The sequence below is a fragment of the Fringilla coelebs genome, assembly GCF_963513975.1.
Source record: "Fringilla coelebs genome assembly, chromosome: 22".
Lineage (NCBI taxonomy): Eukaryota > Metazoa > Chordata > Aves > Passeriformes > Fringillidae > Fringilla > Fringilla coelebs.
Genome location: NC_140048.1, coordinates 8,492,872 through 8,553,664, shown reverse-complemented (window position 1 = coordinate 8,553,664; position 60,793 = coordinate 8,492,872). Strand labels below are relative to the sequence as shown.

Sequence of the window (60,793 nt, the reverse complement as noted above, 5' to 3'; positions counted from 1 at the left end):
CCCAATCCCACCCTGATCCCATCAGCTCCTCTCTGCCAGCCTCAGGAATTCCCACCCCAAACCACCTGCAGGCAGCAAAACCTCCTGTTCCCCCATCCCTGACCTGTGCCAGGTGTCACCACAACCACAGCACCGACCCAGGGCAGCTGCTGGGCCAGAAATCCCATGGAATTTCATGGAATTTCATGGAATTTCATGGAATTTCATGGAATCTCCTGGGAAAAAGGAGCCTTTTTTCCTGTTGTCTCCAGCAGCCTGCAAAACGCCTGGCAGGGAGGCAAAAAGCTGCTCCCACCGAACAAACAGCAAATCCAGCATTTTCTCCTTCCCCTGCTCCCTCCCAGGCACAGGCAGGACCTTCCAGGCTGCAATTCCAGGGTTTTTTTCCCCACTTTTCTGCCTCCCAGCTGTGGCAGTGCAGAGGTTACTGCCTGCTCCTGGCAGGGGTTGGGAGGGAGCAGATTGCTGCTGCTGTCATGGACTGGATATTTCCTGACTGCAAGGAGCCAAGTCCAGGCTGGACAAGGCTGAGGTCTCCTGAAATCACCCAGGGGGAGAGCAGCAGCTTCTGTGGGGTTCAGAGAGGGGATGAAAGGGACACTTTTTGGGGTTTTTTTAATAATTATTTTATAGATCTGCTCGTCCAGTCTCTAATCCCGCACGGTCTGCAGCCAGCCCTGCTTCCTGCGGCTTTGCTGCTCCAAAGACATCCTGCAAGAGCAGCTGTGTCAACATTTTTCCTGGTCTGGGAGCTGAATTTTTAACCAGCTTCTGCATTCCCAACTGAGCACTGCTCCCCAGCCTTTCTCCTTCCCCACTCCCAGGGGAGCTGGGGGTGATTCTCCCAACACCGAGCATCCCTGAGCTGCCCACTGCTCACCACAAATCCTGACCAGAGAAAGAGATTTCACCCAGGCCAGGAGAAGGGAATTTGCAGCAGCAGCAGCAGGAGGGGTTTTGCAGGCTCTGCACCTGCCAGCAGATCGGGTCAGCAGCAGAGGAAAGGCTCCCAGAGTCGCCTCTTTTTCGCTGTGGCAAAAGAAAAATCGGTTTTTTGGTGGGCAGAGCCCTGCTGCAAGGGCAGGGTCACGAGGGGAATTGGCCTGTGGGAAGTGTTGGAGGTCAGGAAGTTTTTCCTCCTCCCCATCTCTTCCACTTTTACCCTTTTTTTGTTTTCAGGCTGCACTGAGAGACTTCCCAATAAATCCGAATTGAAGAGCAGCAGCCAGGAAAAGCAGAGCAAGAAGAAAGGTCTGGTGGCAAGGGGAGCTCTGCATCCCTCAGGGCAATTTTTGAGAGCCACCAGCCCTGGGAGACAGGAGTGGAAGAGCTCCCACCCCATCCTCAGGGCCATGAACACCTGAATTAAAAGGGAATGCCAGCATTAATGGTCTGCTGGCACAAATTACAGCACAAGGGTTTGTCAGCACTCCAGGCTCATCATCAAACACTGCTTTAAATACAGGACCCACCAGGATCAAAGGAGAAAATGCCTACTCGTGGGGAGAAGGAAGGATAAAATTCCTGGAAGAGAAAAGTAGTAGGGGATGCTACAGTTTGGGAATAAAGAGTACAAGAGCACAGCTAATTGGTAGTGGCAAAGGCAGCAAGGAAAAATAAAATAAAATTCAAAATAAAATATGGGAAAAAAAGGACTTTGCGTGGGAACAGCAAAAGAAAGACCAGCACCATTTTAATTTTTCACTTTTCTCTTGAAACCAAACCTTCCAGCTGCCACGAGCCCCTGAAGCAAGGCTGGAATAACCCAGAACTGTGAACTGAGAGGACAAAACTGAGAGCCAGCCACAATGGCAGGGCTGCCAGGCAGAGCCTGTCATTACTGCAGGGCTGGAACACGGCAGGCACCTCTCAGCCCCAGCATTTCCCTGCTTGTTCCCCGGCCACAAACACAAATTTGCCTCCTCTGAAGGGCACAGCCACAATGACAAGGTGATGCTCTCAGCAGATGTTGGTTTTTTGTTTCATTTCACAGGAATTCACTGAGATGCAGCTGGGGGCTGGAGGATGAGCAGGGCTCTGACACCTCCAGGCTGTGGTGAATTAAAAAAATATCATGGGAACATTAAATGCCAGAGATGTTAATTTAGAGATATAATGGCCAGAGACAGGTGGAGGGCACAGAAATGCCTCTCACTGCCAGGCTGTGCCCGAGCTCTCCTCAATGCCAGCACTGCTGAGGCTGGAAAAGAACCCCAAGACTGAGCTGAATCACAACCAAAGGGCCTCAAAAAGCTCAGGTGGCTTCCAGGGTTCTGAAATTCTATTTGAAAACAGGTTTGTTTCAAAGGTAAATAAAGAACTCAGTGCTTCAGAGAACCTCAGAGAATCACTGGGGCTGGAAAAGAGCCCCAAGGTTGAGCTGAATCACAACCAAAGGGCCACAAAAATCTCAGGTGGCTTCCAGGTTGTTACAAATTTCCTTTCAAATCAGGTCTATATCAAAGGTCAGTAAAACACTCAGAGAACCTCAGAGAATCACTGAGGCTGGAAAGAGCTCCAAGACTGAGCCCAGCCTCAATCCCCACCTGGTCCCCAGCCCAGAGCTCCGAGAATTCCAGGGACACCTCCACAATGGGCTCTGCTGTGACCATGATCCCAGGGGTGCCAGGAGGAGGGAAGGGAGGAGAAAGCTGACTCCGTGTTCAGAAGGCTTGATTTATTATTTTATGATCTATATTGTATTAAAACTGTACTAAAAGAATAGAAGGAAGGATTTCATCAGAAGGCTGGGTGAGAATAGAACAGGAATTGATAACAAAGGTTTGTCTCTGACTGAGACAGTCTGGACAGCTGGACTGGGATTGGCCATTAATTAAAAACATTAATTAGAAACAACCCCATGAGACCAATCCCAGCTCCACCTGCTGCATCCCACAGCAGCAGACAATCATTGCTTGCATTTTATTCCTGAGGCCTCTCAGCTCCTCAGGAGGAGAAATCCTAAGGAAAGGGTTTTTCATCAAACACGTCAGTGACCCACTCCAAACCTCCCTGGGAGCAATTCCCATATTCAATAATCCTTTCCGTGGGGAGATTCCTCCTTTATCCAGCCTGGGGCTCCATTCTGGGGCAAAACCAGAGGAATGGGAGCAGCAGGTTTGTGGTTTGGGGCTGTCCTTTGCAGGCAGCTCCTCAGCTCCCTCCTGCCCTGAATCTCCCCTTCCCCAGAAGCCAGGGAGCAGAAATTGATGGATGTGCAGGTCCAGGAACGCGGGGATCCGTTCAGCTGGAAATGCTGGGAGGGCTCTGATGTGCTGAGCACCCTGGGCTGTGCAGATTGTCTGGGTGTGCCCAACTGCAGCTCCCAGAGTTTTCCAGCTGGGTGGATTATTCCCGTTAATCCACGTGTCCGTGTGTCCCTCCAGCAGCTCACAGAGCTCTGTCTGCACCCACGAGGCTCCTCCAGAGCTCCCTGCACCCTGGGATGGCACAGCACCCAAACACCTCCTGCAGCTGCAAAGCTTCAGATTCCTGGGATTCATCTCAAAAGCATTAATAAAAACCAGTTAGAAAAACAGAGGAATTGCCCAGGAAACCAACACTGATTTTTATTTTTTTTTTAAATTCCAGACAGAAGCTGCCCAAAAAAAACAACTGACCAAGGAGAAATGGGAAAACAACAGGCAGCAAATAAATCAGGGATGGAAAAAGAGGGACAAAGCAGCAACTCACAGACAGCCACAGAGCAGGTGTAAATTATAGTTTTCTGTTAAGTTTAATGTTTTTGGCAGGACCAAACTGTAGAAAAATCACTTCTCTAGAAAAATAATTCTAGTTTAAAAAAAAATTAATTTTAAGTACTTGCAATGATTGTTTCAATTTAAATGCTGCTCAAAAAATAACTAAAGTCCCATTAAATGTGTTTTCTGGTCCCTTGCTGGTGTGTGCAAGGCTCTCTCTTGGTCACAGCACACTTGGGTCTGTCCCACACAGCCCAGGCAGCTCCTGGGAGGAAAAATTTGGAATTTAAACAGACAGGAGCAGGAGGGAGCCATGGAACACGAAAGGAAATGAGTCACCCAAACTCACAGAGCTCAGCAGTGGCAGAGCTGGGAGCAGAGCCTGGACCAGCTGCACAGATTTTGGGAAGATTTTGAGAAAAACTCTCATTTTTAGCTTTCATTTCATCCCTCTTGCCCCCCAGTACTCCCATTCCCTAGGGAAACCAGGAGCCATTTCCCCCTGCTGCTTCTTTACCCCAGTGAAATTACATTTTCTACCTTTTATTTCATTTCAATTATTAAGTCCCCATCTCCCAGTCTATTCTGAGAGCCAGGGGTGCCTTCAACACAAGAGAGTTAAAGAAAAAACAGCTCAAAATCCATGAGGGGATGGAAAAATTGAATTGGAGTGACAGCAATCAGAACTCCAGAGAGGCTCTGGTCACGGATCTGCATCTCCTCATCCTTCCCTAAGGCCCACAGCAGCAGCCAGCAGCTGGATTTTCCTTAAAAATCAGGATTTTTTTCCAATCTTGCAACTGAGTGCTCCCAAAGCTTCTAAATTTATACAAAAAAAACCACCAAAAATCAACTTTTGAACCAGGAGTGCCTGAGACAGCAGAGTGTGCAGGCCATGACACGGGACTGACTCAGTGCCCCGTGCTCCTGGAGCATCTCCAGCATTCCCAAATGCACCAGGCTGCACTCTGGGGATGGATCCCCAGCCCTGCTCCCCTCTGAGAGCTGGCAGGAGCTCAGAGGAAATGGCTGAGGCACCAAATCACCCCCTGAACCCTGCTCAGCCCCGTGTTCATCCTCAAGAACGGGGGGAAAGCAGCAGCTCCTGCCTGTTCCACTGTCTGAAGCCCAGGGAAAAGCCACCAGGGCTGGGTCCCATCCCTGCAGGGGCAGGAATTCCACATCCTCTGTCATCCTAAATTTTGAGGGATTTTATGTGGAAGTTGTTCATGCTACACAAAGTCCTGGGGAAAAGAGGGGAGAAGAAATTGAGCTGAAAAAACATCCAAAAATCCTGCAGCACTGCCCAGGGCTCCAGGTCACTCCCAAACCCCTGGGGCAGGCTGGCCACAGACAAACCCTGACCACAAACTGAATTTCACTGCTCCCACAGGCACCATTAAATCAGATTTCTCTAACCTGGGAAGAGCTCAAGCCACAATCACCCAGGACTGCTGAAACTGAATTTCACTCCCCCAACTAAATCAGATTTCTACCTGCTTGGAAAAGCTCAACTCACAGCACCCAGCACTGAATTTCACTCCTCCAACAGGCAACACTAAATCAGATTTCTCCAGCCTGGGAAGAGCTAGAGCCACAATCACCCAGCTCTGCTCAAACTGAATTTCACTCCTCCAACTAAATCAGATTTCTCCCAGCTGAGGTTGGGAAAAGCTCAACTCACAGCACCCAGCTCTGCTCAAACTGAATTTCACTCCAAGAGGCAAAATTAAATCAGATTTCTCCAACCTGGGAAAAGCTCAATGTTGCAGCTATTTTAACAGCTCACCTCACAGCATCCAGCACTGCTCAAAATGAATTTCACTCCTCCAACAGGCACCATTAAATCAGATTTCTCTAACCTGGGAAGAGCTCAAGCCACAATCACCCAGGACTCCCCAAACTGAATTTTACTTCTCCAACTAAACCAGATTTCTCCCAGCTGGGAAGAGCTCAAGCCACAGCATCCAGCACTCAATTTCACTCCTCCAACAGGTAACACTAAATCAGAATTCTCCCAGCAGGGCAAAGCTCAAGGCACAGCACCCAGCACTGCTCAAACTGAATTTCACTCCCCCAACTAAATCAGATTTCGCCAACCTGGGAAAAGCTCAACTCACAGCACCCAGATCTGCTGAAACTGAATTTCACTCCCCCAACTAAATCAGATTTCTCCCAGCTGGGAAGAGCTCAAGCCACAGCACCCAGCACTGAATTTCACTCCTCCAACAGGCACCATAAAATCAGATTTCTCCAGCCTGGGAAAAGCTCAACTCACAGCACCCAGTACTACCCAAACTGAATTTCACTCCTCCAACTAAATCAGATTTCTCCAACCTGGGAAGGGCTCAAGGCACGGCACCCAGCTCTGCTCAAGCTGAATTTCACTCCCCCAACTAAATCAGATTTTGCCAACCTGGGAAAAGGTCAAGACACAGCACCCAGCTCTGCTCAAACTGAATTTCACTCCTCCAACTAAATCAGATTTTGCCAACCTGGGAAAAGCTCAAGACATAGCACCCAGCACTGAATTTCACTCCTCCAACAGGCACCACTAAATCAGATTTCTCCAGCCTGGGAAAAGCTCAAGGCACAGCACCCAGCACTGAATTTCACTCCTCCAACAGGCACCATTAAATCAGATTTCTCCAGCCTGGGAAAAGCTCAACTCACAGCACCCACTACTACCCAAACTGAATTTCACTCCCCCAACTAAATCAGATTTCTGCAACCTGGGAAGGGCTCAAGGCACAACCACCCAGCTCTGCTCATTCCTGTGAGAAATGAGAAAATCCTGGGAGTGCTGAGGAGCTGGGCTGAGGTTCTGTGTCCCCTTGGTGGCCTCTGTGCACGTGGGAACAGAGCTCTGGTACCAGGAGGTTGGACACTAATTGCAGCTCATCCCTTGCAGTGGGATTCCAGCTTATTTTGAGATCAGAAATGACTGGGGAAAGAGTGGGAAAATTAATGGGTTGGTCCTGGAGAGGGTGCTCAAAGATACCTCCCAGAGCTGGGTGATTTACCTCAGGTTTGCAGGCAGTTTCATTAAAAATAAAAATACTCTGGGTGAAAGGAGGCTGCTTTCCATAATGCAGGGTAATCCAAATTGTCTAAATCCAAATTTAGACACATCAACCCTGCTCAGCTTTAAAGGGCAGTCTGTGTGAAAAGTGTGTTTGCTCAGGATTAACCCAAAAGGACTCTAGCAACCACAATTTTAGCTAAAAACCCCAGGGTGCTGCTTGCTTTGCCTCCTTTAGAAATCATGAGAGAGTTCCCACTCCACTTTGGGGATGACAGCAAATGTGGAAATCCCAATTCCTCCCTCAGAACAATGTGGAAATCCACACTTCTCCCTCAGAAAAATGTTGAAATGCTCACAATTCCACATCTTTGTATCAACACCAATTATTTTACAAGTGAGAATGGAATTCCAAAGCATTCCAGCTGCTGAGAAGCTCCAGGAGTGTTTTTTTTTCTCTAGACCAAAGGCAGTGACATTCCACCTGCCTGAGCAGCACCAAGCCTCAATTACTGAACAAGTAAAATAAAACCCTTAATTTTTAAACATTTTCTACTTCAAACCAAATTTTAGCCTTGTCAAGCAGCACTGTCCATTCCAACTCCTCCTCCTTCCCATAATTTTAAATAAAATAAAGCTACATTCAATGGGGACAAGGCTCAGTTTTAGAGTTCTTATTGTCCATGCAAGGAGCAAGACAATAAAAAGTCCCTAAATCAAGGATTTGACCCAAAAGTGATGCATCAGCTGGTTTTCTTAAATTCCCTGACTCACAGAACTCCTTGTTTCAATTTTACTCCTCAGTTCTGTAGGGAAAATCGAGCAAGAATGGATTCTTCCACAGGAAAACCAACACCGTGTTTGCTCTAAGCTACCACAGATGTTTACAGCAGCTACAGTTATTGATATTTTTATTTATTTATTTAAGAAACAGCAGGAAAAATAAAAAAAAACCACCAAACCCCCACTTTTCAAACCCATTTCACAAACGCTGCAGGCCGGGTACAGAGCGCTGTTATTTCTGGAGAGGCTCAGCCTGAATGACCCCAATCCAAGATGTTTTGCTGGGAAAACCATGAATGGTGAAAAGAAAAGGTGGCATTTGAGGCAGGCCCAGGTGCTGTTTGTAAGATCAGCAATTCCAGGTTGTTGGCTGGGGGGAACAAGCCGGGTTTGTTCCGTTTGGGGGATCAGTGCCACCAAAGCTGGCAGGATGCAGGGTTTGAGGAGCAGGTCACTGCTCCTGCAGCCAATGTACACCAACATTTTGGTTTTTCACATCAAAGTGAATCTCTATCTCCACTCCAGCAGATAAAAACTTAAAAGTCAAGAAAAAAGGGTTACCAATTTTTTCCTTTGCTTTGCAAAGCTTAAAATCCTTCAGAATTTCCCTAATTTCATTTTTCTCCTCTATTTTAGCCATACACTTTCTGCATGCCAGATGGGTTTTCCCCAAGCTCTCACACCACTATGAAAACTGCTGCATTGCTTGTTAATTTATCACTGTATTAAAATATAATAGGTGAACCATACCTAGGTAAAATGAATTATATGAATTCTGTACATCATGCTAAGCAAAAGCTGTGAGCTCATGCCACTGAACAGGGCATGAGCTCACCAGAGTAAAGGTAGGCACTGTTCCCGCTCAGAATTATTAAATTGGTTTATTATTAATGGTACTCAGGTGCTGTTAATGCCCTGGAAGGTGTTTTGTACACCAACTGCTAAAAACATCCCCTGGTATTGGCTGATTTACTCCCTTTTGAGCCCATTAGTGGAAGAAAGAACAGTTCTCACAATAAAAATATCTGAACAACTCTTTGGGTTTTTTTGCAGAGAAATCCTCCAGCAGCAAAGAGTTTCCTGGGAATGAGGATCTCCTCCAGCTCAGGGTCAGCATCACCCCTGTCCTCTCCCTCTGATGGCAAAAAAACCCAAAACAAACCCAACCAATCAAACAAACAAACAAAAAACAAACCCAAAGCAAACAGAAACCCCACAAACAAAACCCCAAACAGAAATAAACCACACAAAAAAACCCAAAACTTGCTCCAAAAACCAGGTTTCAGGCACAGCAGCTATCAGAAGCCAGTACAACAGAAAGAATATTTCTCTTTATTTGATTTTGTTGCTCCAGCTGTGTGCAGCAGTATCATAAATCTCCTGTTTCTGCTTCAATCCTAAAAATCTCCTGTCATTTCCAACACCTCATCTCTACCATGGAGCATCCAGCAATTTTCTAGTTATATAAAATATTGGAAATTGATGCAGGTTTTTAGGGAAAAGCTGCAGGAAGCAGTTATTTCCCATTTTTCCCTTTCCCACAAACAATCAGGCCTGATTCTCAGCTGGAATGTATTTTTTAAGTTCAACTGGATTTCTTTGTGGCTGAAATAACCTTGATTTTGTCCAGAAGCCTGTATAAAACCTCAAGAATCCATGTTGATGTCATTGAACACCACATTTTCAAGAGAAGACTCTTAAAAATTTAATTCTTACTCTGGTAAGAATCATTGCTCTCCAAGTTAAGGGGACAACCAAAATCCTGTTTGCCAGGAGTTGTTACTTGCTAACATGAGAAAGAAATTGAATTTTTGCCACTGCCACCACATTGCTGGGCTCTGAGCTTTCCAAAATGGGGCAACAACCTCCACATTTGCAATGGGATTTGGTTCAGAGAAACAAAATTCAGAGTTTTCAATCCCTCCAAATCAGCTGATTTCTTATTTTGGAGCAAACTCACTCCAGCCAATCCTGATCACTGAGGGAAAACTCCTGAATTTCTTCTGTTCAGCTGAGCTGCTGTCTGCACAGAATCCAAGAATTAGGGGAAAAAGAGAGACATTGGATTTATATTCCAATTCTGAGGGACCTTTCCAGCCCAAAAAAAACTCCCCAGTAATCTCCAGGCTCTGTAATGAACACCATGAATTTGCTTTTCAACCATTTCCTCTCAAAAACAGAACAGCAAAATAATGGAAATCTTCAATATTTGAGGAATTTGAAGTCCAAGCTTTCCTGTTTGCAGCTTTTTTTTGTTCCCACAGCTACACATGCACAGAAACCTTTGCTGAGGGTGCAGATTCAGGTATTTTGGAGAGGAAGAACTCAGATATTTATTTGGAGGAAGCTCTTCATAAAGCTTTGTGAGTATATCCTGGACTCATGCTCCCTCTGCAGAAAATCAGGGGCATTTTCCATCTCTCTGGTTGTTCAGTGAAGTGAGTTTCAAATTCCATCCTGTGCTCAAGAACACTGAAGGAAGCTGGCACAGCCCTGGGGTGTAAAACCTGATTAGTGCCTTGTAAAAGAGTTTTTCCACAAGGAAAACACAAATCCTGAGAGGCTGGAGATGTTGGGAAGGAATTCCTGCCTGGGAGGGGTGGAAAGGCCCAGAGAAGCCGTGGCTCAGGATGTCCCAAACTGCACCTCGTGCAGCAATGATTTCCACAGATTATTTTCCTCCTTTTCAGTTTATTCTCTCCTAGCAGAAAAAAGGGAATTTTTTCAGGGAATTTCCCAGCTCATTCTTTTCCCCTTTAGCCCAGCCAATCTCTTTGCCAAAATACAAAAGTTAAATCAAACTGAACCACCCAGAACTGCCTCAAGCCCCCAAAAGAAAGGCAGAACCCAAAGCAGAGCCCAGAGAACTCCTCTGTCAGGGTTTATTTTAAACACCTGCATTTTTCACAGCTTTCACAACTCTCTCCAACCATGCAAAAGCAGCTGATTGTATCAGCCTTGTCTCAGGCACAAAAGTTTTTGTGGTTAATGAATAATTAGCTCTGAGCTCCTACTTTGACCAATATCTGGGTGTTTTACATGACAGGGGTCAGTCAAAGACAAAAAATAACCATTTTTTATTAGCACAAAATAGAACACAAAAAGAAATGAGCCTTTTAAGGATGCTCACACGATGCCCAAGGCTCCACATAAGAGACAACAAAAGCTCCTGCAGGTAAATTCCATGGAATTCTGATCCAATTCCCACCCCACCACAACTCTTAGGAAAACCCCAACCCTTCTGCAGTAAGGCTGTGAAAGAATGCAATTTAGAAAAGAACTTTTCAAAAGGTTTGTGCCAGATAAACAACAGGAATTCTTTCACTGATCCCTTCTCCCACACCTGATTTTGCTTCGGTTCAGCCTCATCTCAAAGAGAGACTCCAGAAATTCAGCAATGACCACAGAAAAGAGCTCACACCTCTCCTCTGGGGAGGAAAAGCTGCCAGTTTCTCCTTGGAAAACTCCTTCTTACCATTTTCATCACAATCACAAAAAGGTTAAATGTCATCAGCATACTTAAATATTTTTTTAATTACAATTGCAGGATAAGATTTGTGACAGGTGAGGTTTTTTTTATCGCTTGGAGCTCCTCAGGTAGATCTTGGGGGTTTGCCAGCCTGCAGGAGCACTTTTCAAGCCAGCTTTTTTCCAGATGCGCTCCAAATCTTTCTCAAATTTTACCTAAAAAAGAGAAAATAAATGGTAAAACAGCTTAGAAGCAACAGCCACTGCCCACATGTCCCAGGGACAGTGTAGGTGTAACACACAAAGGAAACAAAGGTTTTAAGTGTCAAAATATTGAATTGCATTTCAACATTGTCCTGAGGGAGAAATTGAATTTCCACCTTGTTCTGAGGGACAGTTGTGGATTTCCACATTGTTCTGTGGGAGAAATACGGATTTGCACTTTGTTCTGAGGAGCAAGACAAAAAACATCCATAAATCAGGGGTGTGACCCAAAAGTGATGTATCAGCTGGTTCCTTTTTTCAGTTTTTTTCCTCAGTTTTGTAGGGAAAGTCAAGCTGAGTTCAGTCAAGCTGATTTTTCCCTAAGTCTACTTAAATCCAACACCTGCACAGAGGCTGGTTTGGTGTGTGGGCACATTTCTGTCAGGGAGCTCCCCCTCCCCTGGCACAGCTTCAATAAATAAATAAAGCTATTTTCAAGGGGGACAAGGCTCAGATTTAGTGTCCATGCAAGGAGCAAGACAAAAAAGATCCCTAAATCAGGGGTGTGACCCAAAAGTGATGCATCAGCTGGTTCCTTCTTTCAATTTTATTCCTCAGTTTTGCAGGGAAAGTCAAGCTGAGTTCATTTAAGCTGATTTTCCCCCAAATGCCCTTAAATCCAACACCTGCACAGAGGCTGGTTTGGTTGGTGTGTGGGCTCCCCCTCCCCTGAGCTCACCTGACGCTTCTTCTTGCGCCCCTCCTTTACCCTCCTGCGGATGAACTTCCTCCTCTTGAGCAGCTTCTTGTACTTGTGCCTGTTCATCTTCCTCCTGCGGATCTTCAGCACATTCCTGCACTGCACCTTGTCCCCTGGAGCTCCGTGCTCTCCCTCCTCCACCTGCCCTGCCCCGGCAGGAGGGGGACACTCCACGGGCTGCGCGCTTTCCTGGCTGGCTCCTTGCTGAGCCCCCTCAGCTTTGGGCAGGGAGTACCTGACTGTCAGCCAGCTCTCCAAGGGGCTGATGGAGAGTTTCCTGGGGATGAGGATCTCCTCCAGCTCGGGGTCCAGGCTGTGCCACTGCTGGGGCTGGGCCCCGCTGGGGTTGGGGGGCTGGGTGCTGTAGCGGGCGCACGGAGAGCGGCAGCACAGGAACGACGACACCGACCTGGGCAAGAGGTGGCCTTTGGGAGAAAAGGGGGTTTGCACTTAGAAAGGCACAGTTTGCCAGAGAACAGCTCTGCCCAGATCCCAAACTGCCAGAGGGCTCTGGGCAGAGCAAGCTGATAAAGGGAAACGCTCACAGAAGTTGTATCGACATGGCAACAGCGAGGAAGGATTTTCAATCCTTCCATTTTTCCGTTTTAACTACAATGCTGCTGTGCTAAAAAATAGATTATATTTTACTGGGTAAGCTGCCCAAATCATCCAGGTGGGGCAGGGTGGAGGTTCCCCATCAGTGGGAGGTGAAGGGGTTGGAATTCCATGGTTTTTGAGGTTGCCCTTCACTGGGAGGTGAAAGGAGTTGGAATTCCATGGCCTATAAGGTTCCCCTTCACTAGGAAATGTCCCTGCCCAGCAGGAGTTGGGATTCCATGGTTTTTAAGGTTCCCCTTCACTGGGAGGTGTCCCTGCCGAGCAGGGATTTGGAATTCCATGGTCTTTAAGGCTCTCTTTCACTGGAAGGTGAAAGGAGTTGGAATTCCATGGTCTTTAACAGCTCCCCTTCACTGGGAGCTGTCCCTGCCCAGCAGGAATTGGAATTCCATGGCCTTTAAGGTTTTCCTTCACTGGGAGGTGAAGGAATTGGAATTCCATGGTCTTTTAACAGTTCCCCTTCACTGGGAGCTGTCCCTGCCCAGCAGGAGTTGGAATTCCATGGCCTTTAAGGTCCCCTTCCAACCCAGACCCTTCCACGATCCCCTTAAGTGGAATGTTCTTGTGTTTTCTGCTGGAAAATCAATTTGGAATGGTCAGGAAGTGTCTGGTGTATCAAACCTCTGTGCTGCTAAGAAATCTTCTCCTGAGGTTAAACCAAAGCCACGCCATACTGACACAATAAATCAGAGACATAAAAACATTTTACAAACGACTCAACAACAGCCTCCTCTCTCCTGCACTGCTTGGTGGGAAAAAAACCCTTCTGGGAGCCCAATTAGGCGAGGAAAATAAACCCAAACAAACAGAACTCTTGGCCACACAATACCAATTTACCTGCAATTCTCGAAGCCTTCAGTAACTGGGAACTCAGCCGTGATATTAACATTTTGTTTCTCTTTGTTCACTGGCAGAGCCAGCACTGACTGTTCAAATAAGAACATTTATTCAGTAATGCAAAAACGCAGCTTTAAAAAACCTTCCCTATTCAACCCCACATCCCCAAAAGACAGGCTGAGACCCTAAACATCCTCTAAGTTTTACCCTCAATCTGTCGGGATCTGCTGCAGGGGTCAAGCAGAGGGGCAGCCGAGCCGCGGAGGGAATTTATTAATAAACCTTGGGCTGTCTGAGCTTTAAAAAACACAGCAACTCCAGCCGAGCTCCCTGGCACAGCCCTGCGGCCTAAGAAAGGGCCGTCACCGAGGGGCCGCCTCCTTCCCCTCAGCCCCCCCGGCACTGCCGGCGCTGCCCCGCCCGGGGCGGGCTCCGCACGGAGCCCCCGGGCCGCGCTTCTCGCCCTCCCCTCACGGCCCCGCCGCCACCGCCGCCATCACCCACCGGCCCCGCCGCCACCGGAACTTCCGGCCGGCCGCAGCGCCCCCTGGCGGCGCGCGCGGGTAACGGCCCCGCACGGCCCGCGAGGAGCCGGTACCGGTCCCTCAGGGGAGTTTATGGTTCTTCGCAGTCCCTCACGAGCGTTTATGGGCCTTCATGGAACTTTATGCTTCTTCGTGGTCCTTCATGGGCCTTCATGGCCCTTCATGGTCCCTCACGGCCCCGCGGTGGTCCGCGGGGCGCCGGTACCGGTCCCTCACGAGACTTTATGGTTCTTCGTGGTCCCTCATGGGCGTTTATGGCCCTTCATGGGACTTTATGGCCGTTTGTGGGACTTTATGGCCCTTCATGATCCCTCACAGGTGTTTATGGTCCCTCACAGCCCCTTAGGGGCCCGTGAGGCACCATACCGGTCCCTCAGGGGAGTTTATGGTTCTTCGTGGTCCCTCACGAGCGTTTATGGCCCTTCATGGGACTTTATGATTCTTCATCGTCCTTCATGGGCCTTCATGGTCCCTCACGGCCCTTCAGGGTCCCATGAGGCACTGGTACCGGTCCCTCAGGGGAGTTTATGGTTCTTCCTGGTCCCTCATGGGCCTTCATGGCCCTTCATGGGACTTTATGGCTCTTGCGGTCCCTCATGGGCGTTGATGGCCCTTCATGGGACTTTATGGTTCTTCGTGGTCCCTCATGGGCCTTCATGGCCCTTCATGGGACTTTATGGCCATTATGGCCCTTCAGGGTCCCTCACAGGTGTTTATGGTCCCTCACGGCCCCTTAGGGGCCCATGAGGCACAGGTGCTGGTCCCTCAGGGGACTTTATGGTTCTTTGTGGTCCCTCACAAGCGTTTATGGGCCTTCATGGGACTTAATGGCCGTTTCTGGGACTTTATGGCCATTTATGGGACATTATGGCCCTTCATGATCCCTCACAGGTGTTTATGGTCCCTCACGGCCCCTTAGCGGCCCGCGAGGCGCAGGTGCTGGTCCCTCAGGGGACTTTATGGTTCTTCATGGTCCCTCACAAGCGTTTATGGCCCTTCACGGTCCCTCCTGAGCGTTTATGGCCCTTCATGGTGCCTCAGGGCCCCCTGTGAGTGTCTGAAGGGTTCTGTGATGCTGTGAAAGATTCTGTGAGGCTGTGAAGGGTTCTCTGAAGGGTTCTGTGATTCTCTGAAGGGTTCTGTGATTCTCTGAAGGGTTCCATGAGGCTGTGAAGGGTTCTCTGAAGGGTTCTGTGATTCTCTGAAGGGTTCTGTGATTCTCTAAAGGGTTCCATGAGGCTGTGAAGGGTTCTCTGAAGGGTTCTGTGATTCTCTGCAGGGTTCTCTGCAGGACCCTGTGATTCTCTAAATGGTTCTGTGATTCTCTGAAGAGTTCTGTGATTCTCTAAAGGGTTCCATGAGGCTGTGAATGGTTCTCTGAAGGGTTCTGTGATTCTCTGCAGGGTTCTGTGATTCTCTGCAGGGCCCTCTGCAGGACCCTGCGATGCTGTTGCAGTGATCCTGCCCCTGTCCCAGCAGGGATCAGGGGAGGCACACAGCCACCTCTCCCTGCCACACCTCGTCTGCAGCGGGGGCAGCTCTGGTGGCCGCTGTCCAGGGACAGCCACACCTGTCCTCTCCCTTACCTGGCCTGGCGCAGCATCAAAGTGCCTAATCAGCTGGCATGAAGGAGGGATGTTGAGGCCAATCCCAGACTTCAAAGAGCTTTTTGCTTTTGTACCTACCTCAGCCAGAACACAGGAGATTTATTCACCCAGCTGCTGTTAGTATTTCAGAGCAGAACAAGGGTCTGTCAGAGATTTATTCACCAGCTGCTTGTAGTATTTCAGAGCAGAACAAGGGTCTGCTAGAGATTTATTCACCAGCTGCTTGTAGTATTTCAGAGCAGAACAAGGGTCTGCCAGAGATTTATTCACCAGCTGCTTGTAGTATTTCAGAGCAGAATAAGGGTCTGCCTCTGGTTTAGGCCCCACTGTGTCAAACCCTGAAAGGTTAACATGGGTTACAGTTTCTTCCTGAAAATTAAGAATAAAGTTCCCTTGTCAGGGAAGAGAAACCTATGGAGGTGAAATTAAATGAAGTAAACAGTTCGGTAAACAGACTGAGACTTTATTGAAGACATTTCAGAAGTTTATGTACAAAACAACATTCCCACCCCCATATCAGTGTTAGTCACCCACCGGGAACAAAGCAAGTGCCTGGTGTACACTGGCAACCTGGGGACACTCAGAGTTTGCCACGGAATTCACAGAAGGTAACAAATCCCCTTGGTTTAGAGCTGGGCAATTTCAGCCTTGGCTCAGTTAGGAACAAAGGGAATCAGAGGAGTTTTCTGGAGCTAACTGAGCCTGCTGGAATCTGACAGCCCCCACTGGCCTTACTCTGAGTCAGCTCATTCAGCTCTGCAAAGAGCCAGAAGCCCCCTTAGGGTTTGGAAGTGGAGAGGAAGCAGCAGCCCCTGGATTGAACCTGCAGGTTTGAATCCATTTCAGAGGGCTCCAGGAGATGCCCGTCACCGAGAGCACAGCAGTGTTTGAGTTAGAGCGGAGCAGTAGCAGTACCAAGGGAAAGACTCAGCCCCTCTGCCTTCCAAACACCCCCACAGAGAGGCTGAGCGTCAGACGGCTATTTCAACAAGCGTGTAAAAACCCCTAGAGACACAGACAGCAGTGGCAAGGGCAAATTGTGACTGAGGAGCTGTTCCTGTAGAGTTCTCTGCTCTCCTACCATGGCAGAGTTTCCCCTTGCCAGTCCAGGAAAGAACCATTTTCTTTTTCTCCGAGACGTTCCAGAACCGAGAGAATACCTGGGATGGCCTCCTGCACCTGCATGGGAGCCTGGAATGAATCAAGCTTAGGTCATTACTGGGAATATCCCACAGAAGAGAATTAAATACATTTCAAGAGGCTCTAGAATGAAAGGGGATGTGTTTTTGTCAGAGAGAAAGCTAGATAAGCTTTCCCATGAATTGGTCTGAGGGAGCTGGAGAGAAAGAATTAAAACAATCCACAGGTGGTGTTTTGTAATAAGCTGTTTTCCTCCTAAGGTTGTTCACAAAAGGATGGTTTCTTAGCACCCTTTCTGTAGCAAGTATAAAAAGGAATGGTTCTTAATAAAGTAATCATCAGCCTTCAGAGAATGCACAGAGTGTGTCACTCATTTATCTGTGTCATCTCTGACTCAGCGGTGACATTTCGGTGTGTCACAGCACACGGGGTGGGTGGGACAGCGAGGGAGCCCCGGTGTCACCTTCCCAGCGCTGGCACTCACCATGTTTCCACCCATGTCTGTTTGAAGCCAGCCTGGGTGCAAGGAGATGCAGAGAATTCCGTCTGATTTCAGGTCTGCAGCGAGGCACCGGGTGATCATGTTCAGGGCGGTCTGCAGAGTGGAAAGCACCATTAATGTGCGATGGTGAGCCTGGAGCACCGCCCCGAGCCCGGCTGCTGGGCACCTCCCTTCCACCCTGCTGGCGCAGCAAAGGGCAGGAAGAGGCTCTCAGGAACTCATCCAGGCTTTCTGGGAACTCCGAAAGCTCCGCCACAAACTTACTGCCCCCAAACGAAACGAAGTTGTAATGGAAGATAAAGTAGCATTTGAAACGCCTCAGGAGCTGGGAGGAGAATAATATTGACATAAGGACCGTGTTTTTCTGCACTAATCACTACACAAACATTCATTTACTTCTGAACAGGGAAAACAAGTATTTAACAGCTTATGAGTAGGTGGTGTAGGAGAAACTGTATGTGTGATCCTGACTATCTGTACAAACTCAATCTCTGGATGTGAGAAAACTAAAAATCCCACCTGTCACTGACTGACATCACCACGTAGAGGTCAGCACACCTTTTGCTGAGTTTCCTGCCTGCTCTCTCTCTTGGATGGGAGCAGAACACAGCTGATGGAACCCACACTCCATGGCATCAGCTCTTCCCTGGGTGCCAAACCCCTCGGGAGCGGATCTGCACCAGAGCAGGGATTTGGGAGCCTGCTCTCCAGGAGTTGCTCCAGGTGCAGCATTCCACAGCTCCCACTTCCACCCACGTGGAGAACAAGAACACTTTTTGTGTCCACAGAGGTGCTGCACCCCTTGCTAAGGCCAGCATGGTCTCTCTACCTGCCCTCAGCCAGGGAGCACAGCCCAGGGCAGCCCACAAACCTTTGCTATCCTGTAGGGATAGACCTTGAGGAACATCTCATTGGCCTGGACGAGCTGCATGGAGGCAGCCAGGGAGGACATGTTGATGATGGCAGCTCTGTGACAGCCCATGCCAGTGCCCAGCTGTGCTGCCTTCCTCAGCAGCGGGAGGAACGCCTGTGAAAAGCAGAGTTTGCTTTCATTTGGTGATCAGCCTTGGAGCTGGATCATCCCCTCCTCCAAAGCAGGAACCCCAGCACAGCTCTGTGCCACCAGCACAGCTCTGTGCCACCAGCACAGCGTGGTGATGGCTCCTCAGACTCCGTGGCCAGAGGACACCTTCCTGCAGCAGCCTCTTCTGCCCACCTCCTGTCCCCACTGTGGCATTCACATTCTCTGCAAAAATCCCTTCACCCAAGGTTTTTCTCCTGGGAAGCTGAGGAGCCTCAGAGAAAAGGAAAACAATTCTGATCTCATTTGCTTCTCCTGTGTTGTGCTCATGTGGAATGTGGTTGGGAATTGTTTACCCACAGGTGATTGTTTCATTGGACTCAGGCATGAGTTGTTTTGACTCTCTGGTCTATTGGGGCCAAGCTGTGTTGAGACTCCAGAAAGAGTCAGGAGTTTTCATTATTATCTTTTGAGCATTCTGTAAGTATCCTTTCTCTATTCTTTAGTATAGTATTCTATAATATACTGTAGTATCATAAATTAATAAATTAACCTGCTGAGAGCATGGAGTCAGATCCATCATTCCTCCCTGCAAATACAATACCCCCCTGCCACACAGTGACCCCACACCAGGTGCACAGACAGCAGCTCCATGTCACAACTGTCTCTGCGCAGTTCCAAGGGGACAAAGCCCAGCTCCAGCCCAGCTCACCTGTGGAGAAGCCCCAGGTTAAGCCCATCCCTGCCCGTGCTCACCTTGGTGACCATCAGCTGGGCCACAGTGTTGGTTTCATAGATGGTGAGCATGGTCTCTGCCGTCACCTCCTCCAGCGAGGCCAGCACGTTGATGCCAGCGTTGTTGATGAGGCAGTTCAGCCCTTTGTCTCCCACAATTTCTTCCACTTCCTTCACCACTTTCTTGATGCTGCTCTCACAGACCACATCTGCAAGAGGAGGCAGGAAAAGCCCCAGGTGAACAGTGCAAGGTGTGCCTGGCACGAGACAACCCGTGCCAAACCCAAGCTGAGGCTCAGTGGGGACCTTTGGGCAGCACACAGGTGGAAATGCACAGATTTTACAGAATTACATTTCCCCAGGGTTATCTTAAGGTGGTTTTCAGCTGCTGGAGATTGTGCCCAGCTACTGATCAATGTTTTTAAGATGCACTCACCTGATTTCAGAAATAAAGCCCTTTACTCACCCAGTTGCAGGAGCTTGATGTTGCTGTATTGCTTGCTAAGCTGCTGCAGTTCCTAGGAAGAAGAATTATTTTTATTTTTTATATATATATATATGTATATCTTCATGGCTATCACATAAATTACTTTGAATTCTGCACCTCCAGAATTGCAACTGAAATATTTCCATGATTGGACTGAAGGCAGAAAGTCTCCTTTGTTTTCCAGCCTGCTGAGCAGCTTTCCTAAGAGCCAGATCAGGAAATTGGACTCTTCCCCTGCTCAGTGCAGACTCCAGCGTGCTGGACTTTTAGTGGGATATTTCTCAGCTTTAGTGCTCAGTTCTCAGCATTCCAGTAAAAATCCAGTGCCTCCCCAATTCTGTGAGAAAATCCTAATTCTCCTGAAGCTCAGCTAGGGCTGGACACCTCTTCAGGGCAACAGGAATGCTTTTAAAAAGCCATTTGGAATTCCTGTTTGCAGGAAAATTTCCCCATGGGAATTTCATTTCCCCAGCAGCCTCGTTAGCATCAGTTCTTGTAAGTGGAGGTGAAGCCCACCAAGAAGTCAGTCTGAGGCCCAGCCACTGTCCAGGAGAACGATTCCCTCCCTGCTGGAGCTCACTCAGAGCCTGTCAGCACGGCAGGCTGCTGTTCCTGCAGAAATCCCTGCCCTCCCCTGCACAGAGTGTGTCCAAACGGGATTTATGGGCCCAGCTGGAATCCTCAGGTTTCTGTGCCATGGAGCCAAGTGGGAAGCGTGGCCAAAGACAACAGATGGATTCCATATTCCCAGTCATGTTCAGGAGACACAGCAAACCTGGCCAAACATTCCAGCCCCAGCAAATCCCTTTCTTTAGGAGCCCTTTGGGAATAGGGGTCAGGAGGGCAGGTTTGGAAAGAATCCTTCTCTGCCCCTTGGAGACACTTCAGGGACTCGGTGTCCTCTGACAAACCGTAATGGATCACATCTTTTATCTCACATCAGACCCTGCAGGGCTCTCTCAGGCTTGTTTGGGAGATTTGTTCTCCCACCCAGGCCAATCTACAACTGCAGTTAAAGCTATTAAGGGGAAGGGGAAGGAAAAACAAGTCAGAAGCACAAAACCAGAAGACATTCCTTGCTTTGGACAGGGCTTGGTGGGACAGATTTCCATAAATTAAAGGCCCAGAACACACTGTCTTGTTTGTTGATGAAATAGCTCTGCCCTGTCAAGGCCTGCAGTCATTCTGTGCCTTTGCATTGTCGCTGGATTTCAGTTTGACAGCATCACTCAGGGCACAATCAGCTCCAGGAGTGCTCTGCCTGCTCTAGGTTTGTCCATTTATTTATAGTTCATTTATTTATAGTTCATTTATTTATAGTTCATTTATTTACATGCTTTACTCTCTGACAGAAAGGAGCTACCAGCTCCTGCTGAAAGGCAAGAGAGGCTGAGAGGCTTCTGAAGTGAGCTAGCAATATTTTCAATTAACAACTGAAGCATTCTCCAGTACACAGACAGCATGAAATCACAATAGCTGCATGCAAATTAGGTTTAAAATTCAATGGGTTTTCCAGCTAATTACTCAGTTAACAAGTGACTCCCACTTCAGGGGTTTAAATTTCTGAGAAGCAGCTCCCAGGCACAAAGCTGATCTGGACAGCTTTGGTCTTCAAGAATGTTACACCTGATATAAGCTGAAAAATCCTGTTAGAACATCTAAAAGTTGCAGGAAAGCCTATTTTCCCTCTCCTGTGACTAGAAGGAACATGAGAAAAGGAGGACTGAGATGAGTAGGTACAGCCAACATATCCCAGCTAAGGCATTTTTAATTAGTGTGCTGTGACAGATAATTTAAAAACAAACAAGACAAACAAAGCCCGACAAAAAGCCACAACACAACTCCCTAACAGTGTGTTTATTTAGCGTAGTAGCTGCAGAACTGCTCTGCACCTGAACAATCACCCCTGAGAATCAACTCGTGGGGAGTCCAAGACAAGAATTAAACTCTGATTAGCATCTCTTGTTTCCTGCTTGCCGATTTTTAATTACGATTAACAAAGAGTCAGCCTATTCTGATTTAAACAAGATCCTCTGGCACTCAGGGCTCCAGACGCAGACTCATCAGCACACAGGGTATTTATTGCTAGATTTCAACCAGGAATGTTTTGTTGTCTTTGTCATTTAGCAAGATTTACTTTGCCTTCTTTATGAAAGCATTATCCACTTCAGTTCCAGCTCTTGGAAAGGGCCTGGCCCCACTCAGCCAGTTGGAAGCGATCAAGCCAAACAAACACAGCCTGCGGGCAGGATAAAGGCGCTTGGGTATCCTTCACCTCACCCTGCTCGCGCTCGGGACAAAGCCAGAGGTGTATCCGATTTTCCTGCGTCCCTCTGAGACAGCTTTTCAGTATCACAGTGTTCAGCCAGCTCGCTGTTCAACCCTGGAACAGCTTCCACAGCGCTGCCCTGACCCACAGCCCTCTCTGCCTCCAGAAAAACCAGCCCTCGCTGCTGTAGGAAGTGTAAAACACTTCCAGGGGAAAAAAAAAAATCAAACAGAACGACTCTGCAAGAACCCAAAATTAGAAAGACTTCAAGAATGCCCCCTCTGCCTGATATATATTCAGAAATCTGGTGCACAGATCGCTCAGCTGCTCTTCCCAGTTGCAAACCACATGGCTAAAATATGTGTTCGAGGGAAAAACAAGCCCCAGGTCTGACAGAGACAGTGAGCAGAGAGCTCCGGGGCTGAGGAGGGACCAGGCACAGCTTGGAGCACAATCTCCTGCTTCAGAGAGAGGGAAACTCAACTGTACATTGAGCCCTGGGAGCTCTGCAGAGGGATTTGCTCACCTGGGAACGCGCTGGGGCTTGGGCAGAGCAGGAGATGCTCCTGTGCACATCCCGCAGCTCTGGGCACTTTTTAATTGATTTATTCACCTCCTCCTTCCCCATCACCCCAGGGGCTGCGCCGTTTTTAAGTGCAGACCTTTAGGGCAGAGTTTTCCTTTTTATAGGAAAGCAGGGTGGGGGAGGAAGCAGCAAAGATGGAAAAGAGGAGTGTGGGGAGAATTCCAGCTTGTGCTGGCTCCCTGGTAACAGCACTGGGGTTGTGTCACCTTGATTTTTTGAAGATTTTCTAAGCCTTTTGATATTTATATTTTTGTAACGAACTTTGTCACACGCTGTCTGTAAATAACTTATTGTTTTGCATTCTTTTATGGAGGAGTAGAAATTTGATGGACCGTTGGTCTAGTGTCATTGGAGAGGTGGCATTTTCACCCTCCAATCCACTGCCAGAAAATAAACTCCTCTTTTTTCACCTTGAGAACAGCGGGGTTCTGTCCATCTGGAGAGCAAAACCAGGATTATTTCCCAGGAGATTTGTAGCTGCTCCCACTCTCAGCGTTTTTGGAGCAGCCCAAGGAGAGGCAGATTGGGATCGGAGCGTGGCTGGAGGAGTCTCCGAGGGCGCTTTTCCAGGAGGGGCAGTGGTTATCTGCCTGCCTGCGGGCCTGCTGCGATTTATCGTGTGATCTGCAGCCCATTTGTTAGGCAAATGTTCTGGGGAGGCCACCTAGGAGCTCCTCAGCCCCAGAGCTCGAGTTTTCACAACTTCTGCCAGCACAGACTCACATGCAAAAGCCCGCAGCTGTTCAGCATTAGCCCAAGGTTGGGGAGCTACAGGAGATAGAGGTGCTGGGGAAGAGAGGAGGGCACACTCAGATTTCCCCAGCACACTCAGATTTCCCCAGCACTCTCAGATTTCCCCAGCATCTTTGGAAAAGCAGGTCCTGAGGGGCTCCTCTCTGTCCACTCTTTGCAGGGCTCTAAAATATTCACTCATCACTCCGCTGAGGGATTCCTGCCCGAGGTGGAACTGATTTCCCAGCAGTTAGGTGGATTTAATTACTTTTCCTCTAAAAATTGGAAGATTATTTTTAAAGCCTTTTCGTTTAAGCTCTGCCCATCTCCTTTCTGCCACGGGAAAATGCTGCTCTGCCAAAGCAGAGGAGAGCAGAATTTAAAGGAACTGTCCAAAGTTGCTTTCTCCAGGCTCATCCTCTCATGCAGGAGAGGCAGTGGGGGACAACTCACTTGTACCAAGGAGGTATGATCAACAAAAAAACAAGGGGAAAAACCAAAATCAGACTGCCTGAATTGCTGTCAAGAGAAAAAGCACTGACCCAGGGGTGCAGGGAAAGAAAAACTCCCTCAGCTTCACAGCCCACAACCAGGTCTGAGATGGGCTGAGCCCATTTCGTGTGCCCCGAGTTGAGCCTGCAGTGCCAATCCCTGGAGAGCAGGAACTGAACTCTGGGAGTTCAAAATGTGACTGGAAATTCAGTGACAGTGAAGAAAATAAAGAGAAGGGAAAAGGGAAAAAAAGAGGGAAAAGGGGAGAAAGGAAAAGGGGAAAGGAAAAGGAAGGAAAAGGGGAAAGGAAAAGGAAGGAAAAGGGGAAAGGAAAAGGGGAAAGGAAAAGGGGAAAGGAAAAGGGGAAAGGAAAAGGGGAAAGGAAAAGGGGAAAGGAAAAGGGGAAAGGAAAAGGGGAAAGGAAAAGGGGAAAGGAAAGGAAAGGAAAGGAAAGGAAAGGAAAGGAAAGGAAAGGAAAGGAAAGGAAAGGAAAGGAAAGGAAAGGAAAGGAAAGGAAAGGAAAGGAAAGGAAAGGAAAGGAAAGGAAAGGAAAGGAAAGGAAAGGAATCACAGAACCTTTTCCTTTCCTACCACACTCAGCAGCGCTGCCAGGCTGGAGCCAAGCTCTGAGAGCAGCAGCTGGATTTGGTGCTGCCATGACCAAGATTCCCAGTGCTGGAGGCTGGAGCAGGTCTGTTCTTGCCCTCTGCCAGCCCCAAGGACCAGTGGGAACTCTCTCAGAGGGTCAGAAAGTTTTGTGCCAGCTCCACGCATTGCAGATGGGGCAGATAATGCTGGTGAAACCACTACAATACCTTTAGTAAAGATTTCTCTTCCTTGTGGAGTTTCCAAACCCATCTGTTAGAAATCTGCTTTCAGCTGACTGCAGAGGTTTCTATTGATGTCCTGCCAAAGCACAGCACATGGCCTGGAGGTCCTCACAAAGAACAAAAAACCCACCCTGATCCACCAAGGACAAAACTTGCCCCCCTAAAAAATGGAAGGGCTCAGGATGTACCCCATGTGGCCGGCAGGATCCCTGGGGGCTGCTGGAATGTGGCTCCTGGCCAGTTTCCTGCCAGAGGCTTTCCAGGTTTCTCCCAGCAGCGAGGAGTGACCCAGACTCTTCCCAGACACACTGCACTGTCTGAGGGCTGTTTCACCTCCCTCTGCAGGTTTTGCTGCAGATTTTTAAATACTGATAACACAAAAAACCCCCAGCACTGATGAGTTGTGCTGAGATTTGCCCGTGTAATGTTTCCGAGGAAGCTCTTCCTGTCGAAGGAAGCATTTCACTCCTCCGTGTAATGGATCTGAGACCATTATGATGAAAAAAAACCACAGGGGCCAGTTGGAAAAAGAGAAAGAACCTCTCTCAGCGGTGGCTGAAGCAGCTTCAGGACAAAAAAACAGGCAGGGAGATTTTGATCTAGCACAGGTCAGGTGTCTGCTGCCTTCCTGTGCCACTGCTACACCGGGCTCTTGTGCAATCGCTGCAGGAAACGGGGCTGGGAGTGGAGCCAGGAGGGGACAGGAGGGAAAGGGACAGAGTGGGGTGAATTTCTGTTCAATAACAGGAGTGAAAGGGACAGAATTGAGTGAATTTCTGTGAATTTCTGCTCAATAACAGGAGGGAAATGGACAGAATGGGATGAATTTCTGCTCAGGTGCTGAACAGGAGTGAAAAGGGAACAGAATGGAGTGAATTTCTGTTCAATAACAGGAGTGAAAGGGACAGAATTGAGTGAATTTCTGTGAATTTCTGCTCAATAACAGGAGTTAAAGGGACAGGATGCAGTGAATTTCTGCTCAGATGCTGACCAGGAGTGAAAAGGGAGCAGAATGGGGTGAATTTCTGCTCAGGTAACAGGAGTGAAAAAGGAACAGGATGGGGTGAATTTCTGCTCAGGAGTGACAGGGACAGAATGGGGTGAATTTCTGCTCAGGTAACAGCAGTTAAAAGGGAACAGAATGGGGTGAATTTCTGCTCAGGTGCTGCCAGGAGAGGCTCAGGGGGAGCCACAGGGAGCAGCAGCCCTGAAAGGGAGCTGTGCACCTGATCCCAGCCTTGCTGGGCTGTTTCTCTGCACTTCCATTCAGAAATACCCTAAATGTACCTTTGTGCTGGAGACTTTTTTTTTTTTTTTAATTAAGATCTTTTCCTTCAGTTTCTTTAGGAGCTGCAGAGATCCTTCAGGAGAAGCAGAGCTCAGACTGCAGCTCCTACCTGGCCAGCCCTGTCCCACCTCGCAGGCACCACCTTTTAGAGGGTTTTTTGTAGCTAAGCAGTAAACAAAGCAGCTGTGTTTGGTTTATTGCTGGGACGGTGTGATCACAATCTGTGTGAAAGGAACCAAATCCCCCAGAAGGAGCAGACACAGCGGCTCTGTTTCCCTCTGGAATCTGCATTTTTTTCCTTGCTGGAAATGCAGGGGAGATGCCGGGATGGGGCTGTGGGTGTCAATTCTCCTTCCAAACGCCTGGGTTGGTCCAGGGGGGTTTGGGACATTGGCAGGGCTGAGCTCGGCTCCCGCAGCTCCGGAAGGGGGATGGGCACCTGTGCGAGTTTCTGTGCTGCTCCGAGGAGAGCCAAGATCAGCCCGCACACACAGCAGGTGACACCGCTGGGCACGGAGTGACCGATCACCCCCAGCCATCTGCCTCCCAAAGTTTGAGAGGTGCGTGAAATTCTGTGAAATTGGAGTTTTAAAGACTCCTATAAAAGTCTACAGGAGTCCCAAAAGGACGGCGATGCTGCAGCAGGAGGGACTTGGGCTGAAATTGGGGGGGAGAGAGAGAGAGAGAGAGCTGCAAGTGGATCCACGAGCAGCAGGTACCAAACCCTCCTGTTTGCAGCAGGAACTCGGAGCCCTGCCCAGCAGAGAGGGGAGCTAAGAGAGGTGATGAATTCATTGCTCATTTGGGCTTTCTGCCTTGCTGCAAGAGCAGCGGAGAAAAAGAGGCAGAGAGGGCACAGGGCTCTGCTGGGGACACAGACACGCGTGGAGAGAGAGAAAAGCAAAGCTGGGGTGGGTTTCTCCCACAGGGAAAGGTTTCTGAGGGATGATGGGCTGTCCCTGCAGGGCTCCGGGCCCCGTGCAGATCGGGGCAAGGACAGCACAGACATCTCCAGCAGCAAATCCAGCGAGAACCTCGGATGAAAGGAAGGGGATGGCAGGAGCGCCGGAGATGCTGCAGCCGCCCGGCCGTGTCCCGCTCGCTCTCCTGCTCCCGGGAACGCTCCCTCTCATCCATAAACCCCAGCTCCAGCCCCGAGAGCTGCCCGGTACCGGCTCCACCCGGGCCGGCTCTTGTCCCGGACGGGAGCTCCGTCCCTGCTGCATCCCCACCCAGCCCGGGAGCTCCATCCCTGCTCCATCCCCAGCCCGGGAGCCCCGTCCCGGCTCCATCCCCAGCCCGGCTCCATCCCAGTCCGGGCTCTCGCTGCCGGGGCAGGGATGCTCGAGATGTTCCGCATTTCCAAAGTGCCTTCTCCTCCCTCCCGTCCCCTCTACCCCTCTCCGGGGACCCCCGGTGTCCCCTCCCCGCTTACCTGCGCCTTCTCGGGGTACCGGCAGGTCGCAAAGACCAAATCCGGGGAGGGGCTGGCGGCTGCGAGCCCCCGCACCAGCCCCAGGCCGATGCCGCGGCTGCAGCCGGTGATGAGCACGGAGCGGCAGCGCGGCTGGGCCATGCTGTCTCGGCTCGGCCGCTCCGCTCCCGGCGCTTCTTGAGCCCACGCGGTTCCCAACCTGCGCCGTGCGGAGCCGCCCCGGGCCCGCCCCCGCCGCGGCGCCTCCCCCGCCCGGCTCCGGGGCACGGAGAGAGCGGCCAGGGAAGGGAATTGGCTCTGTCCCCTCCCGGCTCGGGGGCACGGAGAGAGCGCCCGGAGAAGGGGAATTGGCTCTGTCCGCTCCGGGGACACGGAGAGAGCGGCCAGGGGAAGGGAATTGGCTCTGTCCCCTCCCGGCTCCGGGGCACGGACAGAAGGGCTGGGGAAAGGGGAATTGGTTCTGTCCCCTCCCGGCTCGGAGAGAACGGCCAGGGAAGGGGAATTGGCTTTTCCCCCTCCCACAAGGACCCGGGCCCATCCCGGTCCCGGCTGGTGCCCAAACTCGGTTCCAGCAGCTTCGGAGCCCTGCGTGCGACAGCGGCGGCCGCAGAGCAGCCCCTGAGCCTCTGCCCCTCAGTACCGGCCCCACAGAACGGGACAAGGGTGAGCTCGCTCCCCCCAGCAGGCAGGAGCGGGCAGGAGGAGAGGATTCAGCTCTGGAACGGGGGAGGAAGCAGAGGAAGGAGTGAATCCCCGTTTCTGGACTCCCCACGTTCCTGCCGAGGCTCTTCAGGGGGTGCCAGGCACCGCATTTCTGTCCCTTCCTCACTGTGGGTGACCTGGTCCTGGAAATCAGCACAGGACGCTGCCCTAGCTCATCCTCACCCCAGCCCCTGCCCAGGGCAGGAACCTGCTCAGTACTGATCTGCACTCATGCAGAAACCAGTGCATGGAGGTTTAAAGGCTCTATTACATCTGTGAGCTTAATATTGCTCTTTTTTAAAGATCACTACACTTTTAAAATATTTTCATCCTTCTAGAGGTCAAGGATAGACTCTGCCCTTGGACTTGGGAAACTGAAGAACAAAGATTTGGTAATTTGGGAAAAATTCTTTGGAAAAGCCTCAAACAGCTGCTGTGTCTGCCCTGTTCCCCTTTTGTTGGTTTAATTCTAAATACCTGCAACAGCTCCAAAAACGTACAGGATTTATTTATATTAAAGTATTGCTGCTGCATAGCTCAGGTTTGATGTTACATCATTCCCAGGGGAGATGAAGATGACAAAATCCTTCCAGACCTTTCTCCTGCCTCAGACAGTGCTGGCTGTGAGCAGAGCCGAGCAGGGGCTTCTGGAACAGCCTGGATTCCTGCTCCCTCAGCCCTGAGCACACAGCAGCTGTGGCAGGCAGCCAGCAGCAAGGCTGCCCTGGAGATTGATACCTGTGTTTGTCTTTTCTTCCAAATAAAGCTCCATTCCAGCAACTTCTGTCTCACAAACAGCAACACTCCTCTGGCCCAGGTGCTTTAATTTAATCCATCACCTTCCTTCCCTCATTTCAGGACAATTTCCTTTGTGCATTACCACAGCTCTGGTGGGGCTGGAAAATATATATATTTTAAATCCCCATCAAGCCTAAAACTGCTTAGTGACCTCTTTGTGCTTGGGATGTTGGCACAACTGGGATTGGCAACCTCTGGGAAATGATCCTCTGGGCTCTCACCTGGGAAAGCTTTGGTGGCTGAGACTCTGCTGAGACAGCTGCAGCTCTGACACTGAATTCACTGCTGGGGGAGCCACTTCTGGGAAAACAAGAAGGATTATTTCCCAGGAAGGATGGGTGGGTGGCCAGAGCAGGTGGGATTTATCTGGGGAAGGTGCATCAGCACCTGGCCAAGCCTGCAGTGCCTTCTGCCAGTCAGGTTTCAGTGCTGCTCCTTCAAAGCAGAACATCCCAGAGCAGGAGGAATTGCAGGGGAACACCAGGAACAGACCAGAGACCAACCTGAGGGAGATTCTGATCCCTGAGAGCCACGGGGGAGTCACCAGAGGCTGAGAAAACAAAGCCATAACTCACCTGAAGGGCTGAGAGCTGTTCACACACTCAGGGGCTTTTCATCTCAGGTGAACTTCTGCCAGCTCCAGCCACGGGATCCTGCCTTGCTCAGCAGCAGCACTGCCTGCCTCAGTGTCCCAGCAAACCCAGCACAGATGTTCAGCCACCCCAACATTTTCAGCCCCAATGTCCCAGCAAACCCACCCCAACTGTTCAGCCACCCCAACATTTTCAGTCCCCAACAAGTGGCACAAAGCCCAAGGGATGGGATTCTCCTCAAGCCCAGCTCTTCTTCCTCTTCCAGGTGAGGAGGCCCAGAGCAAACACAGCTCAGGAAACTCAGCTGGGACCTGCCAGCTACTCCAGAAGTCAGAGAAATGCACTTTCCACCTCAAATCTTTGTGGATTGGGGGATTTTGTGTTTAGTGCCCAAAATTCCTGTCTTTAAGGGAATGGGGACTGAATTCCAAGTCTTGAATCTATTACAGTTTAAAAATCTCTTCATTTTGCAGCAATTTCTTTCCTTATGAGTAGGCACAAGTGGTGTAGCTCATAAGAAACTCAAGTGAATGTAATAGAAAATCAAATACTTTAATGAAATTAGGGAGCATGAGAGTAACAGCTCAGATATACCACTAGAACTGATACTACTGGGCTGTGGGGCTCTGCTAATTGCCTTTTAATTGCTCTGTTCATCAAGCATGCAGACTGACAAACTACCAATTCATCAAAAGATCCTGAGTAAAGAACTTCCAACCACTTCAAATGGATATATAGGAAACGTCCTCTGAGCTGGTGGCCTGCACACAGCATTGCACAGATAAAAATATACTACTCTCAATGCACAGAGCTAAATACTTTCACATTTATCAGAATTTTCTACACAAGTCTTTTTTTTGTTTTTTGATAGAATTCAAGTTTTGAATTTTCTGTATATATCTTCACCTGTATTAAACAAATGCTTATTTACATTGTGGGTAAAGTGTAAAGGCTAGGAAGGCCATTTTCCCATACTGTACTGTAACACTGCAAAATATATATACACAGAGAACCTAATATAGGCAACAGGTCTAAAAAAAGTCACCTCCCACCTGTACAACATCACCGAGCCAGCATGAACACAGGGCATTGTTAGCACCAAACCACTCCTGGGGGGCTGAGGAGCTTCCCAGCCCCACAGGGAAGAGCTGCTGGGCACAGCATTCCAAGGATGGGCTGCAAGTGCCCAAGGCTGCACTGGGGATGGAAATCCTGAGGAGCAGCACAGGAGCTGCCCCGTGAGGGTGACAGTGACACCCAGCATGGGGCACTCCTGGCATCGCCTCCCACCCTGGCAGTCTTTCCTTGGGGTTCAGGGAGGAGCACAAACTGCTGGCTCAGGCCAGGGGTGGTTCAGGAGCCAGGTTAACCCTGCCCAGGCCGTGGGGAATGAGCTCTGCTGGCAGAGGGAATCAGCCCTGGTTCAGCTGGGGCTGAGGGAATTCCCGAGGGAAGTGCCCATCTCACCAACTGGGGTGCTGGAGGAAATCCCTCAGGAAGCAGCCCTGGTGGGCATTCCCTTGGGAAGCAGCCCCCAGCTCTGCCAGACAGAATTCCCTCAGGAAGCAGCCCTGAGGCTTCCAGCAGGAATTTCCCCTGGAAGCAGCTCAGTGGGCTCACCAGCAGGAATTCCCTTGGGAAGCAGCCCAGGCATGGCTCACCAGTGAGAATCCTGGGAGCAGCCCTGGGCAGGAATCCTCTTAGGAAGCAGCCCCAGCAGAGCTCACCAGCAGGAATCCCCCCAGGAGCAGCCCCAGCAGGACCCTTGGGAATCAGCCCCAGCAGGAACCCCCGAGAAGCAGCCCCAGAAGGACCCTCAGGAAGGACTCCAAAGGAGCAGCCTTGGGCAGGAATTCCCTTGGGAAGCAGCCCTAGCAGGAACCCCCTGGGAGCAGCCCTGGGCAGGAATTCCCTCAGGAAGCAGCCCCGGGCAGGAATTCCCTTGGGAAGCAGCCCCAGAAAGGCTCCCAGGGAGCAGCCTTGGGCAGGAATTCCCTCCGGAAGCAGCCTTGGGCAGGAATTCCCCTGGGAGCAGCCCTGGGCAGGAATTCCCTTGGGAAGCAGCCCCAGAAGGGCTCCCAGGGAGCAGCCTTGGGCAGGAATCCCCCTGGGAGCAGCCCCAGCAGGAGCCCCGGGCGCAGGGCGCTCACGGCCGTGCCCGGGGCGCTCACCGGCGGTGCCGGCTGTGCCCGGGGTGCTCTCTCTCCCTCTCCCTCTCCCTGTCCCTGTCCCTCTCGTAGCGGTGCCCGGCGCGCTCGTAGGAGCGCGAGCGCTCGTGCCGGTGGTTGCGGTAGTAGTGGCTCTTCTTCTTGTACTTGTGCTCGGGGCGCTCGCGGGAGCGGCTGCGCGAGCGGGAGGAGCTGCGCGAGCGGGAGCGCCGGCCCTTGTGCCCGCCCTGGTACTTGCTGTAGTCCTTGGATTTCTTGTAGCCGCGGCCCTTGGAGCCCTTGTAGGCGGAGCTGTGGTTGAACTGGCGCGGAGGGGAATCGCTGCGGCTCCGCGAGCGGCTCTGCGACTTGGAGCCGCTGGACGTGGAGTAGCTCTCGCTCTTCCTGCGGGGCAAAGCACGGCAAACTTGGTTGGCTTGAATCACAACAACTTCGTTCTGGATTTTGATCTTTTTTTGGATTTTTAGACCTTCCTTCCTCATTTTGAATTTGAGGAACGTCCTTCCTCATTTTGCTATTCCCTTGAATTTGAAGAACATCCTGCTGTACTCTGAATTTTGAGAACGTCCTGCTGTACTTTGAATTTGAAGAACGTCCTTCTATTTTTGGAATTTTAAGACCTTCCTCCTGTATTTTTAAGACTGCCCTTCTGCATTTTGAATTTTAAGAATGTTCTTCTATATTTGGGATTTTAAGAGCACCCTGCTGCATTTGGGATTTTAAGAGCATCCCTCTGCATCTGGGATTTTAAGAGCACCCTGTTGGATTTGGGATTTTAAGAGCATCCCTCTGCATTTTGCTGTTCTCCCATCAGAATTCACCCTGTTGTCCCAAGCTTCCATCTGGCTACAGTAAAACCACTGATTTTGAGGGACTCCAGTTGCAGTAACGCTGTGAACAGCCACAGCTGGGCTCACTGGAGTTCCAAGGAGCAGCACACACTGCTGGTCCCCTCAGCCCGTTGGTGATGAACTGTCAAAGCTGGCACTGGGAAATGAGACTGGAGGGACTGGGAGCACACCCTACCTGTGCTTGGGGGATGCAGACCTCGATGGGGACCTGGAGTAACTCTGATCTCTGCTTCCACTTCGACTCCTGCTCTCTCTTCCTTTCTGGACACTGCCAGAGACAAAGAGCACTCAGTTATTTTGTTTTAAGTGCTCATGGGATAAAAATCAGCTGCTTCCTTATAAACCTTACCCATTGACTGGGCTGTTGGAGCTGGTTCTCTTGGCTCCCTCTGTTTTCCTTTTAGCATTCTTCATGGCCTGCACAGGTAGGGGTGAGGGTTTATTTCCTTTCACCTCTTTTGGAGACTCTGCAAGAAGAAGCTTTTATTACCTCTTTGGAAAGTACCTGAAAGGACTTGAGGCTCCCCTCACCCCGAGTCTGCACCCAGCAGAGCTGCACAGCTGGGCTTTGCACACACAGCCACCCACAAGCAGATCTCAACAAGTTCACAGAAGGCAGAAACTCATCTGAAACATTTCTGCCAAAGTACTGAGGTCCCTGCGAGAAAAGGCATTAGAAAACCACCCTCCTTTCCTTGCCAATTATTCAGCATTGTTTGAAAGGTAAACTGGGGAAGGAGATGGTGAATGTTGTCTTCTAGGTGAGACTGCACCAGACTGGAACCTTTAACCAACAAATCCCAAAATGTTACCCCTGCCAGAGCACCTCTGCTTCAATATTGCTTCAGCACAACATGCCAGTGGCAAGGATTTGAGTTTATTGCCAAATCCACATAAAAGCAAGCCCCTGGCCTATATGGGTTTAAACTAGTCTTAATTTCAGACTAATTTGATTTTAGCTTTTATCTGATTCGAGAAATCACAAAGTTACAATGCTATTCAAACCCTGCCAGTTGAGTAGAGCTAGAAGCCATCTTAAAAAAATCCCCAACAAACTCCAAACCACACTTGTAAAAGCTTCCCAAAAGGGTAAATATACATGAAAGATGTGAAAGAGTTATTAAAAATGAGTTATCCCCTACTCACCATTTTTTGGGATGGGGGAAAATCCCGATGTGTTATCCAAGCTTGGAACTCCCTCAGGTACCAGACCTTTAGCTTGTGCTTTTGCCTCTTCAATAGCCAATTTCTTCTTTTCTATTTTACTTTCCAGATCAGATAAATCCACCTGTGAACACAGGAGCACTGCCTGTGAGAGCTGAATTTCCTGGCTACCCACTCCCAGGGAGGGGAAGAAAAATCCAAGGAGTCCCAGACAGTGACTGCTCTTTGTTCACTTCCAGGCTTGCAGCTGTGGTTTTTAACAGGCTCAAATTTTCCACCTCCTGCTCTGAGCTGCAGCCTTCACTGAGGGCTCCCAACATGAAAAAGAACCAAACCTTTTTCCTTGTGTAGAGCTGCAAGATTTTTAAGCAGATTTCTTGAATTTCTTCCTCAGTTGCTCCAAACAGTAAAAACCAATGTGGGCGATTTGGAAGAGGGATCTGAAAGGGTGAGAGAAACAAAGCTGAGATTTCTCCTCCTGTTAAAAGGACTTGAAAAAAACCCCAAATCCATTAAAGTGTGGCTCACCTCCAGTGTCCTGGCTGCCAGGTAAATGCAGGCACAGGCAATGCTTTCTGGCTGGAACCTCACAAAGACATCTGTCCTCAGGCTGTCGTTCATGTAGTTCCTGAAAAACAGGAGAGAGGGAGGTTGCAAGGCACTGCAAAGCTCTTTGGGGCTCTTTCTTTGGGTTTTTGACTTGGTTTTACTTCTACAAGGGCTATTTCTTTCTGCATTCAGTTACTAGACTTCAACATTATATTCCTGGAAATCTAAAGAGAAGCTGAATGATTTTACTAAAAGAAAAATAAAAGAAGTAACTAAATTAAATCCCTCAAGGGGAGGGACGTGTGACAGAAACAAAGTCTGACTGCTGAAAATTCAGTGGTGAGAAGAGAACCAATTTTAACTTCACTTTTGCTGCTGGATCTCTACTGGCCTGCTCTCATGCAATAAACAAGTTATTTTCATCAAGACAACATACAGTGTGCTCAGAAATACTCAAGTTATAGAATTTTAGGTTCACATGTCCCCCTGCAATAGGGCAGAACCAGGTGTCTGGCAAAAGCTGCAGCTCCTGGAGCAGTTCTCCCATGAAATGCAGTCCTCTTCAGCACAGGTCAGCTTCCAGTGGGGTTTAAGGGTCCATTTCCATCCAGAACAGAATTCTTTTTGATGCAAAAAGTCAGCCATAGGAGAAATCAGGGTGTTTGGGAACATCAGTTCAGGAGAACAGTCAGTATTCAGGCAGATCTCCTCTTTGGCACATGAAATAAGGTTTCCAAATTGTCCCATTTCAGTAAGGTTGCTTAAAATGAATATTCACAGAATGAGAAAACTGTAAAATATTGCACATATTCCAGTCAGTACAATTAAGCATGATATGTTGTTAAATCTTAAATACACAAAGTAAATTCCTGTGAATCTGTCAGCTGATGTGCTTTAGAAGATCTAGACTTGAGAGCACATATGTCAATAAAATATCAATGAGAAAAACTAAAACCAGACATAATAAAAGTCCTTAAAATAATACTTTAAAGAATAATTAACCATGTGGGTACCCAGTATACAAGGATTCACTGACCCCCAAGGTGTCCAAAGCAGAGACCACAGGCCAGGCACCTGCAAGGTTTACAAGGACAGAGAGCAGGGATTGCAACCCCAGGAGTTTCCAACTCCCACCTGCCCCAGCTGTCCTCAGCTCTTGTTTACACAAACAGCAACTGCTGCCCCAAAAAAAGCAACATTGAGCATCTTTCTGGGAGAAAGGAACTTCTAAACCTGCTGTTGTCCCACTACAAAGAGAGCACAAACCTTTTGGCCAAAGGAGTGATAAAGGGAAGGTGGACTTTGAACATCTGGAAGCTACAAAGATTTTTTTTCTGACCTGCCAAATTGAGAATTATGCCAGCTTCCAAGTTTGGCCTCTGCACATCTTCCCTGTGGGCTCAGTCAGACACTGGAGGAAATGAATCCTTGTCACAATAGCTTAAGAAAAAGGTAATGTTGTAAAAATGCACATTTCAAAAACCAATATACTGGATACCCACCAGTTTTTGAGTACTGGAAGCCACAAACACGAGCACACAGATGTGCTGTTGTAACATCTGACCCCTCTCCCACCTGGGATAATTCCCTCCCTCCCCTCCCCTCCTTCCATAACCAGCAGATTCCTGGCAGTCCACGGCTCCCATTCCACTGCTCCATGCAATGCTTCTGGGAAGTGTCTCTAAATAGCACATTTTTTCTCCAAGCTTCACACATGTACTATTTTTTTCATTTAAACATCTGAGACAATTGTATCTTTCAAACTATTCTTTTTTTTTTGTTGTTGTTGTTAATTCATCCCTTTTAAAGATTTAAACCCCACCTTAATTCACTTTATCATATAAGAAACACACCACATTATAACAATTAAGAGAAATAGAACATTTAAAAAAAAAATAAATTCAGAACTTCAATGCTCAGGTTATCAAATATACAAACAATCAAAAAAGAAAATAAAAATAGAAGCACAAGAAGCAGTTGGCCAGTTACTCTACTATCATGTATATACCACCTGTCTAGAGCCAGCCTTCTCTTTGGAGAGCTTTGGGTTGACTGAAGACGGCAGCTATCCCTGCACCATGGGCAGCAGAGGAGAAGTCTTAGTCACTTACCCTCAGAGGCTACCCTTTGATCAAAAGAGTACAGAAAAGAAAAGTCAAAACTGGTTCTCTACACACAGCTCACAGTACCAGACAGTTCAGTCAGCAGAAATATGGTCTTTGGATTCACTAAAGGTGGTTTTAAATTTTTTTTTAGACCATTGGTATTGTTAAAAAAGCATTATTTGGTAAAGTTTAAGACGTGGAATTTTACAGAAGCTTCCCACCCCCGAGCAAATATTTATTAAATGAGAGCAATAAGGCAGAGAACATTTCTTGGCAAATATGAATGCAGGCTATCCATCTATCCAGTCTTAGAAGCTGAACATCTTGCATTATCCACATAGATAAAAAAAATTTATCTGTGCTGAGGTTTAAATACACCTGAAATCAAACTCAGGCCCTGGGAAAAGCCATTTCCCAGCACTGGGAACAAACTTGAATCACACCCAAGTTCTCCCTGAAGAAAACCCCAAGGGAACAACTCTAAACCCACCCAACCTTTCCCCTTCAGCTGGAAAGTGAGAGCAGAGAGGAGGGAAGTGAGAAGTCAGGGTGGAAAGCTACCTTACCATTAAAACAGTGCCTCGAACTTAAGAGGCCGCTCAACATTTGGGAAGTAGTTTGGGGCACACCAAGGACAGTGGAGCTGTCTGGGGTGGCCCCAAGCACTGCTGAGCAATGCTGCCCAGTGCCTCAAGTGACATATTTCTGCTACTGCCCCTTCTGGTCTCTTAGAACAAAGAAAATCAACTTACCATGAGGTCTGGACCAGGTGTTGGTTACGTTCACATTCTAATACCTGAAGGTACATAACGATTATCTGGAAGATATGGGTCATTGAGTTATTAACCAGCATCTGGAGAGCCACCTGCTTATTTCAGAGGGACATCCATGAGGCATCTGTGATCCTCTTTCAAGGCCTAAAACACTCCACATGAAGTGTCTGCACCATCCCCAGCGTTTATCCACACCAGCTCTGACCTTCCGAGCCCTTCTGAGCTGCTGCTCAGGCAGGCCTTGTCTCCACCTGGCTTTGCTTTAGGGATTTTGTGGATGGATTTTCATTTAGGGATTTTGGGGATTGATTTGGTTCTCCTACAAACCTCACAAATCCTTTTTTAGCTGCAGGGAGAACAAGCTGCTGAGTGCAATCAGCAGAGAGGGCAGTTGGCAGTGCTGTGGGGAACAGACCTAACGCTGTGCCGTGGTTTGCTCAGCTCTGAGGGGTTTTCCTCTGCTTTGGGAGGAAAACAAGGCTGCAGAGAGGAAGGATAATGGCAGAATTCACCCCATGAACAACCTACAGCTGCCCTCTGGGGTGGGTGACAAAAGGAAATTCTGAATGTCAAGAAGCTCAGAAAGGCAGCTCTGAACAGGAGTTTGTTGGAGCAGAAAAGAGCAAAATCCCCAATTGTGCTGGCACAGAAATTCAAGTTCTTTTACCAGTAAAAGCACAATTTAAACATTTGAGGCAATTGTATCTTTCAAGTATCATCCACTCTGACACTTGTTACTTTTATACTGAGCTTTGCCTCAGTTCTAGCCAAGCCTGAGCGTGGTTTTAACACACCCCAAACTGGCTCACAGATCTTTAATACCTCAGCACGTTCCCAGCAGCAACCCCAGGCCTCCAAATTCCTCCCTGCTTGGGGATCTAAGTTGAGGTGATGTTTTCTACCACCAAAGCTACCTACTGATCCAATTTGCCTTCCAGGAATACTGAGCACCTGCATCCACCTCGCCGTCACTCAGCAGTGATACGAGACCAATTAGTAAGAGTCTCTTAAATGAGAAAGAAAACATCAGGATGGTAAGAAACTAATCTCACTGAGTTCACTGATCATCATGTGCAGTCCACAGAGCTTCCAGGCAGCCTCCTCCAAACTTTACAGAACACAAAACCTTGGTTATGTAGTGAATTTAGAAAGTACAAACCTTATGAGGGTGCTTCACGTGAACACAAAATCCCAACTCCTTCAACACTCTTCTTTCTGCCTTAATTATTTGATTCTTCAAGTTCACATATTCTTGATCCAATATTAGAGGCACAGGTTTTCTGCAAGACAAGGTCAAACTCACAAGATGATCATCTTAACCCTTAAGGAAACACAGGTTGAGATGTGTAAAAATAATAATTAAAAAAATCATTATTTATAACACCAAAAATATTGATTTATTAAAACAGGTCAGCTCACTTCATGAGATCACTTTGAAATACTCCCTGATTTATGAAACAAGGAATGATGCTCTTGTGAAGTTTAATTAATTCAGATAATTCTGAATTCTCAGCTTACTTTTTCTCCCTCAGGTGTCTGAGGCGGTGGAACACATTGATCACGTCCCGAATGCGTCTGGGGGCTTCCTCAATTTTGGATGCCAGATGGACACAGGCCATGGAAACATGCTGAAAAATGAGCAAAAAATAGAATATTTTCTATATTTCATTTCCAGTTCAGGAACTGAGCTCCTACAACAGCTTAAGGATGGATAACGAGGGGAAAAAACCAATAAAATATCAAATATTCGACAAAAATCACTATTAAACAGCTTTGTAAAATCACATTTCTCAATAACTATAAACTCCAGACTAGTTCCTAACACTGATGACACCTCAGATAACAGCTTGCCAAGTGAGATAAGAAGATAAATATGGCAAAAAATGTCATTTAATGCCTTCTTACCTCCATGGAATGCTTCACAAAAGACTTGGTATAAAAGAAACGCTGGAATAACACTTGCCCTGTAGCCATAGCCACCTAAAAAGAGAGATAATCACAACAGCCATGAACAAAACTACCAATTCCAAAGAGAAATTTTAACAGATTTAAGACCCAGAAGTTTAACTAAGCATAGGAGGAAGCTTAATGGCATCTAAAGAAAACTAGAATTCTAAAGTTATTAAGTTGCCCAAAATGTTATCAATGCTTTAAATTCCACTGACAAGTCAAATACAGACAGCAAATCCCAATTTTCTTTCATTAAAAATGTGAAAATAGGCTCTAAGTTATCAAATTTCAAAGTTATGAAAGTACGTCAGAAAAATATTTGCTTTTTGGGCGTGGAAAGCGAGGAGCACTCTAATCGCGTCATGATTTGCATACATTTGAATATGCTAAGGCTCGGTAGCCTGGAAAGTTTGAGGCTCAGAGAGAGCAACGAGGCTGTTTGGCCTGAAATTCTCCGGGGAAACAAAAACCTGCCCGAGGTCAGCACGGCCAAAAAGGAGCCTTAGGAAATCCGCCTTTGCACAATCCGCCCGCGGAGGCGGCGCAGGAAGGCGCTGACATCACCGGCTTCCGGCAGCCAGGGCCGGGGAAGGCCCGGAACGACCCCCGAGCGGCCCCGAACGACCCCCGCACACCGGGCGGCCCCGCGGCCTGCCCGGCCGGTAACTGAGGGGCGGCCCCGGGGCCTGCCCGGCCGGTAACCGAGAGATCGAGACCCGCACAAAGAAGGACCCGGCTCTCTCCCCTGCCCGTGCCCAGCCCCACCTGCGGCAGCCGCAGCAGGATCCCGGCCGCCTGGATGAGCTCGCAGCCGGTGACGCGCAACTCGGTCTCGGTGTCGGGGTCTAGGCCGCTGCTCATAGACGGCGTGAAGCGCAGAGTGTGCTCGGGTAGCAGGCAGTTCTCCAGCGTAATCAACACGCCCGAATACAGCCGGTCGCCGATCAGCACCGCACCGGGACCCGGAACCGGGGCGGGAGCCGCGCCGGCCGCCTGAGGGCCCACGGGGCCGCCGCCTGCCGCTGCCGCCGCCGCCATTTTGTGCCGCCGCCGCCTCGCTGGCTCCGCGCTCCGTCTCCTTCCCCCACCAGCATCCGCCCGACGCCGATTGGCGGAGCGCGGCGGGACCGCGGCCGCTGATTGGCTGAGAGGCCGTGACGCAAGACGCCGCCCGGGCTCGCGCGGCGCCGTGACGCAGCGGCCGGGAATCCGCACAGGGCGGGGCCGCGGCGCCCTCAGAGCCCTCAGAGCCCGGGCCGCCCCAGGACGGGCGTGAGGGGCTGGAACACAGCGCTCACCGAGTAAAATATCTCTGTTCGCTCCGTAAAAAAAACACACCATGCGCTCACCGAGTTAAATATCTTTTTTAACTCCCTAAAAAACTACGCAATGTGAGTCCTTAACCTGGAGCTCGCCGAGGTTTGTGCGTGAGGGCCGACATGCCGCTCCCCACCCCGCTCGGGTTTTCCCCGTGCAGCGCCAGAATTTCACCACAGAAATCGCTTCCCTGTAGCAGTTACCAACAAAAATATGTTTAATATTAAGTCCTTTACAGAACAGGGTAATTTTGTCCTTCACCTGGGTGCTGTCGGGGCTCATGTCTGAGGGCTGACATCTCCCTCACGCTCTGGGCTGGTTTTTGCTGCGCAGCGCCAGAACTTACCACAAAAATTGCTTCTCCACACAAAAAATTTCCTTTATAAGTTCTTCTAATCTTAAAATTACATTTATAAGTTCTTATGAGTCCTTAACACAGGGGCTGTGTGTGAGGGTCGACATCCTGCCCTCCCTCCATCCCCTGGCTGTATTTTCCCAGTGAAACGCCAAATTTAACACAAATTGTTTGCCCGTAGCAGTTTTCAATAAAAATCTCTTTATTAAATCTTTAAAAGTACAAACTATGTGTATCCTTAACTCCCAGGCCCCACCTGTGAGGGTCAACATTTCCCCCCATCCCAGCTGCGTTCTCCCCATTCAGAATTTCACCACACAAATTAAGTTTTTTTTTTATTTCCTATTAGCAGTTATAAAAAAAAATACCTTTATTAAGCCACTGTATGGCCCGACTGTTAACCTTGAAGTGTGCTTTTAATTTAACAGGTTTCAGTGACAACAACACAGAGGAAAAAGCCATCAAGGAGAAGCTTCACACCCACAGGATCCTCAGAGGATTTGCTCCACATTTTCCATTTCAGCAGCAGTCCCACCACAGGGATTTGCTTCACAATCAAACCCCTGCCTCCAAAACACACACACAGGCTCTGATATCAATAGTGGTGGTGCACAATACGTGAAAATATCCCCTCTGGTTCTTTTCCATCTCCCAGGGCAGCCAGGAACCCTTCCTGTCTCCTCCTCTGGGCTAAAGCTGCCAGGGATTTGAATGTCTTTGGCTCATAAATGGCCAAGTCAGCCAGAACTTTTCTGTTCAGCTCCACCTGGGACTAAAGGCAAGAAAAAATTGTTGGTTAAGGACTGTGATTTTTAGGAACAGACACCGCAATGCTTAGTTTTAAATATATTTAATTTAAACAGATTTTATTAAATATGGTAAAATTTTATCATTAAATAAAATGTATTAAATATAATGAACACCCTTTATTAAATATAATGAACACTCTTAACTGTTTATATAAACACCCTTCATTAAGTATGATTAAAGACTCTTAAGGCTTAAGACCTGAGGTCTTAAAGCAGATTAACTTTTTTCTCCCTTTGCAATTTGGAGCTGTTAAAGACTGTCAGACACTCCCTGGCCATGGATGTTTCATTAACCCACCATGTAAAAATTATTTCCTGATTTTCTCTAAAGTTTTTCTGCTAGAAAGCAAGAACTGAAGAAAAATCTCTAATTTTGCCTCAAGGCCACGTGTTCCAGGTGAATCCATGGCATGTGTTTCAGCTCAAAAAAATTAAAACAGAATCACCAAACTGAAACAAATCCGAGCATGTTTTAAAAACAAGGGACAATGGCACCAAGTTTCTGCTTTCTCCACGCTCACCAAATTACAATTATAGTGAAAAGAATAAGGATTTCTTGGATTTTTGGGTTTTTTGCTAACACGAACTTCATATTTTTAAATTTCTTGAAGTAAAAGGAAAAGCAGCCTTCACTGAATGCCCACAAAAAAAGCATTTTTAAAGTCTCATCATAAGTTTTGGGGACAGAACATGAAGCAGAGCCACAATGCTCACCAGGATGAAAGGGAAGGGAAATAGTTTAGGGCAGAAGTGAGTTCCTGAAGTGGATGAAACTGCTTTCACAAGCCTTTCATCACTCTAATTAGTAAGTAATTATCCTCCAAACCACATCCTTACCTTGGCCAGGTTGCTTATGAAGGCTGGGTACTTCAAACCATGTTCAAGGGAAGCTGCTCCAATCCTTGTGATCCAGAGCTGAAGGCGTAAAAATCAATATATGGCACGATAAAACACTTTAAAATAAACCCTCTGCCACGCTGGTCTGCTCACACTTACTAAATATAAATATAAATGATAATATTTTCATGGAATATCCTGAGCTGGAAGGCACCCACAAGAAAATGCTGCTTTAAAAGAAATCCCCCTGAGTAAGAAAAGCAGCTGTTTCCCTCCCATTTTGATGCTCCCACCCAACATTTTGCTCTTTACCGCTCTGAGGAATCTCTTCTTCTCCCTCCTGGCCTTGGTGGAGGTCACGAACGCCCTGCGGACGCTCCTCACTGCCAGCTTGTAGCAGCGGTTCTTCCTGCCACGAAAATGCTGCAAAAACACCCCAGGATGGTCTTATTTAATTAGATTTAAACAGATAACACTAATAAAGCTCATTTGCATTTGCAGCTCTCCATAATCAGGATCACTGAACCCTCCACGAGCACCCCCTAAGCCTTCGGCTGGCACAATGAAAATGTTCTTTGCTCGGTGTTTATTGTGGAAATATGTGGAATATCATATGGAATATAATGTCACATGGAATATGATATCACATGGAATATAATTTTTATAGAGGAAAACCTGAAGCTGAGGATTTGGAGCAGGGTGGGAAAACATCAGAGGCAAAACCCGGCCTCACTTTCTGTGGGAAATCACAAAATCCTGGGCAGTGCTTTCACCCAACACTGAATTCACATATTTATTCTCATTCCTCAGCTGCCCTCTGTCGTGTCTGTATGAACACAGGGATGGGGCAGGAACATTTATCAAACAGAAAAAAAAAAGAAAATTGTTCTCTGGCATCCATCAAACACAACGCAGGAAAATGTAGCAGTGCTGTACCAGGAATAACTGGTGCAAACCCAAAATATTCTCACTTCCTTCGACTTTTTCTACCTCAGCATTACAGCAAGATGTAATTTAAAGAATTTTATCACACTGCCTAGGATGCCCTTGAGTAAGGTTCACCCCTAGCCTCAGCACAGCACCTTGAACTCCAAAGCAGACATCCAAAACGCACAAATAAATTCAAAATGCACTTGAAAACAAGCTTAATTTTTTCCCCAGCTTCTTTGCCCAGTAAAACAAACAAAGAAAAAGCACTCAAGAAGGAAACACAACCAGCAACAGCTCATTTATGGCAGGAGGAAGGCACTGAATGGTTCGGGTGGAAAGGGGAGCCTGGGGCACTGCAGGGACGGGCGCTCCCGGCTTGGGGACCCTGCCCGGGCACTCGGCGCTGCCGGGGGACCCCGCACTCACCCGCGCGTACTTGAGCACCTCCTGCACCCTCCAGAAGCGATCCGAGAGGCGGCTGCGCACCCAGCGCGCCGCGCTCAGCACCACCATGGCTGCGGCACGGCTCCTGCCCGGCTCCTGCCCGCCCGCCTTCCTTCCGGGGCGGCACCGACCTGCCCGGCCCTCCCTGAGCCTGCCCCGAGCCTCCCCCGAGCTTCCTTCGGACCTTCCCGCGGTGCTTCCTCTGATCCTGCCCCAGAGCCTCCCCGGAGCCTCCTCTGATCCTGTCCCCGAGGGTTCCCGGAGCTTCCTTCGGACCTTTCCCCGCTGCTTCCTCTGATTCTCCCCCCAACCTTCCCGGTCCTTTTTCCAATCCTTCCTCCGGTCCTTCCTCTGATCCTGCCCCCGAGCCTTCCCGGTCCTTCCTCTAGTCCTTCCTCCGGTCCTTCTTCCAGCCTTTCCCCCGGTTCTTTCTTCGGTTCTTCTCCCAGTCCATCCCCCGGTCCATCCCCCGAGCCTTCCTGGTCCTTCCCTTGATCCTTCCCAGTTGTTCTTCCAGCCCTTCCTCCAGTCCTTTCTCTGTCCCCAACCCTTTTCCCGGTCCTTCCCCGGCCTTTCCGCCTCCCCCGACAGCACGGCGTCCTCTGCCCCATCCCGAGGGCAGCGTGGAGTCACGGAATATCCTGAGTTGGAAAGGACCCACAGGGATCAGCCCAGCCCCTGGCCCTGCACAGACACCCCAAAATCCCACCCTGTGCATCCCCGAGAGCATTGTCCAAACTCTCCCGGGGCTCTTGGGGCTGTGACCATTTCCTGGAGAGCCTGGGCAGTGCCCCGGAACCCTCTGGGGGAAAATCCTTTCCCAAAATCCGACCTAAACCTCCCCTGACACAGCTCCAGCCGTTCCCTCAGGTCACCAGAAACCTTCACCCTCTGGCTGAAGAGCCTTTACCCGATCCCAGCCCTCTCAAGTGACCACAATGCCCTCATCACCTGCCTGAGGTGTGACCCAAGGCAGCCCAAGCCCACAGCTCAGCTGGGAGCAGGCACACACAGTGGGCTTGTACCAAAATCCCCTGGGAAAAGGAGCTGGGCTGCTTGGAGTGTGCATTCCATAGCTCAGACAGGGAGTTGGGAGTTTGTATCACCAGTGTGAGCAGATTTGGTGTCGTTTTCAGTGGCTGGAAGGATTCCATAGTGGATAACAAGGCTTACAGCATCCTGCAAGGGTTAGGGTTGGAGAATGGGAGGCATAAATTGAAAATTTATGAACTGTGCAAACCACAAGATGGTGCTGCCAGAAAATGATTCCATGGGAGCAGCAGTCTCAGCGTCAGAGAACTGATGGATTTTTCTGATGCTCTTTAATCATCACCACTTCCAGTATCTCAAAGCCATCGTGCTCCTGTTATAAACTGCTCCATCATCAAGATCTTCCCCACTTCTGGGAAAGTTCTTGTTAAGAATGTGGAAATTTCAGAGAATTATGGAGAAATCTTTCTTCATGTTGCTGAGGTTTGTCTGACTCAAAGTTCACTTGGTTATTACAAGAACCAGTAGAAAATAAATGTACAGAAGACCATTTTCAGACCTCCCTGAAAAGCTTAAAATGCATTTTCATGACAGCAAAAGAACTTTGGAAAGTTTCCCTGGATTTAGCAAAGCTTCTTAGAATTTTTGGCACTTTTATGAATGCTTAAATTGTATTTCACCACACCCCTGTGCCATCACCAGCAGATGGTAAAAGCAGCTGTGGGATTTTTAGCTGCCCAGCACTGAGTTAATCTTTCCACAGTTTAAGCCTAAAATTGATTTCTCTTCCTATAGTTTTGAGTTTGGGTTCTTTCTGTTTGTGTGACTCCTCCTTTTTTTCCACTTCAAGTTTGGAAAATATTGTGTCTTTAAATCTAACCAGAATTTAGACAGGCAGAGTAACCACTGAGACCCCCAGAGCTCCCTACCACTTGTCACATTTATGGTTTCCTGCACAGCTCCAGATTTTATTATTAACACTGCCTCTGGCCTGTGCAGCCCTGAAAACAGGATGGATCCAGCAGTTATTTCCCCTGGGATGTCTGGACAGATCTGAGAAGAGATTTCACATTTTGCAGCTTGAGTGGAGGCTGCTGCCCTGCAAACTCCCCTGGGAGCCATCCAGCCCCGGAGTGCAGGGAAGGAACAGGGTGGAGATGGACTTGTCACACTCTGCTGTCTGCTTTAGAGGTTGTTTCTCTCTGTATTTTTTAATATCTTTCTCTTATTACTGCCACTCTATCTTGGAGGCTACACAGGCACGGAGATGGCACTGAAATTCTTAAATGATATTGATCTTATGAGGGAGATGAAATAATTGATAATTGCTGTGCCTCCTCTATGAGAGTATCAATGTGTTCTGCAAACAATAACAGATGACTGCAGGGGACAGATGATTTCTGAGGAATACAGTGATTATTATCAATTTCTCTATTTTTTTTTTTAATCTAGAGAGGAATTTTAGAAAATGAATCAGAGGCAGAATAATTAAAGTTGGAGAGGGACCATCTTGACCCGGGGATGGATGGTTGGAGCGTGGGGAGACAGATGTGAAGGATTGGCCGGCACAGAGAGCACTGAGGCTGTTCTGTAAACACAGCAGCCTTGCAAAGCCGAGCTCAGAAGGGACCACAGAGCTGGTGTGAGTGGCTGTGGCTGCAGGCAGCTGAGAGCAGTGACACCAGCACACACTGCTCCCATCTGTGCTGCGCGGGGAGGGCGGCAAACAGCTCCTGCCCTTCCTCCTCACTGCTCACCTCCCTGGCACCGGGCTTGGGCAGGAACAGCTGCTGGGCTGCTGGGTGAAGAGCATGGAAAGGTGATTGGATGACAAGGAGCTGCCTGTGGGTGCCTAAACCTGATTTTGGGAGCACCTAGACCTGAAATTCTGAGTACCTAAGCCTGATCTGCTGAACACCTGAGCCTGAAATCCTGAACATGAGCCTGGCATCCTGAACACCTGAGCCTGGCATCCTGAATACCTAAGGCTGACATCCTGAACATCTGAGCCTGAAATCCTGAACTCCTGAGCCTGACATCCTGAACCTGAGCCTGGCATCCTGAACACCTGAGCCTGGCATCCTGAACACCTGAGGCTGACATCCTGAACACCTGAGGCTGACATCCTGAACATCTGAGCCTGAAATCCCGAACACCTAAGCCTGGACATCCTGAACATCTAAGTCTGATATCCTGAACACCTGAGCCTGACATCCTGAACACCTAAGGCTGACATCCTGAACACCTAAGGCTGACATCCTGAACATCTGAGCTTGATATTCTGAACACCTAAACCTGAAATCCTGAACATCTGTCTGATATTCTGAACACCTGAACTTGACATCCTGACCACCCAGCTGAGCTTGAAGGTGGAGGTGGATTCCAAAGCCCTCTGAGCAGCCCATCACAGCTGCCACGGCAACCCTGTGGGACCTCTCGGGATCATAATCCTGGGAAAAACAACAGCAAAATCCAGCAGGACTCGAGATTCTAAACCAAAATAAAAATTACTGCCAAACTTCCAGCAGATCTGCTTTGGGACTGGGGCTGGGACCTGAAAAGCATCTGAAGGAGGCAAACTGTGCTGAGCAGGGGGCCCAAGGAGACCTTTCCTTCTGCCCCATGATGATCTCTGGCTGAGAGCTCCTGGCCAGGCGTGGAGGAGACAGACGAAGCCTTTGCAAACTCCTTCCCAGCTCTGCTCCACCAAAAGCAAGGAAATATTTTTGGATAGGAGTGTGGGTTGGTGGATCTCCTTGAAGGATGGCTGGCCAGGACCCCGAGGGCTTTGGAGCAGAAATGCCGTCGGAAAAGTCGCGGATGATGCCTGGGCTCCCCCCGTATGACATGGATGAGCAGCTCCTTCCCAGGCAGCCCCGCAGCCCCTGCTGCTGCCTGGCCTGGACCCTGCTGATAGGAACCATGAACTCCCTGGTCTTCCTCCTGAATTTGCTCCTGATGTTCGTTATTTTCACCGTCGTGCTGCTTCCTACCATCGTGGTGGTTTACTTTGGCTTCCAGTGCCACTCCCAGGTAAGTGCCACTCCTCAAGGGCAGGGCCACACCTGGGGGTTCCTCTGAGCCCCAGCTGAGCAGTGCCTGGAAAGGCCAGGCAAAACTCCCCAGGTTTTGGCTTTGGGCACAGATTTTTCCCTGTGTGAATAGTCTGGGCTGACAAGGACAGGTATTGTGGGAAATTGGGCAATGCAGTTGTGTCCCCATGGAAGTGCCAAGCAGAGGTGCCAGGTGAGGTGAACACACTCCCTGCCCTGATGGAATTGCTGTTTGCATTTTAATTTCACAATTATTTCTCTCTTCCCTGGGGTTTCTGTCACTGAGAGCTGCCAAGCTGAGCTCCAGAGCTCACAGCCCTGCCTGGGCTCTGGTAGGGTTTTGCTGCTTTCTGTTGAAGTAAATTTAAGATCCATTAGGATCTGCCTAATTAGGATTAGTAAAATCTGACAGAATATCTAATCCCCTTCTGATGCCAACCTAACATTCCTGTTCCCAACATTCTGTGCATTCCTCACACCAAAAGGAGCCTCCTTTGTCCATCCAGGCTCTGTTTGCTGCCCTCTGCATTGCATCATTTCCTTATTTACAAACCCCTTCTTGGTATATTCCTCTAAACATTTTTGGGATCACCTGACCGAGGGTGGATGTGAAAAATCAGTTCCCTGTTCTCCTTGCAGGCCTGGGCTGTCAGACCAGCCCAAAGTGCCTTTTCCATAAGTCATAAACAGGCCCTGCAAATTGGACTGAAAATGGGAAAAAACCTCCCAGAACTGCCCCTTCCAGCTTCCCTCACCTTGGAAAACCTCGAGTTCTCCTTTGCACACACACTCAGAGCTTTGAGGAGATGCAGAACGTTTCTGAGTGCAGCCAAGTGCACCAGAAGTGAAAGCCCCCGAGCTGCTGGAAGCTGTGAGGAGTTTTTTAAACTCAGCTTTTCTTTTAATGCAATCCCAGCAAGGGATTGTGGCTCCCCCAGAGCACTCCCTGTCCTTGGGCCACGGCTTTTGAGTGGCTCCCCAGCAGCCAGGGGCTGATTTCTGCGCTGCAGCTCCATTAGATGGATTTATTGATGGTTTTTAGCATGATTGTGTTCCTTTCACTGCTGAAAGGAGAAAAGAATAAAGTCAGGGCACACAGAGGCTGCCTGCAGCATTGGGAGTGCAGAGTGAGTGCTCAGCTCTGCTGCTGCCAGCAGGGAAAGAGGGCTCTGAGCACCACTCAGCCAGGCCCAGAGAGGTTTCCTTCCCAAGTGGTCATTTCTGGAAGGTTTTTCAGGCAGAAATGAGAGCACACAGAGAGCACAAAGGGGCCTGGAATGACCAGCACCTGGCTGCAGAGTCTAACAGATTGCTGTATTTTAATTTATATTTATTTATATATTAATTTATATTTAATTTTATTTATATAAAATATATTACATAAATTTATGAAATTATATATATTTTTATAAAATGATATCAATATTATTTATATATTTATTATTCTTTCCAGTGTTGTGCCACCCACACCGATGTAGCACCAGGAGGTTTTTTTTAATTTGGTTTGTTGCTATCAAATGCTATTGGATTATTTAATAAAGATGAGTGTTTCCTGGCAGGTTTTTTTAGGGAAAAATGAGAGTACACAGAGAGCAGAACACAAAGGGGCCTGGAATGACCAGCACCTGGCTGCAGAGTCTAACAGATTGCTGTATTTTTATTTTTTTAAATTTATATAAAATATAAAGTTACAGATTTAATATAATTGTATAATATTTTATAGATATAAAATATAAAATATTTATTTATTTATTTATTTATTTATTTATTTATTTATTTATTTATTTATTGCTATTCCCAGTGTTGTGCCACCCACACCCATGTAGCCCCAGGAGGTTTTTTTGATTTGGTTTGTGCCTATCAGATGCTGTTGGATGACTGAATAAAGATGAGTGTTTTCTGCTGCAGGGTCAGTGTGCAGTGCTCTTGTCTCACAGGGAGAATTGAAGGCTTGATTAAGATGTGATATCTGTCACAGACTGTACTTGGAGATTGCTCAGCTCTGAGAGAGGGAGCAAGAGAAAACGTTTTCTTTTTCCATGAAAACATTGGAAGCTCCAGGGTGTTTTGGCCACTGCTGTCAGCACCAGGCCATGTGACAGGGGGATCCCTGGCAGTGTTGGGTTAATGTGGGAATTTTCACAGAATTACAGAATCCCCACGTTGGAAGAGACCTTCCAGACCATCGAGTCCAACCCAGCCCCAACCCCTCAACTCAACCCTGGCACCCAGAGCCCCATCCAGGCTCTGATAAACACACCCAGGGATGGGGACTGCACCACCTCCCTGGGCAGAACATTCCAGAACTTTATCACCTTTCTGTGAAAAACTTTATCACCTTTCTGTGAAAAACTTCTTCCCAATATCCAGCCTGGATTTCCCTTGGTGCAGCTCAGGCTGTGTGCTCTGTTCTGTCAGTTCCTGGAGAAGGAGCCCAGCCCCAGCTGAGCACAGGCACCTTTCAGGAGCTGCAGAGACTGATGAGGTCACTTTATCACCTTTTCTTTAAAAACCTTTATCACCCTTTCTGTAAAAAACTTTTCTCTAAGAAACTTTTTTCTGTAAAAAACTTTTCCCCAATATCCAGCCTGAATTTCCCTTGGTGGAACTTAAGGCTGTGTGCTCTGGTTCCTGGAGAAGGAGCCCGACCCCAGCTGAGCACAGGCACCTTTCAGGGAGTGCAGAGAGCGACAAGGTCACTTCATCACCTTTTCTGTATAAAACTTTATCACCTTTCTATAAAAAACTTCCCAATATCCAGCCTGAATTTCCCTTGGTGGAACTTAAGGCTGTGTGCTCTGGTTCTGCCATTTCCTGGAGGAAGATCCCAACCCCAGCTGGGCACAGGCACCTTTCAGGGAGTGCAGAGAGTGCCAAGGTCACTTTATCACCTTTTCTGTATAAAACTTTATCACCTTTCTATTAAAAACTTCCCAATATCCAGCCTGAATTTCCCTTGGTGCAGCCTGAGGCTGTGTTCTCTGGTTCTGCCATTTCCTGGAGGGAGATCCCAACCCCAGCTGGGCACAGGCACCTTTCAGGGAGTGTAGAGAGTGACAAGGTCACTTTATCACCTTTTCTGTATAAAACTTTTCCCCAATATTTAACCTGAATTTCCCTTGGTGCAGCTCAGGCTGTGTGCTCTGGTTCTGTCAGTTCCTGGGGAAGGAGCCCAGCCCCAGCTGAGCACAGGCACCTTTCAGGGAGTGTAGAGAGTGACAAGGTCACTTCATCACCTTTTCTGTATAAAACTTTATCACCTTTCTATAAAAAACTTCCCAATATCCAGCCTGAATTTCCCTTGGTGGAACTTAAGGCTGTGTGCTCTGGTTCTGTCAGTTCCTGGAGGATGATCCCAGCCCCAGCTGGGCACAGCCCCTTTCAGGCAGTGCTGAGGTCCCTTCTTGGAGCTCTTTTCCAAGGTGCCGATCCCGGCTCTCTCTCCCCACAGGTGCTGCACTCCTCTGCCCGCTACTGCAAGAGCGTCCTGGATGACAACAGCTCCTCTGCCCTCATCATCCTGGGCTTTGTCATCATGTCCCCCCTGCTGGTGGTGGCCATGGCCATCTACTGCAGCCTGGCCCGGCGCCTGCAGCTCCTGGTGTGCTTCCAGCCCTACAGCCTGGCCCTCTACAAGGGGGGATGCTGCTGCCACCGTGGGGAGGGGGCTCTGTGCTGTGCCAGGGGCTGCAGCAGCCAGCTCAAGGCCTGGGTGTGACCCTGCAGTGCCAGCAGTGTCCCCTCCCTGTGCCTGGTCCCCTGCTCAGCCCTCCCTGGGGAGCTGGCTCTGCTCAGCCAGGTCAGCCTGTGCTTTATCCCAAAAATCCCAAAAATCTGCAGCAGAGTGGAAACGCAGTGTGGGACGGGTGTGGGGTGGGCAGGGCAGCTTCATCCTCCCAAATCACCCTGTGCTTTATCCCAAAAATCCCAGGGCAGCTTCATCCTCCCAAATCACCCTGTGCTTTATCCCAAAAATCCCAGGGCAGCTTCATCCTCCCAAATCACCCTGTGCTTTATCCCAAAAATCCCAGGGCAGCTTCATCCTCCCAAATCACCCTGTGCTTTATCCCAAAAATCCCAGGGCAGCTTTATCCTCCCAAATCACCCTGTGCTTTATCCCAAAAATCCCAAAAATCTGCAACAGAGGGGAAACACAGTGTGGAACAGGTGTTGGGGTGGACACCTCCCTTCATTCTCCCAAATCACCCTGTGATTTCTCCCAAAAATCCCAGGGCAGCTTCATCCTCCCAAATTACCCTCTGGTTTGTCCCAAAAATCTGGAACAGAGTGGAAACACAGCGTGGGACAGGTGTGGGGTGGGCAGGGCAGCTTCATCCTCCCAAATCACCCTGTGCTTTATCCCAAAAATCCCAGGGCAGCTTCATCCTCTCAAATTCCCTTCTGTTTTCTCCCAAAAATCCCAAAAATCTGCAACAGAGTGGAAACACAGTGTGGGGCAGGTGTGGGGTGGGCAGGGCAGCTTCATCCTCCCAAATCCTCTCTGCTGTTGTTTTTGGTGTTGTTTGTGGGTGTTGTTCCTGCTCATCACTGCCTGCTGTCCCCTTTGTCCCCTTCAGAGCCATTCCCAGTTTTCTGTAGAAATAAAGTTTGTGTCCAATCCCCTCCTGGAGGAGTTTGTTCTGTCTCAAAGCCCTGGCTGCAGCAGAAGCACCTCTTGTTCTCCACTTGGTAGCACTGTGAGGTAAAATGGGATTTTTGTTCTCTTTCTGATGATTTTCTTTTGATTTTTTTAAAAAAATCAATTTTCAGATTGATTTTTCCTGCTATTTGCCCTGATACCACCCAGAGGAATAACCAGGGGTGGATACAGGGGGAAGTGAACTGGAGGGGAAAAAAATAAAAGGAGGAAAACACGATGACATTTTCTGACAAGACTGAAGAAAAACAAGAAAGTTCTGTTCCAGCAAAGGGAGATCTGCTAGGGGATAACAAGGTTTTGCCTGAGGGCAGTGTCTGCTCACTAGGCACAGATATTTGATATGAGCTGCTGTTCCTTTTGCTCACCTGTTGTTTAATCCAACTGCTTTTCAAAGGAAAACATCCCTCAGGCTGGCAGGGCTGCAGGGACTGTAATGAACCCTGCAAAGAAACCCAGAGAGATTTGCCACAGCCTCCCCAATAAAGCAAAATTGTATTTCAGTTGGCATTTCATTCCACAGAGTGTTTTAATAACAGAGGGGAAAGGAATTTTTTAAAAGTTTAACTATGTGTGGATTTTATTCCCAGTGCTCAGGAGACACTGAACCCCATTTCCTTTGGTCACTCCCATGGTTTTATCTGCACAAATGGCCCAGGTGAAGCACAGGAAGGTGTCCCAGTGTTGGAACACTCAGCAGGGAGGACAGAAAGAAGTTTATTTTCACTGTTTTATTCTTTTTTAAAGTTTAACTGTGTGTAGATTGAATTCCCCTGCATGCTCAGAGCCACAGAGCGCCTCAGGAGACACTAAAACACATTTCCTTGGTTATTATTTGTGCTTGTTTATTCTGTTTATTATTTATGCTTGTTTATTCTGTTTATTATTTGTTCTTGTTTATTCTGTTTATTATTGGTGCTTCCCTGTCCCTGGCTGGCCCAGGTGAAGCACAGGAAGGTCTCAGTGTTGGAACACCCAGCTGGGAGGACAGAAAGAAACTTATTTCCACTGTTTTATTCTTTTTTAAAGTTTAACTGTGTGTGGATTGAATTCCCCTGCAAGATCTCCATGCTCAGGAGACACTGAACCCCATTTCCTTTGGTCACTCCCATGTTTTTATCTGCACAAATGGCTCAGGTGAAGCACAGGAAGATGTCTCAGTGTTGGAACACTCAGCAGGGAGGACAGAAAGAAGTTTATTTCCACTGTTTTATTCATTTTTTTAAGTTTAACTATGTGTGGACCCTAAACCCCATTTCCTTTGATCACTCCCATGTTTTTACCTGCACAGCTGGCCCAGGTGAAGCACACCAAGGTGTCCCAGTGGCTCTCAGCTGCTGGAACACCCAGCTGGGGGTGCTGCAAACTCAAACCATCTGTCAGGCCGAGCTGAGAGCAGGAAGATCCTCTTGCAGAGCCAAGGACAACAGAGGATTTTTTGGAAGGATGCTCCATCCTGCTCCCAGGGAGGCCAGGGGGAAGGAAGCTGGAAGCTGCTGCACATACCATGGGAGGATGAGCTGCTCCCCAGCACTTGGATGATCCAAGTGCTTCATTTTCTGTGGAAAACTCTCCAGCTCATTTGGCAGGATCTGCATGGCAATAGAACGTGGTAATAAACGCCCCTGACACGTTCTGGACAGTTCCTTGTGCTCTCCTCGCTGAAATTTGACTGTTTGCAGGGAAGTTTCCTCTGTTCTCCCTCCCCTCTCTAGCTGGGTGCTGGGGATTGTTTCCAGCTCTGCTGGTTGGGATGGAAGTGATTAAAGAAAAGACTTTTTAAGGAAAAAAAAAAGACTTTTGAAGTGATTAAGGAGAGAATAATCTGGGAGTGCCTGCAAGGGCCCCTTCTCCAGCTGACCCTTGGAGTGGGGCACAAACTGCCCTGGGGATCCTCCCCTGGGCCAGCTTCACCCTCCAGGGCGGAATTTCCTGGTGGGAACTCTGTGGGGTCAGGTGATGGGGTGGGGATGGGCTTGGGGGGGATTTATCTGGGATTTATCTGTAGTTTGTGTGTGATTTATCTGTAGTTTGTGGGGGATTTATCTGTGATTTGTGTGTGGTTTATCTGTGATTTCTGTGTGATTTCTGTGTGATTTATCTGTGATTTATCTGTGATTTATCTGTGATTTCTATGTAGTTTATGTGTGATTTATCTGTAGTTTGTGTGTGATTTATCTGTGATTTCTGCTCCACTCTGCTGATACCCAGGCAGGATTTTCCTGCAGGATTCATTCCCTGTTGTTGTCCCATCCCAAATCCTGGCTCCACGAGGCACCTGCACCTGCAGAGCTCACTGAACTGCTGGGAAAAAAGAACTGGTGAAGAACTGGTGAAAAACTGGTGAAGAACTGGTGAATAGTTGGGGAAGAATTGGGGAAGAATTGGTGAAGAGTTGGTGAAGAGTTGGTGAAGAGTTGGTGAAGAATTGGTGAAGAATTGGGGAAGAATTGGGGAAGAATTGATGAAGAATTGGTGAAGAATTGGTGAAGAGTTGGTGCCTGGAAGGAGGAGCTGACCCAGATCCCTCTAAAGGCTCACCCAGTGTGCAAAACTGGGGATAAAAAATGCTGATTTAGAAATGCCATGGCATGGGACAGACATTGCTGAGAGAGAGAAATGGAACCAGGAATGAGTTTTGCAAACAAGACTCAACCCTTTGGAGAGGCAGAACTAGGAAAGATGCGTTGTGGCAGGACCCATGAGGGTTATAATTTTAATTTTAGATTGATTTAATTGCAGATGATTGGCTTTAAGGCATTTACAGCATGCTGTGGGGAGCTCCTATTTCTTCCTGGAGCCAGCTCCCCTCTCTCCCTCTCCCTTTCCCCTCTGGCTGGGATTGTGTCAGTTTTGGGGACAGATGTTGTGACAGATGTTGTGACAAAGAGCACTTTTCTCCCAACACCAGCTGCCCTTCACCTGCTGCTGTGGAGGCACAAAAACCTCTTTGCTTGGGATATTCCTTCTAGCACAGCCAGGCTCCAGACTCTCAGAAATCCCAGGGAAAATAAAACACAGGGAAGAAATCAATCAGTGCTTCAGACCAGGGAATTTAATTCCAGTTTATGGGAAAAGGGTCAATTCAGCCTCCTGATTTCCTGCTTGTTCAGGACAGAACAGGGGAAGAACCCCAGAATTCCACCAGAATTTTCAAGATTTGTAGGAATTCCCATTCTCCACATCCCACAGAAATAAAAGGAGCAGGGAGAAGGAAAAACCCCCTTTTCCCTGGTTGCAATGAAAGATGATTCTAATTCAAAGAATTCAAAATGAAAGTCAGTCAGGGTGTGCACAACTCTCATTTTTCTGCTTTGTTCTCATCCCTGGGCGTGGCTCTGCCTACCTGGGCTGGACCATCCCTGCCAGCACCTGGAAAATCAGATTTCCATCCAGCTCCTGTGGGTGGAACTCAGCTCAGCTGCTCGAAGGGCTCTTTGTTCACTGGGATTTTTGGGGCTTGATTTTGTCATTTAACTTCTTGCTGCTCCTGCCAGAAGGATTTTGGCCACATCAATGTGGCAGGCAAAGCCTCTGGGGAAATTTTGGGGTTTCCTCAGACAGCAGTGATGGGGAGCAGGGTTTGTTGTGCCCTGGGAGCTGGGAAAAGGCAGCTGGAAGGAAATTCCTGGCAGCAGCAGAATTCCCTCATCCCCACGTTGGTGCTGAGCCACTCCACAGCGAGGTAATGATTAAAGGGAAAACAGGAGACCCAAAAAATCAATTTTTTTGTCCCAGAACAGCCTTGAAGGAGAGAGGAAAACAATCCCTGCCTGCTGGAATTGCAGCCCAGCACCTCCCTGTCAGTCCTGCTGGATGAGGCTGCTCAGAAAAGCCCCAGGAACATCCTGGAGAGCAGGAAAATTCCCTCCAAAGCCTGGCCAAGTGTTTTGCTGGCTGCAGACATTTCCATGAGGTCACTCTTGGAGTTCCTCCCGTGTCTGGAACGCTCACAACCAGAAATTCAAATGTTTGGGGGCTTTGTGGTGCCTCCTGTGCCTCACTCTGTCCAGTGTGGGACAAAAGGGGCTTGGCTGGGGTCCTGCAGGGTCTGGGGGCCTGTAGGGTTTGGGGTCCTCCAGGATTTGGGATCTTCCAGGATTTGGGATCTTCCAGGATTTCAGGTCCTGCACGGTTTGGGGTCCTCCAGGATTTGGGATCCTCCAGGGTCTGGGGTCCTCCAGGGTCTGGGACCATGCAAGATCTGGGATCTTCCAGGAATTGGGGTCCTGCAGGGTCTGGAATCCACCCCATGGAAGAGCAGAGAGGACATTTCTGACACTGATTTGTGGCTGAAAAAGCAAATTTATCTTGCAAAAAGAGCCTGATCCACCATGGAAGAGCAGAGAGGACATTTCTGCCCAACAATGCCACTTTTTCGTGGCTGAAAAAGCAAATTTATCTTGCAGAAGGAGCTTGAACACCCCATGGAAGAGCAGAGAGGACATTTCTGACACTTATTTGTGGCTGAAAAAACAAATTTATTTTACAAAAAGAGCCTGATCCCCCATGGAAGAGCAGAGGGGACATTTCTGGTGCTGCTTGGGGGGGATTTTTGTGCTCTTTGGGGGGATTTTTGTGCTTTTTGGGGGGATTTTTGTGCTCTGCTCATCCTTTCATCGCTCAGGAATTCCAGCAGCCAGCTCTGGAACAAAAGTCTCTTGTCCCCAGAAGAGATGGGAATTGTTTGGGATTTGTGATTTGCACAATTCTCTTTCTCTGGAATTCAGTTTTTGCCCAGGGTGACGTGGGAGGAAGGACAGAGAGCCCTGCACTGGCCTGGCCTTGTTTGTCCATCACATAAAAATGAGAAGTGAATTTGTGGAGGATTTTTTTAAAGCCCTGGTGGTTCCTGCTGCCCTCTGCATCCCTACAGGGGAAAAAAACCAAAAATGAAAACCAAAAAATAAAACCTGAATAATAAAACACAGAAATAATAAAACCAAAATATAAAAACCAAATAATAAAACACAGAAATAATAAAAAAAATAAAAACCAAATAATAAAAAGCAAATAATAAAAAGCAAATAATAAAAACCAAATAATAAAACACAGAAATAATAAAACAAAAATAAAAACCAAATAATAAAACACAAAAAATAAAACACAGAAATAATAAAACCAAAATATAAAAACCAAATAATAAAACACAGAAATAATCAAACCAAAATATAAAAAACAAATAATAAAACACAGAAATAATCAAACCAAAAAATAAAAACCAAATAAAAACCAAAAAGTAAAAACCAAAACTAAAATACAAAAAAAACCCAAAAAAACCAAAAAAAAGCCCCCAAAAAAACCCCAAAAACCCAAACCAACCAGGCCCAAACCAAAAAACCTAAACCAACAAAAAACAACCAAAAAAACCCAAATAAAAAAACCAAAAACCCCCCAAAAAACCAAACCAAATATGCAAAAAAAAAAAAAAAAAAAGCAAAAAACCCAACCCAAAAACCCCCAAAAAACAACGAAAAATCCCCAAAAACCCCAAAACAAACCAAAAAATAAGCAGCAATAAAATAAACCAGGAAACCCACCCCAAATTGTTGTTTTTGGGTTTTTTCCTCCCTGCAGATGCAGAAATGCTCAGATCAGAGCTCTGGGGGAGCTCCCAGGGGAGCAGCAGCTCCTGACGTGGCTGGAAATTCCTCAGGAAGCCCCGGCCCGAGGAGATTCTCCTAAATTTGGCTTTTCTGAGAGCTCTGGGCTCTCCTGACAGGATGGGGACAGCACAAAGGAGTCTGGAAAGAAATAAAGGAAATAAAGGAAATAAAGGAAATAAAGGAAATAAAGGAAATAAAGGAAATAAAGGAAATAAAGGAAATTATTCACTGCCAAGAATGGGCTGGGCTATAAATGGAGCTGTCCCTGCAGAGCTGCCCTGAACTGGATCCAATTTTTGGGGCTGTTTGGGGAAAAAAGGGGCTCGAGTGCTGCTCCTGAAGGAGGAATTTTGGATTTTGGAGGATTTTTGGTTTTGGTTGTCAGGGAGGAAGAGGAAGGGTTGGTTTGGGTTGGAGGAAGAGGAGCTGCAAGGCAGAGTTGGTGCAGCCTCTGCTCCCTCTGAAGCTCTCAGCAAAATTTTGGAGATTTTGGGAAGAGGGGCTGGGGCTCAGAGAGGAGCAGTTTATCAAATTTAATGGGAATTATCATTTATTATAAAATTATAATATGTAATAGAAGATGTAAATTATAATTATTGATTTAAAAGAGAATTTTATAGAATTTAAATGCGCATTTTAATATATTATAATTAAATAGATTAAAATCAATCTATAAAGATATATTTACAATATGCATTTTATATATTTATAGTATATCTTTATTAGAATATATATTAATAAGCATATTTAATACAGGTGATAATGTTTAATATATGCTGTATTGTATTTAAATATATTTATTAATATCAATTTTAATTAGGATTTAGTTCATTATTTATGATATTTATAGTATACTAAAATATAGAATATATATCATAGTTATATATTAATATATATAATATTAACACATATTAATATATTATATTACATTATTACATATTATACTATACTATATTATATTATATGTTATATTATAGATTATATATATTATATAATATAACATTATATTACATTATATTATATTACATTATATTATATTACATTATATTACATTATTATATTATATTATATTATATTATATTACATTACATTACATTACATTACATTAGTAACATATAACATATATATAACATAAATTCATATATACACATAATATATATAATATATAGTGTTATAATATTAATAATTTACATTGTAATATATAACTTTTTAATATCTTATTGATAATATTTACAATACTCTTTAATGAATAGTTTCATAATAGTAATATCAATTTTAATATAATTTTAATATATAAAATTTTTAAAAATCTATAATATAAATGGATCTAATGACTCAAAATCTGCTCCCCAAACCCAGGAGGAGCCGTTCCCAGCACTGCTCATCCTCTGAGAAACATAAACCTGCAGAATGCTGCTGTAAACATTTCTATTTCTATTTTTGTAGTTTGTCAAACAAAAATAAGAGATGACTGCAGGCTGAGCCGGCCCTGACTGAGAGGTGACAGCCAGGGTGGCACTGCAGGGAGCTGAGCAGAAATCCATCAGCAGGAATTAATTAATGAATCTGCAGGAATTAATGAATGAATCTGCAGGAATTAATTAATGAATCTGCAGGAATTAGTGAATCCACAGGAATCACCTTCAGAGTGGGAGGGCTTGTGAGAAATGCTGCTCACTCCCCCAAAAAATGGAGAAAGGTTGGTTAAAACCTCATCAGGAATGTCAAAATCTTGGGAAAACCTCATCAAAAATATCAAAAACTCATCAAAAATATCAAAACCTTGTGAAAACCTCACCAAAAATATCAAAACCTTGTCAAAACCTCATCAAAAATATCAAAACCTTGGGAAAACCTCATCAAAAGTATCAAAACTTCATCAAAAATATCAAAGCTTCATCAAAAGTATCAAAACCTTGTGAAAACCTCATCAAAAGTATCAAAACCTTGTGGAAAACCTCATGAGAAATATCAAAACTTCATCAAAAATATCAAATCCTTGTGAAAACCTCATCAAAGATATCAAAACTTCATCAAGAATATCAAAACCTTGGGAAAACCTCACCAAAAATATCAAAGCCTTGTTAAAGCCTCATCAAAAATATCAAAACTCATCAAAAAATATCAAAACCTTGGGAAAACCTCATGAAAAATATCAAAACTTCATCAAAAATATCAAAGCCTTGTGAAAACCTCATCAAAAATATCAAAGCCTTGTGAAAACCTCATCAAAAATATCAAAAACTCACAAAAAATACCCAAACCTTGTTAAAACCTCACAGAAATCCAGCAGGGGAATGCACAGAGGGAATGTAATTTTTCCCACCAGGATTTTTTTTGCACTTTTAACCCTTTAAAGGATTATTTTTTATTCTTTAATAATTTAAATTCTGCCCTCCCTCCCTGCCCAGGGCGGGGTTCCAACCTTTAAATGTCGATTGTTGATCAGGGGCTGCCAGGGTGACAGTGCCACCCTCCCAAATGTCCCCAGGGGGTAAAACAGGGTTATAAATGTGTAACACATCCCTAAAAATCTATAAAATAAATATAAATCTATAAACATGGCTGTAAATCTATAACATATAACAATACATCTATAAAATGTAAATAGAAATGTATAAAGTGTAAATATAAATGTATAAAACATAGCTATAAATGTGTAACACACCACTGAAAATCTATAAAATAAATATAAATCTATAAACATGGCTGTAAATCTATAACAGATAGCAATACATCTATAAAATGTAAATATAAATGTATAAAATGTAAATATAATTGTATAAAATGTAAATATAAATGTATAAAACATAGCTATAAATGTGTAACACATCCCTAAAAATCTATAAAACAAATATAAATCTATAAAACATGGCTATACATTTATAACACTTAACAATACATCTATGAAATGTAAATATAATTGTATATAAATATAAATATAAATCTATAAAACATAGCTATAAATGTATAAAACATAGCTATAAATGTATAACACATCACTAAAAATCCATAAAAGAAATATAAATCTATAAAACATAACTATAAATGTATAACACATAACAATCAATGTAAAAATC

At 47.3% G+C, this 60,793-nt stretch overlaps 5 protein-coding genes across 9 annotated transcripts; 1 reads left to right on the top strand and 4 right to left on the bottom strand.

Moving 5' to 3' along the window:
• Positions 1-10,559: 10,559 nt before the first annotated feature.
• On the bottom strand, positions 10,560-13,924 carry AURKAIP1 (aurora kinase A interacting protein 1). Of its 3 annotated transcripts, none has more exons than XM_084220274.1 (4): positions 13,898-13,924; positions 13,394-13,482; positions 11,918-12,363; positions 10,560-11,190 (listed from the first exon to the last, which is right to left on the bottom strand). In XM_084220274.1, the coding sequence occupies exons 2-4, from the start codon at positions 13,443-13,445 to the stop codon at positions 11,083-11,085; spliced, it is 606 nt and encodes a 201-aa protein (XP_084076400.1). In that variant the 5' UTR covers positions 13,446-13,482; positions 13,898-13,924; the 3' UTR covers positions 10,560-11,082. The 3 variants fall into 3 exon arrangements, with proteins under 3 accessions (XP_084076400.1, XP_084076401.1, XP_084076399.1); XM_084220275.1 differs by lacking the exon at positions 13,898-13,924 and adding an exon at positions 13,868-13,879 and having other exon boundaries at positions 13,394-13,483; XM_084220273.1 differs by lacking the exon at positions 13,898-13,924 and adding an exon at positions 13,601-13,847.
• Positions 13,925-16,059: 2,135 nt separating this feature from the next.
• LOC311161990 (C-signal-like) lies at positions 16,060-27,203 on the bottom strand (the record flags this gene model as incomplete). The annotated part of the gene is made up of 6 exons (XM_084220059.1): positions 16,060-16,736; positions 17,170-17,280; positions 18,059-18,214; positions 18,965-19,152; positions 19,410-19,461; positions 27,063-27,203. 6 exons carry the CDS (start codon positions 27,201-27,203, stop codon positions 16,623-16,625), a joined length of 762 nt encoding a protein of 253 aa, XP_084076185.1. The 3' UTR covers positions 16,060-16,622.
• A 2,485-nt stretch (positions 27,204-29,688) lies between these two features.
• CCNL2 (cyclin L2) lies at positions 29,689-39,770 on the bottom strand. 3 transcript variants are annotated; one of them, XM_084220249.1, is made up of 11 exons: positions 39,481-39,770; positions 38,671-38,745; positions 38,284-38,393; positions 37,925-38,045; positions 36,745-36,809; positions 33,867-33,966; positions 33,674-33,778; positions 33,321-33,462; positions 32,524-32,641; positions 32,350-32,442; positions 29,689-31,707 (listed from the first exon to the last, which is right to left on the bottom strand). In XM_084220249.1, exons 1-11 carry the CDS (start codon positions 39,751-39,753, stop codon positions 31,323-31,325), a joined length of 1,587 nt encoding a protein of 528 aa, XP_084076375.1. In that variant the 5' UTR covers positions 39,754-39,770; the 3' UTR covers positions 29,689-31,322. The 3 variants fall into 3 exon arrangements, with proteins under 3 accessions (XP_084076375.1, XP_084076376.1, XP_084076377.1); XM_084220250.1 differs by lacking the exons at positions 37,925-38,045; positions 38,284-38,393; positions 38,671-38,745; positions 39,481-39,770 and adding an exon at positions 35,899-36,012 and having other exon boundaries at positions 36,745-37,890; XM_084220251.1 differs by lacking the exons at positions 36,745-36,809; positions 37,925-38,045; positions 38,284-38,393; positions 38,671-38,745; positions 39,481-39,770 and adding an exon at positions 35,227-35,474.
• Positions 39,771-40,585: 815 nt separating this feature from the next.
• On the bottom strand, positions 40,586-43,539 carry MRPL20 (mitochondrial ribosomal protein L20). Its single transcript, XM_084220133.1, has 4 exons — positions 43,390-43,539; positions 42,346-42,456; positions 42,034-42,111; positions 40,586-41,159 (listed from the first exon to the last, which is right to left on the bottom strand). The coding sequence occupies exons 1-4, from the start codon at positions 43,474-43,476 to the stop codon at positions 40,983-40,985; spliced, it is 453 nt and encodes a 150-aa protein (XP_084076259.1). The 5' UTR covers positions 43,477-43,539; the 3' UTR covers positions 40,586-40,982.
• Positions 43,540-47,160: 3,621 nt separating this feature from the next.
• On the top strand, positions 47,161-51,168 carry TMEM278 (transmembrane protein 278; the record flags this gene model as incomplete). The annotated part of the gene is made up of 2 exons (XM_084220211.1): positions 47,161-47,430; positions 50,902-51,168. 2 exons carry the CDS (start codon positions 47,161-47,163, stop codon positions 51,166-51,168), a joined length of 537 nt encoding a protein of 178 aa, XP_084076337.1.
• Positions 51,169-60,793: the final 9,625 nt, after the last annotated feature.

Excerpts from the sequence above, each read along its gene's own strand:
- AURKAIP1 (XM_084220274.1), bottom strand. The coding sequence starts at position 13,445 with ATGTTAATATCACGGCTGAGTTCCCAGTTACTGAAGGCTTCGAGAATT. Across the intron at positions 12,364-13,393 it reads GAAGGCTTCGAGAATTGCAG|GCCACCTCTTGCCCAGGTCG; the intron begins GTAAATTGGTAT and ends TTTCTCCCAAAG. Across the intron at positions 11,191-11,917 it reads GGCGCAAGAAGAAGCGTCAG|GTAAAATTTGAGAAAGATTT; the intron begins GTGAGCTCAGGG and ends TCTCTTTTTTAG.
- CCNL2 (XM_084220249.1), bottom strand. The coding sequence starts at position 39,753 with ATGGCGGCGGCGGCAGCGGCAGGCGGCGGCCCCGTGGGCCCTCAGGCG. Across the intron at positions 38,746-39,480 it reads TCCTGCTGCGGCTGCCGCAG|GTGGCTATGGCTACAGGGCA; the intron begins GTGGGGCTGGGC and ends CTCTCTTTTTAG. Across the intron at positions 31,708-32,349 it reads TCTGCATCCCCCAAGCACAG|GAAGAGCGAGAGCTACTCCA; the intron begins GTAGGGTGTGCT and ends TTTGCCCCGCAG.
- MRPL20 (XM_084220133.1), bottom strand. The coding sequence starts at position 43,476 with ATGGTGGTGCTGAGCGCGGCGCGCTGGGTGCGCAGCCGCCTCTCGGAT. Across the intron at positions 42,457-43,389 it reads AGGTGCTCAAGTACGCGCGG|CATTTTCGTGGCAGGAAGAA; the intron begins GTGAGTGCGGGG and ends GTGTTTTTGCAG. Across the intron at positions 42,112-42,345 it reads AGAAGAGATTCCTCAGAGCG|CTCTGGATCACAAGGATTGG; the intron begins GTAAAGAGCAAA and ends TTACGCCTTCAG.